The 66789-nt window shown below is 44.4% G+C and overlaps 4 protein-coding genes across 4 annotated transcripts; 1 reads left to right on the plus strand and 3 right to left on the minus strand.

Moving 5' to 3' along the window:
* Positions 1 to 13902: 13902 nt before the first annotated feature.
* Positions 13903 to 14856, minus strand: LOC125110632 (olfactory receptor 51G2-like). The gene has a single exon (XM_047752010.1). The coding sequence runs from the start codon at positions 14854 to 14856 to the stop codon at positions 13903 to 13905; it is 954 nt and encodes a 317-aa protein (XP_047607966.1).
* A 17024-nt stretch (positions 14857 to 31880) lies between these two features.
* TRIM21 (tripartite motif containing 21) lies at positions 31881 to 39858 on the plus strand. The gene is made up of 7 exons (XM_047752947.1): positions 31881 to 31964; positions 32958 to 33411; positions 33896 to 33991; positions 35107 to 35337; positions 37724 to 37746; positions 38585 to 38685; positions 38947 to 39858. Exons 2-7 carry the CDS (start codon positions 33004 to 33006, stop codon positions 39495 to 39497), a joined length of 1410 nt encoding a protein of 469 aa, XP_047608903.1. The 5' UTR covers positions 31881 to 31964; positions 32958 to 33003; the 3' UTR covers positions 39498 to 39858.
* Positions 39859 to 46848: 6990 nt separating this feature from the next.
* On the minus strand, positions 46849 to 47976 carry LOC125111533 (olfactory receptor 52B4-like). Its single transcript, XM_047753493.1, has one exon. It carries the CDS (start codon positions 47974 to 47976, stop codon positions 47026 to 47028), a length of 951 nt encoding a protein of 316 aa, XP_047609449.1. The 3' UTR covers positions 46849 to 47025.
* An 8425-nt stretch (positions 47977 to 56401) lies between these two features.
* Positions 56402 to 57346, minus strand: LOC125112042 (olfactory receptor 52B4-like). Its single transcript, XM_047754291.1, has one exon. The coding sequence runs from the start codon at positions 57344 to 57346 to the stop codon at positions 56402 to 56404; it is 945 nt and encodes a 314-aa protein (XP_047610247.1).
* Between the last annotated feature and the right edge of the window lie 9443 nt (positions 57347 to 66789).

Raw genomic sequence — 66789 nt, forward strand, 5'->3', positions numbered from 1 at the left:
GGCCCGATAGCACTGTCACTAAGCTTCAAAGTTTAAGGAAGAGACCAGGCCTCTTGTTTGGAGAGACAACAGAAGAGGCAGTCCAGTGGGCCCCCCTGAGCAGGTGTACAAACATGAAAGTGGTGGCTGCAACTGGAAGGCTCCTTAGGCTCCAGAGTTCTTGGGGGCTCTGTTCCACCTCCTTGCTCAGAATCAGCAGGCAGACTGATGGGTATCTGACTTCCCGGGCAATCATATCAATAAGCTAGGAAAGAGCTTCCACAGGAGAAAGCCTCTAGCAGGACTGGGATGAGCTACCCGCCCCCCCCCCCCCCAAAACTTCACCCAGCAGCAGCGATGGGGGAGCTCATGGCTGTGGTGCACCGAGAAGATGTGCACGGGCCTGCTGTGGTCTCCAAACCACCTGATAAGAACGTGAAATTAACACACCCCCACTTTATGAAGCCGGGATGGAAGCTTAGGAAGGTAGTAACATGTCCAAGAAAGTCAGTAAATATCAAGCTAGAATTCAAACTCAGATCTTTCTAATTCTAAATTACATGTCTTTTACTCTTTGCCAGGTGAGTGCTTATCATCTAGGCCTCATGGCCAAGAATCCAATGAGGTGTCATCTAGGAGTCAGGAGCTAATTCTTTCCCTAAATCACTGATATTTCTGAGGACATGCCACATGCCAAACACTATTCTAGGGGCTTAGAGATGTTAACGGTGATTCAGGAAGAGGAAGCTCTGACAACTCAGATATGAGACCTCAGCAAACTCTCCCTTGCACTCTCAGGGACTCTCATCTCACTGTAACAAAATTCCTCCTTCACGCCAAAACTCAGCACACATGAAATTAGTAGTTTCAATTTGCTTTACAGACAACCCAGGTCGCCAGACAGACTGGCCAGTAAATTCTAATCTCCAGAATATTTAATTCAAACTATGGGGTAAGTAAAAAAAAAAAATCAGTTACATTCAATTTGGGACTACATTGGATTTATTTCCCCCCAAACCATGCCTTTTTTAATGAGGCATGATTTACCTAAATGAAGTACATATAGTAAGTGTATAGTTTGATGATTTCTGACAAATGGATACATCAGTATAACCATCACCGTAATTAAGACACAGAATATTTTTATAGTCCCAGAAAGTTCCCTTAGGCACCTTCCCGGCTACACCCTTGCTCCAACACGGAGACGACTACTGTTTTATTTTGATTAACTTGGATCAAACTAATCACTCTAGAAGTCCATATAAGTGGAGTTAAATATATTCTTGGTTGAACATGTTTTTGAGATTCATTTGTGGTGTTGTTAATTCCTTTTTATTGCTGAGAAATATTCCATTGTATGACTATATCAAAGTTCAGCTGCTTGTTTTTGGACATCTGGGTGATATGCTAATTTGGGCTATTATGAATAAAGCTGCTATGACTATTTCTTCAGGTAAGAGGGGAAATTCTGGGTTAAAAGTAGGTACATGGAAGGGGCAAGATAGGGATATGGGATTAAGAGTACAAACGACTATGTATGAAATGAATAAGCAACAAGGTTATATTGTACAGGACAGGGAAATAGAGACATTATTTTGCAATAACTTTCCATGGAGTATAAACCTGTAAAAATATCGAATCACCGTGTTGTACACCTGAGACAATTATACTATTGTACATCAGCTATACTTCAACAAGAAACAAAGGTACGTGCAGGTTTAATAAAACCTGCCACATGATTTTCCAAAGTAACTGTCCCATGTCACACTCTCACCAGTGGTGTGTGACAGGCCCTAGTGGTTCCACATCCTGGTCGACCCTTGATACTGTCACTCTTGTTTTTATTTTAGACAATACTTGTAAGGCAGAAAGTTGTGGTTTTAACTTGCATTCTTCTGATGCCTAATAATGTTGAGCAACTTTTCGTGTGTTTACTGTTGATGCCTATACCGTCTGTGAAATGTTTGTAAAAGTCTTTTGTCCATTTTCATCAAATTTTTTGCTTTGTTATTGATTTGCATTAGCTGTTTATGTACTCTGAATGCAAGTCATTTGTCATATACCTAGTAAAAGTATTTTCTTCAATTTTATGTTTTGCCTTTTGATTTTCTTACAGGTCTCTTGAAAAAAGAAAGTTTTAATTATGGCAAAGTCAAAACAATCAATTTTGTGCATGGTTAGTGCTTTGTTTTATAGATTTAGCTTTTAATGGTCTATGTCTCAACACAAATAATAATTAGGTACAGCATGAAGTAGAAATCAAGATTTATTTTCTGGAGTTCCCGTCGTGGCTCAGTGGTTAATGAATCCGACTAAGAACCATGAGGTTGTGGGTTCGATCCCTGGCCTTGCTCAGCAGGTTAAGGATCCGGCGTTGCCGTGAGCTGTGGCGTAGGTTGCAGATGTGGCTCGGATCCTGCATTGCTGTGGCTCTGGCGTAGGCCGGTGGCTATGGCTCTGATTGGACCTCAGCTTGGGAACCTCCATATGCTGCAGAAGCGGCCCAAGAAATGGCAAAAAGACATAAAAAAAAAAAAGATTTATTTTCTCACAAGTGGATATCCAGCTGAACTATCTGTTGAAAAGACATTCTTTTCCAAATTGAATTCGCTTGGCAACTTTGTCAAAAATCCATCAGCTCTTTATGTGTGGATGAATTTCTGTATTTTACTTCATTAATCAAAAATTATATCAATACTATATTGTTTTATTAATGATAACTTTATCTTTTTTTTTTGTCTTTTTATGGCTACACCCAAGGCATATGGAATTTCCCAGACTAGAGTCAAATCGGAGCTACAACCTCCAGCCTACACCACAGACACAGCAATGCCAGATCCAAGCCACGTCTGTGACCTACACCGCAGTTCACGGCAAAGCCGGATCCCCAACACACTGAGCGAGGTCAGGGATCGAACTTACATCCTCATGGATACTAGTTGGGCTCATCAACCACTGAGCCATGACGGGAACTGCTATTAATGATAACTTTATAATGAGTATCAAAATGAATTAGTATGAGCCCTTCAACACTGTACTGCCACATTGGCTCTGGTTGGTCTATGTCCTCTGCATTCCTATATATATTTTAGAATCAATTTTCTAATTTCTATAAAAAATATTGCTAGGGTTTTGATTATATGATCTTTATTTCTTTCTCTGATCTTGATGTACTGGCTAGGACCTCCAACGCAGTGGTCAATAGTATTAATAAGTCAAACATCTGTGCTTTGTTTCTGATCTTAGGAGGAAAGCTTTCAATCCTTCATCATTAACTATGGTATTAACTATAGGTTTATCATAGTAGCCTTTACCAGTTTTGAAGGGTTTTATCCAGATGGTGCTGAATCTGCCCTATTCACTTTCTTTATAAAGTTGGTTAATCACATAATTTTTCTCCTTTATTCTGTTAGTGGTGTATACTATATTGACTTATTTGTAAATGTGAAACTACTTTGCATTCCTGGAATAAACCCCACTTTGGTCATGTTGTATTATCCCATTTGATCATTTTCTATAGATTTGATTGCTATTAATACCTAATTTAATTCCATTGTGGTTAGAATCATACATTTTTAATTCAGTCTTTAAAAACGTACTCAGGCTCGCTGTATGGTCCTGACACTGTCTATTTTGGTAAATAGTCCATGTGCACTTCAAATTCATGTGTTTCTACAAGTTTGAGGTATGTTATGATTATCAGGCCAAGTTGGTAAGTGATGTTATTCAACTTTATCTTCACAGAGGTTTTAAATCTGGCTCTTCTATCGATTGCTGACAGAACGGTTAAAATCTCTAACTGTAATTGTGGATTTGCCTGTTTTTCCTTTTACTTCTATCAATTTCTGCTTTGTATAATTTAAAGTTCTATTATTAAGGGCACATACATTTAGAATTTTTATATATTCCTGGTGAATTGACACTTTTAACATTATAAAATGGTCCTTTTTATTCTGGGTAATGGTCTGCTTTTTTATTTTTTTTTTTGTCTTTTGTCTTTTTGTTGTTGTTGTTGTTGTTGTTGTTGCTATTTCTTGGGCCGCTCCCACGGCATATGGAGGTTCCCAGGCTAGGGGTTGAATCGGAGCCGTAGCCACCGGCCTACACCAGAGCCACAGCAACGCGGGATCCGAGCCGCATCTGCAACCCACACCACAGCTCACGGCAACGCCGGATCGTTAACCCACTGAGCAAGGGCAGGGACCGAACCCGCAACCTCATGGTTCCCAGTCGAATTCGTTAACCACTGCGCCACGACGGGAACTCCTGGTCTGCTTTTTAAGTCAATTTTGTCTAATGTTATTATAACTACAGTCAACTTTATTTTGGTTAAGCTTGCATAGTACGTCTTTTCATATTTAAGCCATCTGGCTTTATTTTTAGTTATTTGCAGACAGCAAAGAGTTGGGCCTTGCTTATGTGTCTAGTATGACAAATTCTGATAATCAATTGGAGCATTTAGTTCACTTACATTTAATGTTATACTTGGGTTTAAGTCTAGCTTTTTATTTATTTTGTATCTGTCTCCTTTGTCTTTTATTCCTTTATTTCTCCTGTATTGCATTTTTGAGGTTAATCGAAATGCCATTCTAGCCCCTCTACTTGTCTTTAGCTATACTTTATATTTGTTTTGGAAGCACTAGTGTTTATCCTATATAATCTTAATTCATTGCACTCTTCCTTGAATTAATGTTATACCACTTCATGTAAAATATAAGGGTATTCTAACAGTTCAGTTCCATTTACTCTCTGTCCTTTGTGCTATTTTTACATATATTTTACATAAAATATACACATATATTTATATGTATTTCATATACTTTATGAAGTCAAAAGTTTTATCTAAACTGGAGTTCCCATTGTGGCTCAGAGGGAATGAATCTGACTAGTATCCACGAGGACACAGGATGGATCCCTGGCTTTGTTCAGTGGGTTAAAGATTCAGCATTGCCATGAGCTGTGGTGTAGGTTGCAGAGGCAGCTCGGATCCCACATTGCTGTGGCTGTGGCATAGGCCAGCAGCTAGAGCTCTGATTCAACCCCTAGCCTGGGAACCTCCACATGCCTTGGGTGCTACAAAAAAAAAAAAAGACAAAAAAAGTTTTAAACTATTTAAAATAATTTAATAAGAAAAATAGTCTATTATTTTATGCAGTGTTTACTATTTACAGCACTCTTCTTCCTATATATCCAAATTTCCACATGGTATTTCTAATCCACATGAAGAGTTTCCTCTAGCATTCTTGTAGTATAGGTTTGTTGGAAAGAAGTTCTCTCAGCTTTTAACTGAAAATTCTTTATTTGATTTTTATTTTGGGGAATCCCCCTGACGAGTGTCCAAGAAGATGCAGGTTCGACCACTAACCTTGCTCAGCAGGTTAAGGACCCAGCGTTACCACAAGCTGTGGCATAGGTCACAGATGTGGCTTGGATCTGGCATCACTGGGGCTGCGGTGTAGGCTGGCAGCTGCAGCTCCAATTTGACCCCTAGCCTGGGAACTTCCATATGCCACAGGTGGGGCCATAAAAATAAAATTAACTAATTAATTAATTTTGATAGACTTTTGTAGGCTATAGAATTCTAGCTCAACAAGTTTATTTTTCCTTTTAGCACTTTAAATGTGCTGTTTCTTCAGTTTTTTAATCTCATTTTTATGCAAGTCAGTATCATTTTTATCATTGTTCCCATATTTTTAGTGCATTTTTTTAAGGTTTCTGTTACTTTTTTTTCCTTCATCTTTGGTTCTCATCCATTTGATTTGATTGTGTCAATGTGAAATTTTCTTTGTATTTATTTTGCTTGGGGCTCACTGAATTTCCTGGGTCTATGGGTTAACTTCATAATTTTGTAAATTTGAAAAATATTTTCAATTAGTTCAGCAAGTGTTTTTCTGCCCCATTATCTTTCTACACCTCTGGGACTTCAATCACATATATGTCAGGCTGCTTGAGAAAGACGCACATGTTACTGTATCCATTTATTTGAACTCTCTTATCTCTCCACTTCTATTAACTGGTAAGTAAACTATTGGATGATTTCTATTGACCTGTCTTCAGGTTCACTGCATTGTCCAGTCTGATGTTATTCCCAACTATGATATTTTTCCTTCATATCTTATATTTTCAGATCTAGAATTTTCATTTGATCCTTTTATACAGTTTCTAAATTCCTCCTGAAATCCCCATATTATCACCCACTTATCCATCTTTTCCCATTAGAGTTATATTAAAATATTTGTCAGCTATTTATAAAATGTGGGTTATCAAAAGTCTCTTTCTGTTGACTTTTTCTCTTGATTATGCTTTTTTCTTATGCTTAGTAATTTTTCAGCATATACTGAACATTGTAAATGGTATATTGAAAAGTATCTAGATCCTGCTATGTTAGGCAGCATAGTTAACTTATTAATAGGTCAATGATGTTGATCCTACGAAATTTAACTTCAGGCTTTGTTGAGACAAGGCTATCTCATTTTTAATCTTCTCCCAAGATCCCAGTCCTTAGTATGTGATGTACTTGACCTTGGCCTTTCTGGGGTTTTAACCAGAGACTGAGATGTTACCAAGTCCTCCCGACTTAGGGAAACTTGGGTGTTACATTCTGTCTTCCCGATGTCAGGAAATTCTCAAAAACAGGGACACTACTCTAAATGAACACGCCGGTCAGTGACTCTTAGCTGCAAAGTCCATGACCTTGTTATGCAGGAAGACCACATCGGGGTCCAGCATCACAGCGCTCTCTCCTTTCATTCTTGTTCAGCTGATCTGTCCTAACATGTACTGCTCTGTCGTCTCACCTTCTTCTCATGCCTAACAGTTTCCTTCAACTGAGGGTCATTTTTCTAGCCCTCCTTGGACCCTTTGTCCTTTCTGACACCCACTGTTTAAACATTCCACCAGCAGGCTTAGCAGTTCAAGACTTCCTCATCACACCACTTTTCTCTATTTTATAAAAATACAGAAAGAAGAGAAGAAACTGATTAAACAAAATTTTTTATGGGGAAGAGAGACGAGGATAATGGAACAGAGGGACATGGAGCTCACCTCGTCTCACTAATACATCAAAAATACATCTAGATGTGGGAAAATTCTCACAGAACACCTACTGAACACTGGCAGAAGATATCATACAACAAAAGCTACAAGAAAGATCACCACATAATTGGACAGGATGAAAGAAAAAAAAGGAATGGGGATGGTGCCTGCATGCCCGGGAAGGAAGCTGTAAAAGAGGAAAGGTTCCCTCATCCTTGGAACTCCCTTCACTGGCTGAGAGATCAGCTAGGCAAGAAAAGGAGTTTCAGAGGCTCAGAAAAGAGTATAGCAACTGGCTTGCAGCAGACAGAACAGAGAGAGACCAGTACAAACGGTTGTGGCCACCTCACTGAACTGCGCAGCCTAAGATGCACATTTGCTGGTGCACAGGAAGGCTATGTGCTGAAACTCAGGCTTCAGCAGACAGAGCCAGGGAAAGGGCTGGGTTTGGCTGCACAGCGACAGCACGAGAAGGTAGAGTGTGGTCTGGGCTGCAACTAGGGGTGTGAGCAGGATGGAGCCCTTATCCACTATGGAAGCCGCATTGTTAACTTGCACCTAAAGAGACAGGCGTCGCCTCACAAGAGCAGCCCTATTCTCCCCAGCCTTACAGCAGGATGGCTCCACATATACTAGTGCTAGGAACCACAAGCGCAAGCAAGTTACTCACACACAGAGGCAAGGCTGAAATCTGAGCTGATATCAGGGGCCATGTGACTTCAGAAGCACAGCTAAAACATGAGCCATGTCCCCATGGCTGTGCAACTTTGGCAGATTTACACTGCTGTAACCTTTGTAAGCGCTGCACCTGTGGGACATCCAGGACGATCACTGGTGCCCCTGAGGCTGAAGCAGGTCTGGCATTAGCAGCTGCAGGCTTTGCAGGTACATGCACACAGAGGAGGGGCTGGGACCTGGGCTGACGCTATAGCTCCAAGATGTGTGACTACCCAGGTGCCAGTGCCTTACTTCAGCAGATGTGCACTGGTGCATATACACTACTAATTTTGTGAGCATAGAGCCTAAGGGACATCGAGGCTGACTGACAGCATTCCCATGGCTGAAGTAGGGCTGAGGGCAGTGCCAAAAACAGTGTACATTGTGAGCACACAACACAGGTGCCAAGGGATCCTACCCAGCACACCTCCAGGTACACAGAGGAATACTCAGTGGAACCTCTATAAGCAGAAGTGCTGGAGTCCCTCTGACTTCATACCATAGTTCAGAAATGGATCTGGGGAGACTCCAGTCCAACAACTAGGGAGAAGACCCTGCCTCCAACAGGGCTGTGACAACCACAGAGCAAAGAGGAAGCACTACTCCACTCCAGAGCAGAGAGTTCCTATTGTGGCTCAGCAGAAAGGAATCAGATTAGTATCCATGAGGATGCAGGTTCAGTCTCTGGCCTCACTCAGTGGGTTAAGGATCCAGCACTGCTGTGAGCTGTGGTGTATGTCCCAAACACAGCTCAGATCCCTCATTGCTATGGTTGTAGTATAGGCCAGCAGCTGTAGCTCTGATTCAACCCCTAGCCTGGGAACTTCCATATGCTGTGGTTGTAGCCCTAAAAAAAAAAAATTGCGACTCTGTTCACAGCAATTACATGCCCATCAAGGCGATAAGAGCCAGCACACACTGAGATAGGTGTGGCAGGTATGCATACTACAAACAGCCCTCAAATGAAAAAGATTAGCCTAACTAAGGCTACACAGGGACAATCTCAAATTTAAAAAGCCCTTCAAGACTGCAGTAGATAAGTGCTTCTCCTAAATTCATGGAGTCAGTGAAATATAGGTAAAATAAAGAAACAGAGGAATCACTCCCAATTAAAACAACAAGAGAAATACCCTGAAAGAACAATGAAATAGACCTCTCCAGCCTACTAGATCCTGAGTTGGAAAAGGAGATAATTAAAATACCGAAGGGACTTTAAAAGGCTGTTGATAGAAATGTTGATCACTGTAAGAAGGAACTAGAAACTATAAAGAAAAGACAATTAGGAGTTCCCGTCGTGGCGCAGTGGTTAACGAATCCGACTAGGAACCATGAGGTTGCGGGTTTGGTCCCTGCCCTTGCTCAGTGGGTTAACGATCCGGCGTTGCCGTGAGCTGTGGTGTAGGTCGCAGATGTGGCTCGTATCTTGCATTGCTGTGGCTCTGGAGTAGGCCAGTGGCTACAGCTCCGATTCGACCCCTAGCCTGGGAACCTCCATATGCCGTGGGAGCGGCCCAAAGAAATAGCAAAAAAAAAAAAAAAAAAAAAAAAGACAATTAATATGAGAAAACTCATTTGCCAAGATGAAATCCAAGCTAAATGCAATAAATAGGAAACTAAATAATGCAGAGAAGACTATATTATCTGGAAGACAGAATGGAAATCACCCAATCAAAACAGTAAACAAAAGGCAAATGAAAAAAAATTAAAGCAATATATGAGATATATGGGATAATATAAAGGGAGCCAATCTATACATGATGGGGATCCTAGAAGAAGAAAGAGAAAAGGGAATCAAAAATGTATTTGATGGGGTTCCTGTTGTGGCTCAGTTGGTTAAGGACCCGACATAGTGTTTGTGAGCATGAAGGTTCAATCTCTGAAGTCAAAGAGCATGTTTCCTCTAGCTCTGTTTTTGTTTTTTCTCAAGCCCTAAAAAGACCAAAAAAATGTATCTCAATATAATAAAAGCTATATATGGCAAAGCCACCCCTAAGATCATACTCAATGGTGAAAAGCTGAAAACATTCCCTCTAAAATCAAGAACAAGATAAGTATTCCCACTCTTGCCATTTTTATCCAACATAATTTTATTTATTTATTTTTTTATTTTTATTTTTTTATTTTTTTGTCTTTTTGCTATTTCTTGGGCCGCTCCCGCGGCATATGGAGGTTCCCAGGCTAGGGGTCGAATCAGAGCTGTAGCCACTGGCCTACGCCAGAGCCACAGCAACGCGGGATCCGAGCCGCGTCTGCAACCTACACCACAGCTCACAGCAATGCCAGATTGTTAACCCGCTGAGCAAGGGCAGGGACCGAACCCGCAACCTCATGGTTCCTAGTCGGATTCGTTAACCACTGTGCCATGACGGGAACTCCCCAACATAATTTTAGAAGTCCTAGCCACAGCAATCATGGAGTAAAAACAAATAAAAGGGATTCAAGTTACTCTGAAAACTCTAAGACATTGATGAAAGAAATTGAAGACAACATAAACAGATGGAAAGATATACCATGTTCTTGGATTGGAAGAATCAATACTATTTAAATGACCACATTACCCAATGCAATCTATAGATTCAATGCAATCCATATCAAATTACCAATGGCATTTTCACAGAACTAGAAAAAAAATTAAATTTGTATGGAAACATAAAAGACACCAAATAGCCAACACAACCTTGAGAAAAAACAGAGCTAGAGGAAACATGTTCCCTGACTTCAGACTACACCACAAACCTACAGTGATCAAAACAGTGTGGTATTGACACACAAAGAAAGACACATGGATTAATGGAATAGGATAGAAAGCCCAAAAATAAGCCCACACGCTTATGGGCAATTAATCTATGACAAAGGAGGCAAGAAATTCAATAGAGAAAAGACAGTCTCTTTAATAATTGATTCTGGAAAAACTGGACAGCTACATGTAAAAGAATGAAATTAGAAATTCTCCAAATGACCATATACAAAAATAACATGGATGGAACTAGAGACTCTCATACCAAGTGAAGTAAGTCAGAAAGAGAAAGACAAATACCATATGTCATCAGTTATATCTGGAATCTAATATACGGTACAAATGAACCTTTCCACAGAAAAGGAAATAATGGACTTGGAGAACAGATTCGTGGTTGCCAAGGGTGAAGGGGAGGGAGTGGGATGGACTGGGAATTTGGGGTTAATAGATGCAAACTATTACAACTGGAGTGGATAAGCAATGAGATCCTGCTGCATAGCACAGAGATCTATATCTAGCCACTTGTGATGGAACATGATGGAGGATAATATGAGAAAAAGAATGTGTATATATATATATGTGTGTGAGTGGGTTACTTTGCTGTACAGTAGAAATTGACAGAACACTGTAAACCAACTATAATGGAAAAAATAAAAATCATTATAAAAAATAAGTATTTTTTAATATTTAAATAAATAAATAAATAAAATTATATGGATTAAAGACCTAAATGGAAAAATGGATACTATAAAACTCTTGAGGAAAACATAGGCAGAACACTCTTCGACATGAATCGCAGCAATATTTTTTTAGATCCATCACCTAGAGTAATGCAAACAAATGCAAAAATAAACAAATGGGACCTAATTAAACTTAAAAGTTTTTTCACAGCAAAGGAAACCGTAAACAAACTCAAAAGACAACAGATAGAATGGGAGAAAATATTTGCAAACAATGAAATCAACCAGGGCTTAATTTCCAAAATATACAAACAGTTCATACAGCTCCATATGGAAAAACAAGCAACCCAATCAAAAAAAAGGACACAAGATCTAAATAGACATTTGTCCAAAGAAGATATACAGATGGCCAATAGGCACATGGAAAGATTCTCAACATCACTAATTATTAGAGAAATGCAAATCAAAACCATGAGGTATCACCTCACACTGATCAGAATAGACATCATAAAAAATTCTATAAATAATAAATGCTGGAGAGGGTGTGGAAAAAAGGGAATCCTCCTACACTGTTGGTGGGAATGTAAATTGGTGCAGGCACTGTGGAAAACAGTATGGTGATATCTTAAAAAATTAAAAACAGGGTTCCCATATGATCCAGAAACCCCACTCCTGGGCATATATCCAGAGGAAACTCTAATTCAAAAAGATACATGCATCTCATTGTACACGTCAGCACTATTTACAATAGCCAAGACTTGGAAGCAACCTAAATGGCCATCAACAATGGATAAAGAAGATGTGGTACATATAGGGATATATACATACACACACACAATGGAATACTGCTTAGCCATAAAAAAGAATAGAAACAATGCCATTTGCAGCAACATGGGTGGACCTAGAAACTATCACGCTAAGTTCGTAAGTCAGACAGAGAAAGGCAATTGTCGTATCCTATCACTTATATGTGAAATCTAAAAATATAATACAAATGAATTTATATACAAAACAGAAATAGACTCCCAAACATAGAAAGCAAACTTACGGTTACCAAACGGGAAAGGGCGGTGGGGTTAGGATAAATTAGGATTTGGGGATTAACATATACACATCACTACATATAGGTAATAAGCAAAAAAGACCTTACTATACAATAGCACTGGGAACTATATTGAAAATCTTATAATGAACTATAATGGAAAAGAACTTGAAAAATTATATATATATGAATCACTTTGCTGTACACCTGAACCTAACCTAGCACTGTAAACCAACCAACCATATTTTAATTTTTAAAATAAAATAAATGCAAATGGCTAACATGGACATTCATTGCTGTAAACCTACCCAACCTCTGGTGATATAAGCATTCAATCAGATTAATAGGGTTCACATCTCAAAAATATCAAGTAGGTGACACCAATAAAATTAAACCATCACCCTCATTTATGCCATAAACACATCCATCACCTCCAAAAGTTCCCTTTTGCTTTTTTATTTATTTTTATTTTTCTGTTCTGGTAAGGACACTTAAAATCTACCCTCTTGGAAAAATTTTAAGGTGCAACACAGAACTGTTAACTATGCTGTACAGTAGATCTATCTCCAAACTCATCAAGTTGTAGACATTAAATATGCACAGTTTTATACGTCAATCATACTTCAAAACAGTGGTAATTTTTTAAAAAATGAATTATAAAAAGAACTACCCTGAGGAAAGAAGGGAAAAAAAAAGTCCCGAAAGGTGGGAGTTGTTAATGCTGCAGGGATGCCTTTCACTGTCTCATGCATGGAAATTGCCCACCCATCATTCCGTTACTAAGTAGTGACATCAGAATACATGTGAAAATTAATATTTACATCTTTTCAAATCATACTTGGTGGAATTGGCAGTCTTAGAGATACAGAGAATTAGTAAACCCTGAGAGAAATGCCTTCTTAAAAGACAAAATCATGGAATCTAGCACCAAATGTGGGCTTTTCCCTCCTGTGGGCGCTAATGCAGGCTTAGAAAGTGCGTGTTATCATGATGCTAAATACTTAATCATAAGGAAATCTAAACAGTCCTTGAGCAGCTTTCAGGGGCCTGGCATTGCCAACATTTCTCTCTACCTCAAAGCAGAGACCCACGTGGAAAGAACCCAGAGAACAGCACCACTCTCTAAGATGTCAATACATGCTAGATGAACTTAGCATGTATGGTTTTATCCTACGCGATCCATTTCTTGGTATATGAGCTGGTTCATGTTCCATGTGGGAGAACAGGACCAATTTTAAGGTGACTATAGCTTTCTTAATAATATACCTAAGTATATAATACTACATAATATTCTTAGGATACATAATATAATAGGAATATAGTTCTTCCTTTAGCTTGAAAGGAAATGGGGACAAAAATCCAGTGGGGAAGAGGATAGGAGTGCCCGCCCAAAGAGCTAAGTACACACATCCTCTCAGCGAGCTTGGTGAAGTCCCCTAGGCAAGGAGGTGCTGCAGTACCTACGAGTCTGAAATAGTTCAGCTCTGATCAGAGCAATGAGAGGATCCTCAAGATGACTCCTCTATATGCTTTTCAATGGTCTCAGTCCCCCAAAACTACAACTGCAGAAGCTGATGGCGCCCCCACAAAAGGCTCAAGGGTAAGACTTGAACCATTCAGACACCCGAAGCTTTACTCTCCATCATGATCCTCTCCCATTCCCAAGATCCAGGCTGACCCACGGAGGTTGTGTGCCACTGTGTCCGGCTGTGCTATGCAACATCAACCCTCTTCTGCTGGAAGCGCCTCAGGAGGCCCTGACGGATCTGCTTAGACTTGATGCAGTAGACGATGGGGTTCATGAAGGGCGGGACCAAGAAGTGCAGGTTGGCCATGAGCACTGCCAGAGCCGGGTAGCTGTGCTTCTCCACTCGGTGCAACACAGACAGCCCCAGTTTGGGCAAGTAAAAGATGAGAACGATGCAGAGGTGTGAGGCACAGGTGTTGAGTGCCTTTAGTCGTTCCCCAGGTGATGCGATGCTCAGCACGGTCCTCAGGATCAGGCCGTAGGACAGCATGATGAGGGAGGAGTCAAAGCCCAGCGAGAGGAGGACGGAGACCAGGCCAACCAGGCTGTTGACCTGAGTGTCGGAGCAGGCCAGTCCCACAAGGTCGCAGTGCAGGCAGTAGCAGTGAGAGAGGACACTGATCTGGGGAAAGCGCAGACGCCGCAGGAGGATGGGTCCTGGGAGATTGAGCAGCACGGCCCTCCCCAGGATGGCGGCCCCCACTTTGGCCATGGCAGAGTGGGTGAGAATCGAGGCATAGCGCAGAGGGTCCCGGATGGCAACAAAGCGATCAAAGGCCATGGCCAGGAGGACGCCAGATTCCACGTAGGTGAAGCCGTGGATGAAGAACATCTGTGCTGCGCAGAGACCAAAGGGCAGCTCACGAGCACTCAGCCAGAAGAGCCGCACCATGGTGGGGAAGGTGGCGGCACAGAGGCCCAGGTCAGAGGCCGCCAGCATGGACAGCAAGATGTGCATGGGTTCGTGGAGGGCTGGGTCTGTGCGGATCAGGAAGAGGATGAGACTGTTACCCAGGACGGAAACCACACAGAGGAGGTTGATGGGGACGGAAACCCAGTGATGAGCCGCTTCCAGGCCTGGAAAGCCGGTGAGGAGGAAGGTAGAGTGGCCAGAAATGCTGCTGTTGCAGGAGAGCATAGTGACTCCAGGAGAGCGTTGTCCACCCTATAAGTAAGAGGCACGCATTCAACTGATCGTCACTTATAAAGTCCCCACCGAGTACTAAGGACTGGACACGAAGAGTTGCCCCACAACACTTTCTCAGGCCACGAGAGAAACCCCATTCCTCTCCATTCCCTAGATAATTTCATCTTCCCCGTGAATAAAGTGCTGGTGAATAAATTTCATGAGCTCATCTCCGCTTACTGCTTCAGCCACTCAGCTTCTATCCTTGCTTTGGCCCAAACAGCCTCCGTTCTTACTTTAGCTATGTCCAAGACCTCTCCCCAGAGTGTCTTCTCAGACTAAGTAATGAAGAAAGGAGAATGGTTTTATGTTTAAATTTCATGCTTAGACTCCATTCTATTTATTCTTGGAGGCGGGTTTTCCACAGGCTGACCCGTCTATTAACAAATACACCAGAAAGGACACACTCAAACAAAAGATGTATTTCCAAAACCATCCTCTGAAAAGGCTGCTTGTTTGTTCCTCTGGTGCTATGACAGAATCAACATTTTCTGTATTTCTTTTCTGGAAAATCCTTTGGGGCCTGAAGATTCTTTCCCATGGGCTCAATGGTAGCAAATTTCTCTCCGGTGAAGGCGGATTGGCTTGGAGGATGTATCCAAGAGTTCGCTGAAGCTACATCTGGTAAACACGATGGGAACTGAGATGAACTGCCTTTTTTAAAAAATGTTTTGTGCCACCCCACAGCGTATGGAGTTCCTGGGCCAGGGATCAGATCTGAGCCACAGGTGGGACCTATGCCACATCTGTGGCCAGGCTGGATCCTTTAACCCACTGTGCCAGGCCAAGGACCAAACTTGCATCCTGGTGCCGCGGAGACACTGCCGATCCTGTTGCACCACAGCAGGAACTCATGAACTCTCTTTTGTTAAGCTCCTTCCTTCCAACCCCACCTCCACCTCACTGGCTGCTGAGACTTGCACGTTTTCTTTGGACCCTGGCTTTGAGACAGTCCAGTGGCCGTGAATTTAATTAGAAGACATTTTCCTCTTATGTGTCTTTTTTTAGGCTTCTTATCATAAAAGCAGTTATGATAGGACCAAGTGCTTTGAAGGTCTTCAGAGGTGGGGGGCTGAAGGGTGGAGCTGACAGGTCCTAAGGGACCCCACCTAAAGAGCCAGGCGGAGAAGCTTGAGCTTCCAGAACCCCAGGCTTCTCAACATTAAGCAGGGAGCCAGAGCATAGTGTGTAAGCTCGTCTATTCCCATCATTCACATAACACTTTTGGGCTACACGGCCTCCCAAACCTCTTTCCTCCGCAGCAGGATGGCATCTCCCTTTGTCTGTTGAGCATCTTCATGTTGGTCTGCATTGTAGACCCAATGTCCTGAGGAACCTACAAAGTGTAATTCCCCTTTCCCCCAGAGCGCACCCTCTAGGACCTGTTGGGCCTGCCTGCCTTTCCTGTTATCTGTGAAATCTCAAAAAAACAAAAAACAAACAAAAAAACCTAGTATCTCTTTTCACTCTGTAATATACTCCCCAAATCAACTATCTATGAACTACCTCTTTCTTTCAGATCCCAGTGAAAATAATCTGCCCGAAATCACATTATTTCCCCAGATATTATAACAGCCTCCTAACTACCCCACTTTGTTCAGTCGTTCTGTATTCCGGTTGACCTTCCACGTTGCCTTTAGACTCATGATCAGAATGCTGAGGAAAAGACTAGCATGAACATTTAAGCGCGTGTGGGTCTGGGGAGGAAGCACAGCCATCAGACTTGTTTCGGGGAGGTGTCTCCTAACAGGACTTGTTTCATGATGCTCACTGGTCCCTGACGTCGCAGGATCAGGTCGAAGCAAGATCTTTGTGGAGGGTCCAGAGCAGGAAGACCTTGCTCATCCTTGCTCTGTCGCCTCCCAAGTCACCTCTCCCCTAAGCACTAAAAATGCTGCTCATGTCTTTCTACGCACAAATATACCACATTCAATAATCCTTAAAATGTGCTTTTAGTTGAAATATAAAATGTGCATAGAAACACCTACATCGCCTAAATGTAACACCTGAGAAACTGCCTCAAAGGGCACACACCCACGTACCAAGCCCCCAGGTCAAGAACCAGTACCGCCAGCCTCCCCATGAACCCATGACCCCTTCCAGTCCCTCCAACCTCTCGGTGACAACCACTGTCCTGAATCCTAACACCACAAATTAGTTTTTCCTGTAAGAATCATGAAGTATATGCTCTTCCCATCTGCTTCCCTTTGTTTAAGCTTCTGTCTATTTATTGAAGGATGGTTTGGTTTATGTTTTGTAATTTGCTGTCTTGCTCAACGGACTTTCCATCATGCGTCAAGCACTGTGTCGGGAAACGGCATATACAAAGGAAAGCCCATGGAAGGCAGGAGACCCTAAAGGAACGTGCGTATTTGTTCCAACGTGAGCAGGTGTGATTCCACCAGTTTCCCATGATGATTCTCCGTAAGGACAGGAAGAGCACCTGTCATCATCTGTCACCCGACAGCTGCACACTGAGTCTGGTTGTTACCTCCCGTCGCCACAGTAAGGGGCTGAGTCTCGGGCAGAATACCGTGCTCCAGGCTGAACAATCCTGATCCCAGATCAGCCCTGATTCTCCAAGCCGTGCACTAGCAGAGAGCTTAGGACACATCTCCCAAACTGCCAGGCAAGACTGGAAGGCCGGAAACCAAATCGGAGGCTTTTCCTCTGGATACAACTTAGTCCGTATACAGGAGCCCACCTGTGAGCAATGGTTTCACAGACTGTCATCCCATATACGGCATCAGATGGTTTGCACAAAGCTTCTGTCCACAGTGGAGTGAAAGGACAACCACCTGCCCACAGTCCCATCAGAGAAAGAGAATGTTCTCAGGCGTTTGGACCTGCTCAAGCCCTTGGACAGCCCCTTTTTCTGAAGTCCCTGGAGGTCCCTGCATTACTGCGCTGGAGTTAAGTCCACTTTGCCTTATGCTTTTTTACCTTTTTTTTTTTTCCCCTTTTTGCCACGTCCCTCGCTTTCTGACACGTCTTCAGGGTCCTAAGTTTATTTTCTTACTCAGTAACAGTAAGAGTTACACCATAACACATTTGTCTTTTATGAATGCTTCCTACGCACATGCTTACTAAATCCCCTAACCATGGGGGATATTTTTCATTTTCTGCTGAAGAAATTCGGGCCAGGACGAGCAAAGTAACTTTCCCAAGGTCATAATGTTGGATGATGGATCCAGGATTTAAGTCCAGGCTGGGCGAAAGAAAAAGGCTATTTGCCTAATTGCTCCATATAAGAAAAACCAATTTCGGCACTTCGTGGTTATTAGATCCTTCGTCCTCAGGATAATTTCAAGGCCAGTTTTTCTGTCCCCCTCCCTCCAACCCCATCTCTCTTTAAAGCAGATGCAGAGGTTTGAGCCAGGAGTCAAGTCACCTGCTATGAGAAGTGACCTTCAAATCAGTGCAGCTTCTTCGCTTCCATCACTCCCAGCTTTTCCAACCTTTCCACACAGGGTGTAATCACCAAGTTGCCTGCAGCAGCCTGCCCGCACCCAAGACCCAAGAATCCAGTAGTCAGCTTGTGATATAAGACAAAGCTGTGTCTCCTCTCCCTGTTCTGCTGCAGGGATAACAGGGGGTTCACCAAAACATTGCATCCCTATCATGTAAAAAAACAAACAGGAGTTCCTGTCATGGCTCAGTGGAAACGAATCTGACCAGCATCCATGAGGATGCAGGTTCAATCCCTGGCCTTGCTCAGTGGGTTAAGGGTCTGGCGTTGCCATGAGCTGTGGTGTAGGTTGCAGATATGGCTTGGATCTGGCATTGCTGTGGCTGTGGTGTAGGCCAGCAGCTACAGCTCTGATTTGAGCCCTAGCCTGGGAACCTCCATATGCTTCAGGTGTGGCCCTAAAAAGATTTTTTTAAAAAGTTTAGATTTAAACCTTGACTCATCCACTTTCTTCAGGATCTTAGGAAGTTGAGTGCCCCAGTTTTCCTATATACAAAATGGGAATGAAAGTTAACACCTGCCTCATATGGCAGTAAATACTTGATAAATACTCGTCATAATTTTTTAAAGTGCTTATGTGTTAGGCACTGTGCTAAGTGCTTTGCATGTACTCTCAATTTAATATCTATTTTGATCTTAAGAGTCAAATATTATTTTCACAGATTTTAGTGATGAGAGTGCTCGGGAATGGACAGATGCCTACACCACAGCTCATGACAATGCCGTATCCTTAACCCACGGAGTGAGTCCACGGATTGAACCCCCATCATCATGGATACTAGTCAGGCTCATTACTGATGAGCCACAGCGGGAACTCCCAGAGACCATATTCTGAAGCCCTGGGTTATACTGCCTCTGTCAGCTGGCTATGATGGTTATTAATATTAGAACTGTAAACTGTCATCCCCAAAGTAGATGAAATAAGACTACAGATTTATGAAATCTCCTCATTTACCGCCCCTAACTCCTCCCTGACTGCTCACATGCATCAATCCTTGAAGTTCCCAGTAGAAAAGTTCTAAGATTATAAAGGGCCCATGCGCTTACTGACAACTTCTGTGCTGACCACTGTGTGAGTTTAATTATAGCTCACGGCTTAGAAAGAACTTCCTCCTGAGAGAGCAAAGGAGCAACGTAATAAAACTATATATGCAAAAATAAACAGCGAGAGAAAGAAAGAGCGGGAGAGACAGAGAAAGAATTTGCAGAGCAAACCCTTTCAAGGGCAAGAGGAAAAAATTAAACTACCCTCTTTGCCCTTCTACCATCTTACTCATCAGGTTCCAAAAGACCATGAACAGTGCCAAGACTATTTCCTAACCAGGGAAGTCTGTCCCTAAGTGGTTAGTGGCCAAACTATGAGCCACCAAAAAGAAGCGACCCAGTTGAGAGAGAGAGGGTTGGAGACCCTCTTCCTACAAGAAGGTTTCTATGGCAACCGATGCCCAAGGGGATGTAAGGCTTTAAGCCTCCGGATTTGCCAGCTGAGTCCTGGGGCCAAAAGGGAGGTTATGGACCAAGAAGCTCTGGCACTGCAGCCCCAGCTTAACAAAGGCCATCGGGAGCTGGGGACCCACATTTTCGCCATGCTCAGGATGCTGTTGTGCTTTAGCCAAGCTGAGCACCAATACTGCTTTACTCAGGAAGACACCTAGCATGAACCTGTCTGGGGCAGGCACCTGTAACTGGACAGTCCCAACCCTTCTGCAGTGTCTCCAGCTCCCCAGAAACAGCTCAGATCCCCTCCACCTCCTACAGCTTTCCAGCAGTTTGAACCTTTATTCTGTTCTAGGGATGTGTGGGGACATGTCCTTCCCCCATTGCATGCAAACCAAGAGATGCTCAGGAGCCACTGCTTTAACAAAAGACTTAAATCCTGAAAACTAGCAACGAAACTGCAGTGAAATCTGAGTTGAGGCATAAAGCTGGAGCTCCTTAAAAGGCTTTAGTTTGTTTATAGATTTGGGATTCATACAGGAAAAAAATCGTAATTATTAGATAAATCTGATCCCATCAGTCTTTTGAAAATTCCTTCCTTAAGCCCTTTATTTTTTGTATCATTTATATATATATATATATATATATTTTTTTTTTTTTTTTTTACTGTACAGCATGGTGACCCAGTTACACTTACATGTATACATTCTTTTTTCTCACATTATGTGTTCCATCATAAGTAACTACACAGAGTTCCCGGTGCTACACAGCAGGATCCCATTGCTAATCCATCCGAAGGCAACATTCTGCATTTATTTACCCCAAACTCCCAGTCCCTCCCACTCCCTCCCCTTCCCCCTTGGCAACCACAAGTCTATCCTTCCTTAATCTCTTTAAATGTGTTTATGTGATAGATCCCCTTCAAATCCCACCTTCAAAGTGCTGCCTCATTTAAAAGCTGGCAACCAAATCTTTGATTAGATATTAACTAGGGAAGCCTGGTAATATATGAAGAGATGCCAGGGTCTGGAATGGATCAAGAATGTCTCTAAGTATTGAGTGATATTGAATTTTAAATAAGTAATAGAGCAGGTAGGTACTTAGGTAGGTAGATAGTATCAATCTGGCTTCAGACTTCTTTGTTATTAATCATGGGTACCTGTGAATATGCTGTAACCCAGCTTCTGTGCCTTTCCCTCCTGGATTAACACAGATAAATCTGCTAAGGAGCTGAGACATCTGCAAATGTGGTACCTTCCTTGAATGTCTGAAAAGCACCAGGAGTGGATGTTCCATTCAAATCATGAATCTCCTCATATTAGCTTCTCAGAGGTTGGGACAGGTGGCATCTTACAGGTATCTGCTCCAGGGTGGGCAGCATGAGCAGACATAGGTACTCTCTACCCAGATTGCCTGGGTTTAAATCCTGGCCTTATCCATGCCGATGGATAAGCAGTGAGGTCCCACTGTACAGACAGGGAACTATGTCCAGGATATTGGGGTAAGACATGATGGAAGATGGCTGAGACAAAGAATGTGTGTGTGTGTGTGTGTGTGTGTGTGTGTGTGTACACACACATATGACTGGGTCACTATGCCGTACAGCAGAAATTGACACAATGCTGTAAATCAACTATACTCTAACAAAAAATAAGATTCTTTAAAAAAATACAGATATAAATCCTGGTCTTACTACTGATTAACTGTACAACACTGGACACATTTCTTAACCCTCCTATGTCCTAATGCTCTCACCTATAAAAGGGGAATTTCTCACACTGTGTTGTGCTGAGGTTAAATGAGCTCGTCAAGAAATAATCCCTTAATAAATGCTAACCCTGATCAGCTGTTACACAGCTGCCAGCCTTCTCAAGTTTGCTAAGGATGAGCTAGAAAGTCACCCCTCTACACCTGTTCAAACTACGGAGGACAGGCTGGCTAGGATTTGGTCCTGCAGATGGACCCCAGATCAAGGCTGAGCCTATCCTCTCTGAGTCTCTTTGCCCATAATCAGAAGCCCCGCAGTGACATGCAGGAAATCCATCAGTTTCAGCCTGTGCAAGGAGCAGCCCCTGCGGCTGGCGTCCCCAGGAGCTTGTCCTGTGGCTTTGGCTGGCTGGTTGGGGGCTGGGCAGCAGCAGTGTTTCCTTTCATCATGGGATGACCATGTTTCTCAGTAAGGAACAGTCAAACTCAAAAAGGACATGGGAGTTCCCACCGTGGTGCCGTGGAAACAAATCCAATTAGGAACCATGAGGTTGCAGGTTCAATCCCTGGCCTCACTCAGTGGGTTAGGATCCAGCATTGTGGTGAGCTGTGGTGTGTAGGTTGCAGATGCGGCTCGGATCTGGTGTTGCTGTGGTGTGGTGTAGGCCAACAGCAACAGCTCCGATTTGACCCCTAGCCTGGGAATCTCCATATGCCACGGGTCCAGCCCTCAAAAGACAAAAAAGACCAAAACAAACCAAAAAAAGGACATGGATGTGGGATGTGATAAGAACTCATTATAGGTATGACCCAAGCTCATTATGTCATACAGAGGATCAGCAGAGGCCTTGAGGTAACTCTCCGGTTATGGAAAGACCTGGAGGGTAGTTGCCTGCCCTGAGCAGAGACCATTCAGTGCCGCCAAGAGGCCAAAGCGCTGGTGTGGGGCAGCAGTGCGAGGCCTCCAGGCTCCGGGCCCTCCCCCAGGCCCGGCTTTGACACCCGGCTCCCCGCACTCACCATCACTCCAGAGCCTGCTGTCTCCTCTCCACGGCACCTCTGTTTGTGAAAAGCATTGTCTGCTGTGTCGATAAAGACCAGGCCTTTATAATCCTCCCGGTGGAGGCAGAGAAATAACAGGTCTGCTGGGATTCTGGGTGCAAAACAGGAGATTTTCTTAATTGAACGTGTTGAGCCCCCTGAGTGCTGGGCCAGGCAGCGGCGGGACCTGAAAGGAAGCATCGAGCCCTACATCCTGATGGTTTTTGCTCAGGGGCACCAGAAAGAAACCAAAGTGTGCCTCCTCCCAAAGAGCCCGCCCCCAAATAGCCAGGTGGTACCCAGAGGCGGGTGGGAACCAGGCTGGTTAGGCTGTTACGCGGTCTGACCTTCTGGGGCTCCAGAGCCTGCGAGGAATTTCCATTTCTAGAGAGAAGGAGAAATCAGGCACATAACCAAAAAGACATGCCTCCGTGCTTTAAATATGAGGGGCGCGTTGGAAAGGAGAAAAGTTTTCTGTATCTAACTTTAGGTCTGTGCCTAGGGAATGAAGGTGCTTGAAAATAAAGCTATAATGATGGAGCAATACCTCTCACCTGTTCGTACCCGCGGAGTGCTTTCATCAAGCGTGAGAGAGCAGAAAAGCTGCTCTCTATTCCTGGATCTGTTTCTCAGCACATGTGTGTAATGAGCAGATGGCTTTAACTCCTTGAGCTTTTGATGCTTCTCTTGTAAACCAGGAATAATGGTTATTTCGTGGGATCCGTACTGGTGCATCATATGAGCTCCATGCAGATTCCCTGTCCTTCCAATAGGAAATTGAGAAGAGGCTTCAGGAATCTGCTTGGACTCCTCTGCACAGCCCATCCTCACGCCACACTTCCTCCACCCCTCTTAGAGTTTTGGGTCTTTTAAAGTAAATAGTTTATCTCAGGATAAATTTAGATTTACAGAAAAGTTACAAAGTTAGCAGAGGGAATGTCTACACATCCTTCACCCAGTTTCTGTAATGTTACGTAAACATGGTACATATACCAAACTAGAGAACTCATATTGGTACATTACTGTTAACTAAAGTTCAGATTTTATTTGGATTCCTCCCGTTTTCCCACCAGTGTCTGTTTTCTGCTCCAGAAGTCAATGCAGCTGCCACATTGCAATTCGTCCTCATGTCTGCTGAGTCTCTTCTGGTCTGTGAGGGTCTCTCAGGCTTTCCTTGGCTTTCAGGACCTTGAGAGTCTTGAAAAATGTCAGTTATTTTGTAAAAGGTCAGAGGTTTTCATTCACTGGTTTCAGCTGTCCCCACTTCCTTTCTCTCCACCATGGACAGAAGATCACGCAGAGGTGACAGGCTGCAGGATGTTCTGTTCTGACTCCTCTTTGGATAGTTTAGCTTATTTCGTATACAATTTTGAAAGGTTGCTTTTCCTGTACAGTTATGACAAAATATTGGCGAAATTCCACATGTTGTACAGTACATCCTTGAGCCTGTCTTACACCCAATCATTTGTCCCTTCCACACCACCGCCCTCAAATTGCCTCCTCACCCCACAAGGGGAATCACTCGTTTGTTCTCCAGATCCGTGAGACCTAAGTCCTCTTTATTCCACTCCAGGTTCCCGAGTTTCCTGCAGATTAGAGAACAGCATATTTCCAGGTTCTCTCTGCCATTCAGAGATGCTGGGGTTTTCCAAACGGTCCTTCTGACCGCAAGCCCATCTCTGTCCTCCGTGAGCTGCACCCCAGTGCAAGCCTTCCCATACCTATCACACACCTTTTTACCATTCACTGAAATTTTATTTTTAAATGATTTTTATTCTTCCATTATAGGTGGTTTACAGCATTCTGTCAATTTTCTACTGCACAGCGAGGTGACCCAGTCACACATACACATATACATTCTTTTTCTCACATTATCCTCCATCATGCTCCATCATACATGACTAGATATAGTTCCCTGTGCTACACAGCAGAATCTCATTGCTTATCTATGCCAAATGCAATAGTTTCCGTCTATTAACCCCAGACTCCCAGTCCATCCTACTCCCTCCCCCTCCCCATAGGCAACCACAAGTCTATTCTCCAAGTCCATGATTTTCTTTTCTGTGGAAAGGTTCATCTGTGCCTTATATTAGATTCCAGATATAAGTGATATCATCTGGTATTTGTCTTTCTCTTTCTGACTTACTTCACTCAGGATGAGTGTCTCTAGTTCCATCCATGTTGCTGCAAATGCAATTATTTTGCTCTTTTTATGGCTGAGTAGTAGTCCATTGTGTATATATACCACATCTTCTTAATCCATTCATCTGTCGATGGACATTTAGGTTGTTTCCATGTCTTGGCCATTGCGAATAGTGCTGCAATGAACATACAGGTGCGTGTATCTTTTTCAAGGAAAGTTTTGTCTGGATATATGCCCAAAAGTGGGATTGCTGGGATTGCTGGTAGTTCTATATTTGAGATTTTAGATACTTTTCATGCTTCAGTTTCTAGATGTAAAGAGATCACTTTTGAACAGATTCTTAACTGTTTTGTTGAAATACTGACCTCTCTCTGATGAAATATTTTCTTTCGCTTTTCTCACACCTAATTTTAGGATGCTTTCTTTACCTTCAAAGTAATAAATACGGCTAATGCCAGGTCATCTCTCAAACCAGGGATGGAGGAGAAAATGGTAAATGGAAGTATACAGGAGACACTTCAGAGCAATTCTATCTGCTTATGAGAGACTGCTCCTCGTTCTACTCATTCTAAACGTGAGCTGTGGTGTAGGTTGCAGACACTGCTCAGATCCCACGTTGCTGTGGCTGTGGTGCAGGCTTTCAGCTTTGGCTCTGATTGGACCCCTAGCCTGGGAACTTCCATATGCCGCACATGCAGCCCTAAAAAGCAAAGCAAAGCAAATAAAATCCACACTATCCAATAGTCTTTGACGTGGTCACAAAATGGGGGTTCCTTTATTCATTATACTTTACCCAGAGATGAACTGAGCACAATCCTTTGCTCTAGAAGCTTGTGCTTCTAAAAGAGAGTAAAAACATGGGTACAACCTAAACTGGTACATTGCTCTCTGCTTTAGTGGACAAGGAGAAGGAGTTGAGACTCGAAGAGCAGGTTGGCCTTAAACATATTAAAACAAAAGGCCGGATTGTAGTAGAGATCATTGCGCATAGAATCAAACAGAATTTAATTAAACTCCTTAATTTCCAAGTAGGTACTCTGTTCTAGGTACCTAGACTTTAAAGGCGTCAGGATCCACTTTATAAACTTGAGACGGTAAGACTACCTGGAGAGGTATAGATGAGATGATATGTATAAAACACTAAACGTTTGCATGTTTGCTCTCAATATAGCGCTCCCCTCTCTTCACTGCAAGAGGTTAATTCCTGAATGCTGGATTTCCCAGGCTCCCTTATGGTCTGGTTTCTACCTGGGTTTAGGGATTGCAAATATCAAAGGAAGATGGACCAGATCCTCTAGATGAGCCTGAGGAGTGATTAAATTATTGACCTTTATTCAGTAGGCAATGGGAGCAAGAAAAAAGAGAAGTGAGACAATCAGCATTGGGGGAAGGGAAGTGAGGCGAGGAAAAATGCAAAACAATGCAATGTAACGCATGATCACACTGGACAACAGTTCCTCATGAGTTTCAAAAAGACAGGGCAAATTCCTCAGCCAGCGGGGTTTGCTCGTCAGAGGACTTGCCAGGAGGAACCTGACCTGGAAGGAGTCCCTAGGAGAGAAAGGAGGGGAGTTTATCTGTCCCACCCTCTCTCTGCTGTCAGTGATCACCTCATGGAGAACTAACTTCCTACAATTTTTGCTTGTGTCATTTGCCTATAACAGCGTCTCAGAAATCTGGATTTCAAGACCTGCAGTGTGAGGTCGCATTCAAATCCAAAACTGTGTATATAGACTGATAACCCAACACTGCTAGGATGCCAAGAGATTAAGAGAGGTTCAAAAGAATCAGGTGAAGCAGCAGCTCCAATTCACCCCAGCCTTGGGAATATCCACAGGAGACAGGAACGGCTGTAAAAAAAGAAGAAAGAAAAGAAAATTCTATATACATTAAAAAAGAGTTATGAATTTCTACAGAATGTCTGGGTCATAGGTGATAAATACAGAAAATTCCATAGGTGTAATAGGATTCAATCATGCAGTGATTGTAAATCTATCCATTCATTTTTCTGATATATGTTATTACAAACTTTTGACTAGATTTTCCTATGCTCTACAGTAGGTTTTCATTAATCATTTTTTTATAAGTAGTGTGTATATGTTATTCCTACCCTCCTAAAATGAATAGAACATTGTAATTCAACTATACTCCAATAAAAAGCACTGTTGGTGGGAATGTAAGCTGGTACAACCATGATGGAGAACAGTATGGATGAACCTTAGAAAACTATACGTAGAGCTACCATATGACCCAGCAGTCCCAGTCTTGGGCACATATCCAGACAAAACTTTCCTTGAAAAAGACACATGCATCCACATGTTCATTGCAGCACTACTCGCAATGGCCAAGACATGGAAACAACCCAAATGTTCATCGACAGATGAATGGATTAAGAAGATGTGGTATAGGAGTTCCAGTCGTGGCGCAGTGGTTAACGAATCTGACTAGGAACCATGAGGTTGCGGGTTCGATCCCTGCCCTTGCTCAGCGGGTTAACGGATCCGATCCGGCGTTGCCGTGAGCTGTGGTGTAGGTTGCAGATGCGGCTCGGATCCCGCGTTGCTGTGGCTCTGGCGTAGGCCAGTGGCTACAGCTCCGATTCGACCCCTAGCCTGGGAACCTCCATATGCCTCGGGAGCGGCCCAAGAAATAGCAAAAAGACAACAACAAAAGAAAGAAGATGTGGTATATATACACAATGGAATACCACTCAGCCATTAAAAGGAGCAAAATAATTGCATTTGCAGCAACATGGATGGAACTAGAGACACTCATCCTGAGTGAAGTAAGTCAGAAAGAGAAAGACAAATACCAGATGATATCACTTATATCTGGAATCTAATATAAGGCACAGATGAACCTTTCCACAGAAAAGAAAATCATGGACTTGGAGAATAGACTTGTGGTTGCCAAGGGGGAGGCGAGGGGAATGGGATGGACGGGGAGCTTGGGGTTAATGGATGCAGATTATTGCCTTTGGAATGGATTAGCAATGAGACCCTGCTGTGTAGCACTGGGAACTATGTCTAGTCATGTATGATGGAGGATAATGTGAGAAAAAAGAACATACACATGTATGTGTAACTGGGTCACCAGGCTATACAGTAGGAAAAAAAATTGGGGAAATAACAATAAAAAAATTTTTTAATCAAAATTAAAAAATTAAATTTAAAAAAAGAATCTGAGGTGGTTCACAAGATTAGGACCAAGTACATATCACCCTGAAGGACAGTGGTGAAGGAAAATCTTCCCACTGGACAGAACTTGAAGCAGGGAGCTGTCCACTTTGCTTGAAAGACAAGGTGAAGCGGGGAGTTTCCACTGTGGCTCAGTGGTAACGAACCCGACTTGAGGGGTAGGTGGGTTTGATCCCTGGCCTCACTCAGTGGGTTAAGGGTCCAGTGTTGCTGTGAGCTGTGGTGTAGGCCAGCAGCTGCAACTCCGATTCAGCCCCTAGCCTGGGAACCTCCATATGCCATGGGTGCAGCTCTAAAAAGCAAAAAGAAATAAGAAAGATGAACTGATGCATGTGATATACGGATACCACCTCAACCATGTTTTATAGGTTGGTCTGTGGGTCCAGGGCTGAAAAACACTGAGAGATGAATAACAGAGTTATGGGTAGAAGCGTGCCCAGAACTTCTAGGAAAGGGTCCAGAGTGGAAATATTTTTGCCCATGTGCATACCCACTGGAGGACGTACAATGCCAAGAATGCACTCGGTCATCAGATAAATAAGACCACCCGTTCTGTGGCTGTTGATCAGCCTCTGTCCCAGTCACCTGTTGCTTGTGTGGGCTTCTGTACAAGTGTTCTTATCAGGAGTGGTCAACAGACAAGCTTGAGGAGAAACCCATACTCAGGCAGAGCTTGTATCCCAGCTGCAATGGACACCTGCCCAAAAAAGGCGGCTCTGAACCTGACTTTTCCTACTTCTAAGAGAATCTAGTGGCACGTGAATTACATTGAACCAAAAGCAATATATCCTCACAAAACTGGTACTCTGCCAGAGACAGATCCATTCTCCACCTGACATTGCTTCTGCCAGCACCATCTTCTTCAGACCTCACCATCAGCGTCGCCAACATCATCACTTGACCGTCAAAGACTCTGGGAACGGGACTGCCCTTGGAAGGCAGTGGTCTTACACTGGGCATCATCAGCCATTAGAAGCTGGGAGGTACTGCTGAGGGCTCAGGTATGGCAGCAGTTTAGAAACCGCCCCCCCATGCAATGGGAAGGGTGTCCCATAAACTCTAGTACACGTCTAAAATCAACAACAAAATATACGATGGCAATTTTTTCATATCCATCAGGAACACAGTCTTCGGAGAATCAAGAAGGGGAGGAAGAAACAGCCCCTGTTTATCATCAAACTAGTGACTCAATTACAAAACATTTTCTTTCCATCCCCTAACAGAGGCTCGGCCCCGTTTGAAGGGACTAGTTAAGAAAGGAAAACTCCTTCCACCAGAGCAGGAAAACCTGGCTCTAATAAACAGGAATTTGCCACTGTCCCCGGGCTCTCTGGGGCTTCTTAAACCCTGAAAAGGCAGAGGATGGGGTTTCTATACTAGCTGCAATGACTCATCCCTATTATCAAGGAGAACGTGACTTGCTAGCACATAATGGGGGCAAGGAAGACGGTGCCCAAAACCCACAACAGACATTGGAGAGATGCCTAATTATTACCGTCCAATAACAATGGCCAGTGCAATGAAGACAGGAATATTAAGAATACCGATCATTCAGGAATGAAGATTTGGGTCCCCTCACCAGGAAAAGAAGCCTGAAGGATTCAAGTACTGGCTGTGAATGAGGAGCATCTGGGATAAGGGAAAACTTTGGTTCCATAGCCACTTGCAAGGTGGAAACAATGACAGCTATGCATATGTTATGCTAATTGATCTGTGTGCACATTATTGAGCAGGTACCGACGCAACCCTGGGTGTATATGTGAACATCTTCATTTAACAGGTGCATAGACTGAAGCTCAGAGAGATGGCAGGTAACTGGAAAAGAGCAGGGTTAGCACCGAACCCACGTCTGCCCGATCACGAGACCTACGCTCCTGTCTACCCCTCCCTACTCCACGCCTGCAGGAAACCACCGGGGGGGGGGGGCTGCAAGGGACCGGAAGCAGATCATTTTCTGAGTGACTGAAAATTTGCATGTGTCCCCTCTATTTTTTTTTTTTTTTTACTGTTTCCCACTTTGCTTTCTGGGATTATGTTCTTGGAATTAAATCTGAGTGCAGAGACACAGAGGTACAACTTGGACCTAAGACATCAACTTCTGGCCTTTCACTGAGCAAATTCTCTTAAAAACAGAACTGGAAATTTCAAAGAAGCATGGAGTGTCTTTAGGTCTCCCAAATCTATAGAAAATATTAAGTGAAGTTCAGTTGATGTTTGTTTTCGTTTGTTTTTGCTTTTTAGGGCCACACCTACAGCATAGGGAGGTTCCCAGGCTAGGGGTTGAATCAGAGCTACACCTGCTGGCCTACACCACAGCCACAGCAACGCCAGATCCTTAATCCACTGAGCGAGGCTAGGGATCAAACCTGCCTCCTCATGGATGCTAGTCAGATTCATTAACCGCTGAGCCACGACGGGAACTCCCGATATTTATTTTATATAGGGACAAAAGAAATGAGTAGGAAGGGAGAGTTTTTCCAGCCTCACCATCTTCCTCCTCTACAGCACATGAGCACACCTATCAGCTGCGCCTACAGCCTCTGCTTGGACTCTCAGGCAGCCTGTTATCTCCTGGCTGTCCCCGACACGGGGGTCCTCCCTGGACTTTTAACTCTCAGGCACCATGGTTTACCGTGTCACTTAAAGTCACCTCACTCCCTTTACTCTCAGTGTCCTCTCCTGTGACAATAACTCAACTGCTAAGTCGCTGCGTGGCTTAAATCAAACAACCTGACACAGCAGTATTAACCCTAACCCTAACCAGTAGGCGGAAGCCACCCACCCCAAGCATCCGTCGACAGATAACCGGATAATCAAAATGTATACTCAGACGCTGGAATGTCATTCAGCCTTTAAAAGGAAGGCCATCCTGTCACCGGCTCCGGAACCTTGAGGATCTCAGGTTATGTGAAATGCACCAGTCACAAAGGGACAAATACGGTAGGATGCCACTTACAGAAGGCACCGAAAACATCAAACTCACAGAGACAGAAAACAGAACGGTGGTTGCCAGGGGCTGAGGGGAGGGAGGAAGGGGAAACTACTGTTTAATGGGGGCAGAGTTCACGTTTCGCTAGATCAAAGTTCTGTGTGTGGATAGTGTGACAGTCATACAATAACGTGAATGCATTTAATGCCACGGAACTAGACACTTACAAATGGCTAAGATGGTGAATGCTATGTGTATTTTGTTGCAAATTTTAAAATTGATAATAATAAACCTGAGAAAACCCCTAGCTCAGTGAGGAGTTTACAGTTGGTGCTCAATAAATGTCAGGTCCCTTCTTCCCACTCCCTGGTGTGATACCCACCTCGGAGAAATGCAGAAAAAAATCCCTCTCCCCCCAATGTTAAATACCGCATCTCCTAAAAAGAATTTTTTCCTGAAGTAGGAGAGAGAAACTGGCCTTTTTTTTTTTTTTTTTTTTTTTTTTTGCTTTTCAGTAACACACTTATGGCATCTGGAGGTTCCCAGGCTAGGGATCAAATAAGAGCTACAGGGGCCGGCCTTCAACCACAGCCACAGCAACACCAGATCCCAGCCGCGCCTGAAACCTACACCACCGCTCACCGAAAGGTCAGATCCTTAACGCACTGAGCGATGCCAGGGATGGAACCCACATCCTCATGGATCCCAGTCGGGTTGGTTAACCACTGAGCCATGAAGGGAACTCCCTAGAGACGGTGGCCTTTGTGGGAGAGCTCCCCCGAGCTCCTTCGGTCCACCCCAAACTCCTTAAGAGCAGCTCTGGGTGGCACGGTACGGAGGCCGGGGCTAACCACCCGAGTCAAAGAGAGCAGCCTCTCCACGGAGCAGACACATTACTTGAGGCCACTAGACAGCGAGACATGGAAAGGAGCGCAAAGCAAGGACTGGATGCTGCGGAGCCTCTGAGCCATCCTAGCCCCCGGCCGCTGACACTGGCAGCAGCTCAGCGCGCCCGCCTCCCGCCTCCTGCCTCCGCCCCTTCCCTCCCCTTCCTTTCAGACTTGCGCTCGACGGGAAATGCGGGAAATCGAAAGTGAAACGTGGAGCCAGCTATTATCTGCGGAGTCCCTTGAAAAGGTGAGTGGTGGATTCGCGAACTCGGCTAGACCCGGGTACCCCAGGCCTCCCCGGGGGACCGCTCTCCGCTGCCCCGGATCTGAAGAGCCCCTTGCAGCCGGGCTCCAGCCCCAGAGCCCTCTTGGGCGCAGGGTTTCCTCGACCCTAACCTGGCGGTTTTCCCCGTGCTGCCGTCCGCCCGGGAGGAGGCTGGGCTGTGAACCGACTTCCAAGTCCTCCGGAGCCCAGGGCGGGGCAGGCCTGCCATCCCCGAGACGCCCATCCACAAAAGTCCCCTGCCTCGACAGGGGCAGGGTTACTTAGGGTATTCGAAGTTTTGGGGTCTGTGCCCTGGAGGAAACAAAGACAGGTGCCTGCTTCAGGAAGCTGAGGGAACAGGTGGGGGAGTGCTCTTTAGACATGTGTGGGGGTGTGTGTGTCTGTGTGTGTGTACACACATAGGTATGTACACCTGCACATGTGGATAAATATGTGCACGTGCAGATGTGTGTGTATATATATACTTATTATTTATATGTTCATATTGTGGGTGATAGACAGCTCCTTCCTGCCATGTTTCAGGGATTAATGACAAGGAATGTGAAGTATGTGCCTCCTGGCACGGGGGAAGGGGCATGGTAAGTGGTCGCTGCTATTAGGATTAGCTTCTCAGCAGAGCAAGAGGACCAGTGGCTGGAGATGGAAGATGGGTGGGTAAGCCTGGGCGTGGAGGGTTTCAGCAGAGGTAGGCATGAAAGTGGAATTGTAAGCAGCTTGATCTCAGATTCCCAGCAATTTTTGCTGTCTCTTTTGAGGACCCAGTTTCCCCTTCTGTCTGACTGGCTCTTGGACCAGACGCCGCAGGAGAAGCTCTTGTGACTCAGGTTGACGTCGTTGTTACCTTTGTTTTCAGCCCCTCCAGTTCACGCTCCCTCGTGGTCTCCTTTGAATTGTTCTGTTTTCCTCACGCAGCTCTTCTCATCGCCTTCTTTCCTTTGCTCCCCTCCCCGCTAGGCCACCCCGAGATCTCCCCGGCGCTGCTTCATAGCCCGGCAGCACCATGGCCTCAGCACTGACCTTGGCAAGGATGTGGGATGAGGTCACGTGCTCCATCTGCCTGGACCCCATGGTGGAGCCCGTGAGCATCGAATGTGGTCACAGCTTCTGCCAGGGATGCATCTCCGAGGTTGGGAAGGAGGGGGGCAGCGTCTGTCCTGTGTGCCGGCAGCACTTCCTGCTCAGGAACCTCCGGCCCAATCGGCAGGTGGCCAACATGGTGGATAACCTCAAAGAGATGAGCCAGGGGGTCAAGGAAGGCCCGCAGTGGGAGCTGTGTGCGGTGCACGGAGAGAAGCTTCACCTGTTCTGTAAGGACGATGGGAAGGTCCTTTGCTGGGTGTGTTCCCAGTCCCAGAAACACCGCGACCACACCATGGTCCCCATTGAGGAGGCGGCTCAGGAGTACCAGGTGAGGCCTTAGCCCGGAGGCACCTGGGCACGAGCAGGCAGGAATAAAGTGGGGCCCTGAGAAGCGCTTTGTTCTCCCGGGCTGGGGGTGGGACCGAGTCACCTGTGGAGTTGAGGGGTTGGGGACAGGAAGGGGATCCCCTGCCTTCTATGTCCTATTTAAGGGAAGAACCACCATCTCGGCACGATTTTCCCACTCCCCAGGAGCAGGGCGTCTGTTGTGGGAAGAGGCTGCAAGGCCCAGGCTTCTGTGTGGCCTCCTGGTTAATTAGGAACGAATGTGTCCCCACCCCCACCACGCCAACAGGGTACCTCTATTTCCGAAGAAACATCAGGCTTTTTCCAGACTCTTCCCATCACAGAACGCCCACCCCGGTCGGACGCTCACCCTTCCTCCTCCCCGCCTCAGGCTTTTCGAAGGACCAGCAGGATCCTCCCGGACCTTGTGCCCCCCACCCTACTTTTTGGTCTGTCTTTCTCTGCAGGAGAAGCTCCAGGTGGCACTCGAGAAACTCAGAAATAAACAGGAGCAGGCTGAGAAGCTGGAAGCGGATGTTGCAACAAAGAGAGCAGCCTGGAAGGCAAGTGTCCTGAAGGGCACTTTAGATCAGAAGCCTGGGGAGGGTCCAGGGTCCTGGCCTCGAGAGCTCTGTGCATAGCTATGCCCGTCAGAAGACTGGGAGTCCCCGTGTGTCAGTCTCCAAAAACCAGCCGTGCCCTGGGTCTCCTGAGAGAAGGGAGCAGGAAAGCACGGTGCCCAAAAGGCGGGCACTCCAGTCAGACGCAAAGACAGGGGGTCTTGGGGAGAATGCGCGGGGACAAGACGGACCCCAAAGCTCCTGTTCCTGGAGCCCGGTCTCAGGCGATGACAGCACAGGGCCCCGTGTCTGCAACCGAGGAGTCCCAGGAGGAATGCCCGGTGGCTCAGCCTGTCGGGACATGACAAGGGCTCTGAGGACAGACTTAAGGAGCCATCAAGGCCTGAGGGAGGAAAACCAGCCTGACCAGGGGTTTCTCGACGGCGTGCTGTTCCTGGTGCAAGGTGTCGCGGGAGCTACGGCCTGTTTTGCTCCAGGGCTTGGGCAGTGATGGGTCAGGAACTAGAGACAGTGGGAGGAGCTCATGGCCAAGAGATCCTGGACCCGGGAAGGGTGAGTCAGGCTGTGGCGGCAAGAGAGGTCATCTCGTGTCACCGCGTCCCTCTCTGGTCACAGCAGGAGAGGGCAGGCAGAGACTAGCCCAGTTTCCCCCAGGGCTTGGGAATGGAATAGTGAGCCTGTCTTTGCGAGGCTTTAGGGGTGGGGACGGGTGTTGCTCCCTCTGCAACTCGCTGGGATAAGAGGACAAAGGGGCACATTTGTGCGGTGACCTGAAGAAGGTTGAGGAGTCCCTGGTACTGTTGGCTGATGTTGCCATGGTTGTAGGGCAGCTCCGGTGCTCTCCCCACCAGCGCCACTCCCCCTCTTAGTCCAGGACGCTTCAGTCCTCCCCCCCAACCTCCCCCTCTTAGTGGAAGAGGCTCCAGCCCCCCACTGACCTCCCCAGCAAAATTGCGGATGTGTGTTTATTCCCAGACACAGCCAGAGTGATGAGTCTACAAGGAAGGCAAGTAGATGTGGATACCTCCATCCCCAAAGCTTAGGAGATTTTTGATTAAAAAAACCCAAACACCTCTTTCTTTCCATTGACACCCAAGGGGAAGGTTGAGGCCCACAAACTGAGGATCCACGAAGAGTTTGTCCGGCAGAAAAACTTCCTGGCAGAAGAGGAGCAGAGGCAGCTGCAGAAGCTGGAGGAGGAAGAGCGGGAACAGCTGAGAGCCCTGGGGGCCACAGAGGCCAGGCTGGCCCAGCAGAGCCAGGCCCTGCAGGAGCTGATCGCAGAGCTGGAGAGGAGGAGTCGGGGCCCCGTGCTGGAGCTGCTACAGGTGAGGCCTGCGGACAGCCCCCCCCCCCACCCCGAGAGTCAAGGAGAAGTTGAAAAAAGCCAGAGGGAGCTCCCCTTGTGGCTCAGTGGGTTAAGGACCAGAAACACAGTGTCCGTGAGGGTGCGGGTTCAGGTTCACTTCCTGGCCTCACTCAGTGGATTAAGGATCCAGAGCTGCTGCGCACTGCAGTGTAGGTTGCAGATGCAGCTCAGATCTGGTGTTGCCAGGGCTGTGGCCTAGGCCTCAGCAGCAGCTCAGATTTGACCCCTAGCCTGGGAACTTCCATAGGCAGCAGGGGCGGCCATAAAAAAAAAAAAAAAAAAGCCAGAGCTCTTCGGGGCTACCTTCAGAGCACAGAGAAACTCAGTCCCTGGAATTTTCTTAAATAAAACAAACTGGAATTCGGACTATGAGTGGTTTGCATTCAGGACACGGAAGGGTACAAATTTGGGAGGACATGTGCCATGCAGCAATGAAAAGCAATGGGCATTGTGAGTGCCTGCTGTAGCACAGACCAGGTTCATGACCTTGAGAAGGTACCTTCATCTCTCTGAAGATCAGATTTCCCCCATTAATTAAGTGGAAATTATAATATTTTTTATGTTAGAGGACTTTTGTGGGAATTAAATAAGAGAATCCAGTAAGGCTCTCAGAGGGATATTTGGCTATGGGAAGGCTTTTGCAAATGTAATATAACTAAAGACACTGAACAAAAAACTAAGAGACGGTGGCCCAGCCCTGCCACCACTTCTCTCCGAGGCGCCAAGTCAAGTCATTCTCCTTTCCTAGACCTAATTTCTCCATCTGGAAACAAGGAGAGGGAGTCAGCTGGATACCAAGGGTTTCCCCGGGCTTTAGTCATGCATGCATCATCTTTATGCTTTCTGCTCCTTCTGGGAACTCCCCTCATGACTTCAGCATGTTATTTTCTCTTTACTCTGTCTCACTCTTTTACCGGAATAAAGTTAGTTTAAAAGGAAATTTGTCCTAAGCAGTAGTAGTCAAGAAATCATGTGGTGACATGTTACTGATATTTTTCTAGTTTATTTCACAGCAGTAATATTAATAACCACAAATTCTTAAACAGCACATGTAACATGCCAGGCTTTCCATCCCCCATGCAAGGAGGCAGATGCTCCTATTAGCCTCATTTCATAGATGAGAGAAAACTAAGGGGCAGCAATATTAAGAAGCTCATGAGAAACTGAGGCTGAACAGCTCGAGCAAGTTCACTTAGTAAGAGGTGGAGCTAAGATTACAGGAAGTCTGTAACTCTGACAAACTCACCAACGTATTCTACGTGAAATCACCTCCTATCCACCGATGATACGCTCGCCTCACTTTGGGAAACTAGGGACTAGTGGTCTCAGAAGTCCCTTCTTCTCTACCCTTCTCTGGTTCCTCTTTTCTCTGCACCTTTTCACCGTCTTTCCATCAGATGGGGTCATGAGGCCACTTCTGGTTTGTGCAAAAGGCTGACTGGATTGTCTTGACCTGGTGGCTCTGTCTTCCCAGCATCTCAGTATCTAAACCTTGCTTCTGCCCAGCATTGAGCAAAGCTTTGTTTTTTCTTTTTGTTTTTTGCTTTTTAGGGCCGCACCTGCTGCATATGGAGGTTCCCAGGCTAGGGGCCGAATCAGAGCTACAGCTGCCAGCCTACACCACAGTCACAGCAACGCCAGATCTGAGCCATACCTGCGACCTACACCACAGCTCATGGGCATGCCAGATTCCTGACCTATCCAGGGATTGAACCCATGTTCTCACGGATACTAAGCGGGTTTGTTTCTGCTGAGCCACAGCACAAACTCCTGAGCAGGGCTTTCTGAGGCACTTTTGTCCGAGCCTAGGAGCCTGCCAGTTCCCAGGTAAGGGCCCCCACCCACCTGCAACAGAATAGTCTCAGGCATATTGGTTTCACATGCACGATGGGGGCAGCATTAAGCAGCCCAGAGCACCCTGAGCAGCTCTAGCCCACAGTGGGAGCAGTTTCTGTGTGTTCTGGGCATCCTCTCGTGGCCATTCTTTCCCAGGGGCCACCTTGGGACCTCAGCCAGGCTGGGCTGTTTGCCCCTTTCCGAGCTCCCCGATCCCCACCGAGAATCTGGTCTTTTTGATGTTAGTTTTTTCTACATCCGACTTTGTAAACGGCCCTTCCTTCCCCTGCTGGAGGTCCCACCCACGCTGGGTTTCTGCTTCCAGCACAAGCGCCCACACACACCTTTGCTTCCAAGCTGGTCCAAGACGTCTTCCGGGCCTTGGCCCAGAGGAATGGGGCGGAGAAGTGTCCTGTGGCCCTCAGGTGGCATCGCGTCACCCACAGGACTGACGTCTCCGTCATCATCCAGTGACTCCAGAGCTTACTCTCTGTCTCTTTTCTCCTCAGGAGGTGAAGAGTGTCCTGGAAAGGTAAGGAGAGGCTTTCTTTGTTGGAGGAGAAGGTGGCAGGAAGCATAGTCACCTGTGGGAAAGGTTTTCAGGTTTAAAAATGTGCCCTGGGAGGTCCCTGTGTGGCTCAGCAGAAATGAACCCAGCTAGCATCCATGAGGATGCAGGTTCGATCCCTGGCCTCGCTCAGGGGGTTAAGGATCTGCCATTGCCATGAGCTGTGGTGTAGGTCACAGATTAAGCTTGGATCCTGCAAGACTGTGGCTGTGGCTGGGTTGTAGGCCGGCGGCTGCAGCTCCAATTTGACTCCTGGCCTGAGAGCTTCCGTGTGCCATGAGTGCAGCCCTAAAAAGACCAAAAAAAAAAGCACTGAGGTTTTCCCCATCCTTCTCCCTGTGCTCAAAGACCCAGTTCTCGCTGAAATAGTTTCTGGTCTCAGAAGGCTGATTAATGGACATCTCTGTTGCCGAGGTGCCCAGTCCTTGGCGTGTAACATCTTCACCAAGTGAGGTTCTGACCAGCAGGGAAGCTGTGAGTCTGCGGCCTGCTGGGGCTGCTTTAAAAAGAACCTGACCAGTTTCAAACCTCCCAGAACGGGCCCTGGGTAAGACCCGCAGCATGAGATCCCTCAGGGAAGTGATGCAGCCTGTATCAGATGCCTTGAATGTAAAAATGGAACAGGATGTGCTTGCGTGGAAACTGCATCCTACCTCCCTTCGCCCTCCACCCCGAGGGACCCCAGCACAGGAGGAGTTTGCACATTTGCATTGAATTAAATGATGAGTCATCCGCAAAGGTGATAATAGGGAGAGGGTTCCTTAGGAGTTGGAGAGGGGGTGTCTAACTCTTTTTCCCCCAGGAGTGAGTCTTGGAACCTGAAGGAGCTGAACGTCAGCTTCCCAGACCTGAGCAGCTTGTGCTATGTGCCGGGGATTAAGAGGATGCTGAGGTCATATGCAGGTGAGGCCGGCACCAGCGGTGTGGGACTGGCCTGCCCAGGAGCAGAGGGGGCGACAGGGATGCCCAGTGCCTCCCAGGGTCGGGGAGAGATGGCAGGGGGAGTAGGCGGGGCGGGGGTGGAGACAGGGGAGGTGGTTCCCCCAAAGGTCAGGGCAAGGGGCGGAGTTGGCCGGGGGTCACTTCCTCCTCATCCCCCACCCCGGACTCAGGGTTACTGACTCCCCCCGCTCTCCCAGCCTGACCACGGGCCTCTGTCTCCAGTGCACGTCACTCTGGACCCCCTGACGGCCAGTCCGTGGCTCGTCCTTTCAGAGAATCGGCGACAAGTGAGGCTAGGAGAGACCCGGCAGGAAGTGCCTGAAAACGAGGAGAGATTTGATACCTACCCCATGGTCCTGGGTGCCCAGCACTTCCACTCTGGGAGACATTACTGGGAGGTGGATGTGGCCGGCAAGGAGGCCTGGGACCTGGGTGTGTGTCGAGACTCCGTGAAGAGGAAGGGACATTTTTTGCTCAACCCCAGCAATGGCTTCTGGGCCATCTGGCTGTGGAACAAACAAAAATATGAGGCTGGCACCTGCACGCAGACTCCCCTCTACCCTCAGGTGCCTCCGAGCCGCGTTGGGATCTTCCTGGACTACGAGGCCGGCTCCGTCTCCTTCTACAACATCAGCGACCACGGCTCCCTCATCTACAGCTTCTCAGAATGTGCCTTCGCTGGACCCGTACGGCCCTTCTTCAATCCTGGTTTCAATGACGGTGGAAGAAATGCACCCCCCCTGACCCTCTGTCCACTGAGGACGGGCTGGTAGGGATCCAGAGACTGCCGGTGGCAGCGCTTCTCTGTGAGCCCCTCTCAGCCAAGAGCCCTGCCTCATTTGCCCCTGGACGCCCAACCACCGTTACCCCTGCAGAGGTGTCAGGATATGAGCAAGCAAACGCTGGCAGAGAGGCCACGGGGGGTCTGTGTCAAATGACCTTCAACACCCAGATTCCTGCCCTCCGTTGCTTCATGAGCCCCTCCATGAGCCAGCCACTCGTATCTGGCCCCAAACTCATCTGGATCAGCTGAAGCATGTTCTCCTCTCCATCTCCGGGCCTCTGCTCAGATCTCTCCTGTAGATCTTGCAAAGGGCTTCCTAAATAAATTGGGCCTCCGTCTGCCCCACCAGTCTTGTCTTGTACACCTCTGGGATTAGCTTTCCGACATGGTCACGTCTCATCACGGATGGCTCCACACTGCTACGGAAAAAGAGCCATTCGCAGCCATCCTTTTAAAATAAAGGCCGAGGAGTTCCCGCTGTAGCGCAATGGGATTGGCGGCGTCTTGGGAGCGCTGGGACACGCAGGTTGGACCCCCGGCCCGGCACAGTGGGTTAAGGATCCGGCGTTGCAGCACCTGCAGCTCAGGTTGCAACTGCGTCTCGGATGTGACCCCTGGTGCAGGAACTCCATGTGCCGAGGGGCAGCCAAAAGAAGAAAAAGATAAATTAAAAGATAAAAATAAAGTTTAAAAATTACAGAAAATAGGAGTTCCCGTCGTGGCGCAGTGGTTAACGAATCCGACTAGGAACTGTGAGGTTGCGGGTTCGGTCCCTGCCCTTGCTCAGTGGGTTAACGATCCGGCATTGCCGTGAGCTGTGGTGTAGGTTGCAGACGCGGCTCGGATCCCGAGTTGCTGTGGCTCTGGCGTAGGCCGGTGGCTACAGCTCCGATTGGACCCCTAGCCTGGGAACCTCCATATGCCGTGGGAGCGGCCCAAGAAATAGCAACAACAACAACAACAAAAAAAAAGACAAAAAGACAAAAAAAATTACAGAAAATAAAATAAAGGCTGAATTACGCACGCCTTAGATCACCCTGTTAAATACCCAGCCTGCTGGCTCCCCTACTCCCCTCACTACCTCCCAGCCGTATCTTGTTGATAGTGAAGTTGGTATAAATGACAGGTGTGATGGTTTTCGAGGTGCCAACTTGCCTAGGCTATAAGCTCCCAGTTTTTCAATCAACACTAATCCGCATGTTGCTGTGAAGGTATTTCGCAATGTCATTAAATTCATAATCATTTGACTTTAAATAGGGAGTTATCCTGGAGAAGCTGGGTGGGCCTAATATCCAATCAGGTGAAAGGCCCTAAAGGCAGAACTGGGGCTGCCCTGAAACTATTCCACTTGTGAAAGAAGCTTCAGCTCATAACCAAGAGTCCCAGCTTGTCCTTCCCATAGCCTGCCCTAGGGATTTCTGAGTGCCTTGCCAGTCCCACAGTAGGATAAGAAAGTTGCTTTCTAGAAATAAATACATCTCTTAATATTTATCTCCTGCTAGTTCTCCTTGTCCAGATGAATCCTGATTGGTATGAAGGCCAGGACGGAGATAACAGCATCACCTAGTTTCAGCAAACACTTCCTTTTTTCAGGGCTGCACCCTGCCTACATCACAGCCACAGCCACACCAGATCCTTAACCCACTGAGCAAAGCCAGGGATCAGACTTGCATCCTCATGGATGCTAGTTGGGTTCATAACCTGCTGAGCCACAACAGGAACTCCAGCAGATACTTTCTTGGGTTTAAGCTTTTGAGATTGAAGCAATAAAACTTACACCTGAGCAATCGTAGGCTGTGTGAGAGCCAGTGCCCTTCCAGGAACCCTGATTCCTTATCTAAAATAGAATCTCAGATTGCCCTAAGCACGTGAATATTCATGAAAAACTTAGATACTACACAGAGATGTCGGTGACCTTGAAAGGACCTTATTGATAAAGGAATTGTTTCTAGGAATGAGTAATGGTCTATCTAACACTGGAGAGAAAGAAGGTACTTTGAAGGAAAGCTAAAAACCAGAATCCTCGTGCAAGAGACCCATTATGGAGATAAATCAATACACGCTGGCAAAGTCCACCAGTGCCTTGGTTGATACACGAAGGAGAACTCAGTCCTCCATGAACGGGAGGTACTGGGGGAGAGTTGGGTCTGTGTATCCAACAAGAGTCATGGAGAAAAAAAATTTTTTAATTTAGAGCCATACATGCTGCATATGGGAGTTCCCAGGCTAGGGGTCAAATCGGAGCTGCAGCTGCTGGCTTACACCACAGCCACAGCCACAGCCACATGGGATCTGAGCCATGTCTTTGACCTGCACCACAGCTCACAGCAATGCCAGATCCTAAACCCACTGGGATCCAACCTGCATCGTCATGGACACTGGTAGGGCTCCTTACCACTGCGCCACGACGGGAACTCTGAGAAATATTTTTAATAGAAGGTAGGTTATGAAATCAGGTTTTTTGCTTCTCTGTCTCTGCCTTGGGGTGGGCTAATATAAACAATGGGTTTTTTTTCCCCCTTCAATTGATACACTATTGGGAGGAGATAGGCCATAATGATATAAACTTAAATACTCTCATTTCTCAAAGTCTGAATCCCTTTGATGCCAGAAAGGTGTCACCAGAATGCCGGTTCTGGTTCACGAGCCAAAGAATGAACTTGGCGAACACATGCAGGCAGCAAGCAAGCCAAGTCTTTATTATAGGAAAGCAAATAGCTCCCTGGACAGGCTGGGGACTCGGGGGAGGAGAAGAGCCCCTGTCTCTATTGTCTTATAGGGGTTTTTAATCCCTTAAAGAAGGGGGGTACTAACAGGGGTCCAGAAAGATGTGTTTTCTCCCATTGGCCTCGCCCAGTTACCTCTATCAGTCCTTGTCCAATAGGAGTCTTAGGGGTAGGAATATCCCCTAAGTCTCATGGTTTCTTTGCCCTTTTCTTCCCATAAACTGAGTCTCAGGGGGATTAGGGATCAATGTCCATCTGGGCATAGGTACACACTCCCTACAGTAAACAAGGCCTGTGGGGGTGTTACTCCCTGGAGCCCTTAAGCCACAAATGGTCATCAATGGCCATATCAAAGAATGAAGCCCATGCTCCTCCGCTGACTACCTGAGTTATTATACGGCCTCATCTTGCTCATCTTGACATACTGAGTTCCCCTGATTCCTGCACATGTACCTCTCACACAGAGGGCACGCTGCCAGTCTCTGGGGCTCCACCAACAGGAATTAAATATAGAGATGTCACAGTTTCTCAGCGCTTTTTTTTTGTTTTTTGGTTTTTTTTGTTTGTTTGTCTTTTGTCTTTTTAGGGCCGCACCTGCGGCACACGGAGGTTCCCAGGCTAGGGGTCTAATCGGAGCTGTTGCTGCACACAGCAACGCCAGATCCCAGCCGTGTCTGCGACCTACACCACAGCTCACGGCAACGCCGGACCCTTAACCCACTGAGCGAGGCCGGGGATCTAACCCGAAACCTCATGGTTCTATTCGGATTCCTTTCCACTGCTCCACAACGGGAACTCCAACAGTTTCTCAGCTTTCATCCTCCCTGGTCATCACTAATAAGTGATCCAGGGACACCCTTGCATGTCCCATGAAAATTTTCTTGAAGAATGAAGGAAGAGTCTACCAGCACCAATTCTAACTTTGATTAATATTATTCTCTAAGTACAAATAAGACCTGTTGACTTTTGTGATGTTCTTTGATTTCACAACTTCCTTTTGAAGTAAAAAAATGGTAAGTATAACACCAAAATTTTAAAGATAAACTAAGGCGGAAAGAAGATAAAAATTTATCCACTGCTCACTGTGTCAAGCACATTCAGGAGCCTGCTTATACTTCATACTTTTTGTTCTAGCACAGCCATATGATAAAAGTACAATCAAGAAATTTAATTCTCTGGTGGTTGGTCTAGTGGGTTAAGGATCTGGTGTTGTCACCACTGTGGTGTGGGTTTGATCCCTGGGGGCCTGGGAACTTCCACATGCCAGGGGCATGGCCCCCCCCAAAATATTTAAAGATTATATAGTACCCCACTTTTTAATTTATGAAAATATTTTATATTTCAAAAATTTTCCAGCTTCATTATGGTGTAATTGACAAAGTCAAGCTCTGTCTATTAAGATGTACATTTAAATGTCTACGTATACTTTGTGAAATGATTATGTTGACTTAAAAAAAAATGCACCACCTGAAAGTTGAGAGTTCAGTTTTATTTGGGATGAAATGAGGACTTAAACCCAGGAGACAGCCTCTCAGGTAGCCCTGAGATACCACTTGGAGGAGGTGAGTGGGAGCTAGGATATAAGAGTTTTTGCAGCAGAGGGGAGGTAGTAGGAACAAAAGGTTTACAGATAACCAGGTTTACAGCAAACCGTTTCTTTGGGAAGATGTAAAGGTCTGGGCTTCCTGGAATCTCTGCTTTGATATGCAGCTCAGCTGGGGGCCCCGTCGCTTCCGTCCTGAGCTCCCTCAGGGCTCCCAGGCCCACCCTTGGGAGTGGCTGTTCTCACAGGTGACAGCTTTTGTTTTATCCACCTAACTACAGCCTAGGAGGCAAATCTATCTGAAATACTGCCCCGGGAGGTGAGGGAGGAATACCAGGATATAATACCTAGAGGGGGAGGGGGAGAGGCACGCAGCCAGGCAAAGGTTTTACAGACTTTTCCTGCTGGTCTCCTGAAGGCTCCTACTAGTCTGAGACGTCAGCCATCACTGAAGGATTTTCGTGTTTTTCTAGATATGAGGAGATGCAAGAGTTGGGCTCCTAAAATCTTCTCCTAAACAATATCTGACTCTCTGAAGGCCTGTTCTTCCAGTTTTCCCAGAGCACAGAGGGCCTCCCTGCTGGTCCCCACCCCACGCTCCGCTCAGGGGGGGCTGCGGGTGGGCAGACGCAGTGGCTCGTGTTTTCCTCCCGGTAGAGGCTGATGGCAAGGGCCAAACTTCAGTTCACAATTACCACAATCGAGCTAATTAATTCATCACCCCACACTTACTGTTTTTGTGTGTATAATGAGCACATTTAAGATCAACTCTCTTAGCAAATTGCAAGTATACAATATCATATTTTAAACTATAGTCCCCACGCTCTACTTTAGATCTCCAAACTAAAAGTGTGTTTGGAGATGTAGTGTAGAGATAACATCTCCCTGTTTCCCCTACTTCCATGCCCACTCTCTATTTCTATGAGTTCCAATTTTTTGGATTCTACATATAAGAAATCACAGAGTATTAGTTTTTCTGTGCCTGGCTCATTTCACTTAGGGTAATGTAAGATTTATTCATGTTGTCTCAAAGAGCAGGACTTCCTTCTTGTATGATAGAAAATACTCCATTGTGTATATGTACCACATTTTTTTTTCTGCCAGCTTTATTAAGATGTAACATTTTCTAAGTTTAAGGCATATAATGTAATGATTTTGTATATATATTACATATATATACTGCAAAAATGATCACCACAATAAGATTAGTTAACTCTATCACCTCACATAGTTACATTTGTGCCAGTTTGTGGTGAAAACTTTTAAGATCTCTTGGAAGTTCCCGTCGTGGTTCAGCAGAAACAAATCTGATGAGCATCCATGAGAACACAGGTTTGATCCCTGGCCTCGCTCAGTGGTGTAAGTTGCAGACACAGCTCAGATCTGGCGTTGCTGTGACTGTGGTGTAGGCTGGCAGCTGTAGCGCTGATTCGACCCCTAGCCTGGGAACTTCCACCTGCCTCAGGTATAGCCCTAAAAAGTAAAAAAAAAAAAATCTACTTTCTTAGTAACTTTCAAGTACACAGTAAAGCATTAACTATCGCCGCCATGCTGTTTATTACCTTATAACATATTCATCTTAGAGCTGAAAGTTTGCACCCTGACCACCCCCACCCATTGCCTCACCCCCTGCCCCTCACCTTTGACAACCACCAATCTCACTCTTTCTATGAGTCCGGTTTTTCAGATTCCATATATAAATGAGATCAGGTGTTTGTCTTTAACTTACCTCAGTGTAATATCTTCAAGGTTATGTTATCCGTGTTATCACAAATGGCAAGATTTCCTGATAGGTAGATAGACAGATAGACAGATACAGAGTACATTTTACTTTTCCATTCATCTATCAATGGATATTTAGTTTGTTTCCATGTCTCGGCTATTGCAAATAATGCTGCAATGAACATGGGGGTGCAGATATGTACTTGAGATAACCGATTTCATTGTTTTCAAATATATACCTAGAAGAGGAATTTCTGAATCATTTGGTAGCTCTATTTTTAATTTTTTGAGGAACCGCTATACTGTTTTCTCTAATGGCTCCACAAATTTACATTCCCACCCACGATGCACCACTGTTTCCTTTTCTCCATATCTCGCCAGCATTTGCTATCTTTTATCTTTTGATAATAGCCACTGTAACAAGTTTGAGATGTTATCGCATTGTGGTTTTGATTCACATTTCCTTGATAATTAGCGATGCTGAGAATTTTTCATGTTCCTATTCATCATTTGTTTGTCTTTGAAAAATATCTATTTAGGTTCTTGGCCAATTTTTAAAATGAAATTGTTTGGGCTTTGTTTTTTGTGGGTTTTTTTTTTTTTTTTTTGCTATTGGGTTTTGTTGAGTTTCTTGGGTCTCATGTATTTGGACATTAACCCTTTATCAGGTATTTGACAATTTTTTCTCCCATTCTATAGGTTGCCTTTTGTTGATTGTTTGCTTTGCTGTGCAGAAGCTTTTTAGTTTGATGTAGTTCCACTTCTTTATTTTGCTTTTATTGCCTATATTTTTGGTGCTGAGCCCAATGTCAAGATGCTTTTCTCTATATTTTTCTCTGACTTTTACAGTTTCAGGTGTTACATTTAAGTATTTCACCCACTTGAGGTTAATTTTTGTGTATGATGTAAGATAAGGGTCCAGTTTCAATCTTTGGAGTGTGATTATCCAGCTTTCCTAACATCCTTTACTAAGAGACTGTTCTTTCCTCACTGAGAATTCTTGGAACCCTTGTCAAAGATTAATTGACCTTATATGCATCATTTGAGTTAGTACCATTTCTAACTCAAAAAAAGCTTATAGTTATAAATATAAACATAGATGTTTCAAACTTATTTATTATTAAGTTAATATATATTTTGCCCAGATGTTTTCATTTCAGTGTCCTAGCTAAGTGTGTTGTAGGAAATAATTCTCATTGTTTAATAAGATTTAGTTTGGTTTTGATATCCCTATTTTTCTGGAACGCTGTGCATGTGATAAAAAGATTCTCTAAGGGAATAATTAACTTCCCCCCAAGGTCAAACACATCACTTTTGTCTCAGGACACAAATCTACTTCTGATCCAAAAGCTCATGCTCTTTTCTAAACACTTACCCTTTCTAAGGTAACATGCAATCTTTCTTTCAAAGCCATTGACAAATCACTTTGTTCACAGTCAGTACAACCCTTAATTCATAAATCTCTACAAAGTAGGCCAAAAAATGTGAGACCCTACATCGATAAACATATCACCTGTCTTACAAACTCAGCAGTGTTTCCCCTGTGAAGACAAAGTACTAACCACACACTCTCGAATCTGCCTGGTCTTGATCCCGTAAATGATGGGGTTTAGCATAGGAGGGGCTAACATGCAGACATTTGCGAGCAGAATGTGGGTATGGAGAGGAACATGATGCCCAAACCGCTGGGTAATTATGGTAAAAATGCCAGGCAAGTAGAACATGGAAATGACCCCCAGGTGGGAGCCACAGGTGCCCAGGGCTTTTTGCCGAGCTCCTTGGGAGGGGAGGCGGAAAACTGCACTGAGGATGCACACGTAAGAAACCAGGATGAGCAAGACATCGGTCACTACAGTGGAGAGAAGAACACACAGGCCATACCAGACATTGACACGAATGTCGGCACAGGCAAATTTGGCAACAGCCATATGCTCACAGTATACATGTGGTAGCACATTGCTGCGGCAGAAAGGCAGTCTCTTCACCAGGAACACATCGGGAAGTATCACAGAGAAGCTCCTCAGGACCACGGCCAGGCCAATCCTTATGATTACTGCATGGCTGAGCACCGTGGTATAGCGCAGGGGGTCACGGATGGCCACGTACCGGTCAAATGCCATGGCCAACAGAATCCCCGATTCGGCAATGAAGGTGGCATGGATGAAGAAGATTTGGGTGACACAGCCATCAAGGGAAATCTCTCCAGCATGGAACCAGAATATGGCCAGGGCTTTGGGCACAGTGGTGGTGGACAGGATGAGGTCAGCCAGAGCCAGCATGCAGAGGAAGAAGTACATGGGTTCATGGAGGCTGCGTTCAGTGATGATGAGGAAGACAAGGAGGCAATTCCCAAGGACGGCCACAAGGTAGGAAATAAAGAAGGGGAGAGAGATCCATGAGTGCTGGTCTTCCAGGCCAGGGATCCCCAACAGGATGAAGAGTGAGTGGCTGGTACCAGTGTGGTTGGGAGTTGCCATGCCCAAGGCAAGTCATTTGGATGCTGGCGGATAGGATTTCACAGTCACCTCTTCTCTCTTCCCCAAAAGGTGGATGGGGTTGGAGTCGGGGAAGCAGGAACAGATCATTTCTCGCTGGATGAGAAATGGGAAGGGTCTTGGTTGGGAATCAGGAAACAGGTAAAAACTCCTTGCCATTCTATTCACTAGCTACATGATCTCAGTAAAATGACTCCCCTGCTCTGGGCCTCTCTTTTATCACCTTAAAACTAAAGTCGGGGAGAAGTTGGATTAGATATCTGAAAGAGTTGTTCCAGCCCTAGAATGTCATAGACCTTAGCATCAGGTGGCTATAAACAGTTAAGCACTGTGAATAACGTTGCAGTTTCCGCCTTGACCATCAGGATGTGATATGCACCTCAAAAGGAAAATGGTAGCTGCGTTAACTATCAATTTAACAAGCCTTAGGAGCACCAACCATGGCCCCTGGAGGACCTACTTGGGGGCAGACAGACAATTAAACTATCTATACAGTGTACGGGGTGTGGAAGGAGAGTGAAACACAGGGAGCGTGGGAAACATGGAGAGCTTCCACAGGTTCAGAAAAGGTTTTCTAAAGGTACCCCCCCCCTGAGTTGACTCTTGAAAAATAGGTAAGAGTTTTGCCAAGTCAAGTCATGTGAAGATGGATGCACATGACCAAAATCACTGAGATGAAAGGACATGGAGTTTGGAGGAAAATTATAACGATTCAGGGTTTCCATAGCATAGAGGATGTGGTATGAAGTGGTAGGAAATGATATCAGGCAGTGAAGTAGGGGCCAGATCACTGAGGGCGCTGGGTACCGGTATAAAGAGTTTAGATTTTATGTTGAAGCAGTAAACGCCACTCAAGGGTTTGTGGTGAGAGAATGGCATGGGGATGTGAGCGTTTTAGGGTGCTCTCTCCAGGGCAGTACCATGTAAGAAGCATGGGGGAGGGAGGTGGGAGAACAGAAACAAGAGACCAGTTAGCAGCAGCTCTGCGCTAGGGGCTCCATGTGCATTATCTCAACCACACGCGAGATATCTGTAGTCATTTCCCCCAACTGACTGATGGGGAGCAACCAGAGCTCGTCACCCCCCGGCCAAGACCACCTGGCTAGTGCATGGTGGAGCTGGAGTTTAGCTACCCGCACCATCCTTTGAATCACATCATGTCACCTTACACCACGTTGGTCCCCTTCCTCAGCAATTGTGAGGTGCTGACTCCTGGCCAAGGAGAAAAACAAAATCATAACCTCCCTCACTCTGCCACCAATGAATTTATAGTTGATTTGTCTTTTCCCTCTTGTTGCCATTCAAGCCTTAGCCTCCATCTGTGCCCTGGACTCCGACCTTCTCTTCAAGTACCTCTCCCCGTTAATCCGTCACTCTGGTAATTTCACACCCTCCCTCTCTGCTGGCTTCTTCTCCTTCATGTGTCTATCCCCCCATTTACCTCGGTTTTACAAAAGGAGGGATGTGCCTTCTCTTTGCCCATTCTCTTACCACCCTCCTTATCTTTACCCAATGCCACCTGACTATTAACCCTGGAACTCCGCTAAAGCCTCCTTTTCTAAAGTAACCGCTCATGTCATGGCTGCTGAATCTAATATTACATTTCATTTGGTATTAGGAATCTCCAATTTCTATTATTAATACATCTTTATTTGATGATATCAACCACTACATACCTCCTGCGTGTTTGATATATTTACTGTTTTTAATCATTGCATGAAACCCACGAAACTGAAGGTCTCACTGGTTCATGCATGAAGAAACTGACTGTCAGATAAGTCACTGCCCAAAGTCAAAACTGATATTTGAATCCAAGATTATCAGGGTCCGAGGTTCCATGAGCTTTAGAAATGCCCACTTTGTTTTGTTGATTACCTAACCACCCTTCTTTGGCTTCCTCTCCACTCCCTTCTATTTCTCTTATTTCTGCCAGAATGCCGAAGACACGTAAGACAATGTAATATAGGAAAAATCACACGGGCTGTAGACCTGAGTTCAATTCCAGCTCCGCCTGCTGCAAATCCACATACACTCAAACACACCCAAACCGCCATTCGTGTCACACACATTCACTGATACAGGCACAACTCACATATTCGCTCACACAAATTTTGATGAAGATTTACACGCTAACGCACATGTTCCCTATTCGCACATACAGCCCTTCTCTATGAACACGCACACACACATACTTTGAGATTTTCCTTCATGTGTATACCCATCCACATGCACACAAGGCATTCCCTAGCCAACCTCACGCTCACGGAGATGAGCTGGGACCTCTAAGTGATCACCTTGCCTGTCTCCACTCAGCATGCTGACTCTCCTCTCATGAAATCCGTTTTCTCAGGAAGTGGAGCTTCCAGAGGTGATGCAGCTCTTCGCCCTGCCTCCAGCCTGAAGGTCCTCTTACCTTTGCCAGGAGAAAGAACTCTCATTGGGAATGCGGTTCCCAAGACAAGCCCTTTGCTTCACCAGTTCCACCCTGGAATTGCCCAAACATGAGCCAGAGATATAAACTATCCATGCTGGGTGGCCCTTGATACCAGCTGTCATCGAACTGCAGCCTATGGGCCAAATGCCTGCCCAGCACCTGCTTTTGTAAATAAAATTTTATTGGAACACAACCATGGCCAGTTGTCACGTATTGTCCATGACTGCTTTTATGGGAAAGACTGCATGGTTGCAACAGAGACCATGTGCTAGACTTAAAATATGTGCTCTCGCCCTTTACAAAAAACAAACAAACAAACAAAAAACCCCCAAATATTGTTTGCAATCCCTGCTTGAGAATAACCTTATCGTAAGACTTATGATTTACAAAACCCAGAGAAAGAAGGGCAATTTTCCCAAGGTCACAGAGGAAATGAGCTAAGATTTCTTGCCTCTCATTCCACTATTTGCAGCATGCCACAAAACTTCTGCAGAAAAATCTGGCCTGTCCCCACTGCCTCTGCTCTCAGAGGATCGGAGAATTCCAAATACAGCCTCTACTGGGGAACCAAATGATGAAAGCCATCCAGCATCATTTCTCCCATCTCTCATCAATAAACTCAGCGTTTCCCACATCAATTATTCCCACACTCAGTCATTCTGCCCCCACCGCCTCCCCACTCCATTTCCTGCGCATGGGCAGAAGGACCCACAGAAGCCCCAGGCTACCCCTGGTCGCACCAACCTACATCTCTCCTCGCTCCAAACTGTCTATCACAGCCATCGGGAACCACAGACTGGAGCCATGCCCCTGCCCGGATGGCAGGCTCTTCCCACAACCCGCAGACTGTGTGCAGTGGCCAGACGACCAAACCAGAGGAAGAACGGCAAGGCAAATTAATATTTCTCTGAGCCTCTTTGGGGACCTTGGCTTTGCCATGTGACTTTCTTCTCCCCTGGGATGTCCTCTACTTCCACTGACCTAACTGGAAAGCCCTTAACCCTTTCTCATCTGAGGGCCGGAAGCCTCCTGTGAAAAGTATGCCGGAGAGGTTATGTGCGCTTAGGAGAGAAAAGGGGGCAGGAGAGAGACGTTTTAGAATGAGCAGTCGGCAAAGGATGAGAATGCAGTTAGGTCTTGATCAAGTCCCCAGAACTTATTCAAGTGCATCCTCTGCAACCCTGACGACCAGAAGGCACAGAAATTTAGGAGCAGGGATACTACAGACTCTCTTTGACCTTCATTTATTCATTCACCACCCATTCAAGCCAACACGTATGAAAAGCTACCTATATTAATGGCACTCTTGTTAGAAATACATGTAAGTGCCAAAATTTATTGCACTCTTATTAGCATTTAGTAAGTAGTCCTATTTTTTAAAAAAATTAAAAAAATAAAGAGTATCCATCATGAAAGAATCAAAGCATCAGTTCTACATACAAAACAATATAAATAAATTTTAAGTGGATTTGATTTTTTTCAATATTTTATTATGGTGCTTTTTAAAGGCCACACCCATGGCATATGAAGGTTCCCAGGCTAAGGGTCCAATCAGAGCTGTAGCCGCCGGCCTGCACCACAGCCACAGCAAGGCCAGATCTGAGCCACGTCTGCGACCTACACCACAGCTCACAGCAATGCTGGAGCCTTAACCCACTGAGCGAGGCCAGGGGTCAAACCTGCTACCTCATAGGTCCTAGTCAGATTTGTTTCTGCTGCGCCACGACGGGAATGCCTCTTTTTAATTTTTTATTTAAATAGAATTTATGTGCAATAAATAAGTTTTAGGTGTACAATATAGTAATTCACATTTTTTAAAGGTTATACTCCACATATAGTTATTTTAAGATATTGCTATAGTCCCTTTGTTGTGCAATAGATCCTTGTGGCTTATACCTGGTAATTTGTGCCTCTTAATGCCCTGCACTGCCTCTCTTTTTCCTGTTCCCACTGGACACCACCAGTTTGTTCTCTAGATCTGTGAGCCTGTTTCTTTTTTTTTTATATTTACTAATTTGTTGTACTTTTTAGATTCCCCCTCTAAGTGATAGCCTACAGTATTTGTCTTTCTCTGTCTGACTTATTTCACTTGGCATAACACCCTCCGAGTCCATCCATGTTGTTGCAAATGAAAAGTTTTCATTCTTTTTACGGCTGAGTAGTATTCCATTGCAAATATGTACCACATCTTCTTGATCCATTCATCTGTTTATGGACACAAGTTGTTTTTATATCTTGACAGTTGTAAATAATGCTGCTGGGAAAAATACATGGGGCGCATGTATTTTTTGAACTAGTGATTTTGTTTTTTTCAGCTGCATATCCAGGAGAGGATTTCTGGGTGATATGGTAGCTCTATTTTTAGTATTTTGAGAAACCTCCATACTTTTTTTCCACAGTGGTTGCACTAATTTATACGTTCCCACCAGTGATTCCCTTTTTTCAAGGGATTTTCAATGGGTTATTTTCATTGATAACTCTAAGTTTTTTCTCTTCTCTGTTTACGGATTTGTGTGTGTGTGTGTGTGTGTCTTTTTCATGGCATATGGAAGTTCTCAGGCTAGGGGTCAAATCAGAGCTGCAGCTGCCAGCCTACTCCACAGCCACAGCCACAGCCACACCAGATCTGAGCCACATCCGTAACCTACACTCATGGTGTTGGTCATGGCAACACCAGATCCTTTAACCCACTGAGCAAGGCCAGGAATCAAACCCACATCCTCACGGACATGAGTCAGATTCTTAACCTGCTGAGTCACAACAGGAACTCCTATTTATGGATTTTTCTACTGTTGAGATCATATTATCCTCATGCCATGCTCTTTAATTTCATAATATAAAAATTTGCAATGACCACAAATGTTCTATCAACCTTTATTTTCTACTCCTTTATTACAGGTGCATTTATCTCCAGTAGGACACAGTGCCACACACACAGTTAGTACAGGCAAACCTCAGAGATGTTACAGGTTCAGATCCAGGCTGCCACGATAATATCGATGTCACAATAAAGTGAGTTATACAACTTTTTTGTTTCCCCGTGTATGTAGAAGTTATATTCACACTATACTGTAGTCTACTAAGTGTGCAAGAGCAAAATGTCTTTAAAAACAATGTACACACCTTAATTTACAAACACTTTATGGCTAAAAAATGTTAACCACCATCTGAGCCTTCAATGAGTCCTAATCTTTTTGATGGTAGGCAGTCTTGCTTCTTCGTTGATGGCTGCTGACTGCTCAGGATGGTGGCTGCTGAAGGGCGGGGGCGGGGGCAGCCGTGAAAATTTCTTAAAAGAACAAACAAACATGAAGTTTGCCACACTGGTTGACTCTTCTTCTCATGAGTGATTTCTCTGTACCCTGCAATGCCGTTTAATAGCACTCGACTCGCAGTAGAACTTTTTTCAAAATTGACGTCAATCACCCCAACCCTGCCATGGCTTTAGCAGCTGCGTTTAGGTAATGTTCTAAGCCCTTTGTTGCCATTGCAGTAATCTCCACAGCACCTTCACCAGGAGGTAGTTCCTTCGCCAGAAACCACTTTCTTTGCTCGTCTACAAGGAGCAACTCCTCACCTGTTAAATTTGGAGCATGAGATCGCAGCAACTCACTCACATCTCCAGGCTTCACGTCTAATTCTGATTCTATTGCTATTTCCCCCACATGTGGGGTTACTTCCTTCACTGAAGTCTCGAACCCCTCAAAGTATCCACGAAGATTGGAATCGACCTCTTCCAAAGTCCAGATAATATTGATACTTTAACCTCTTCTCATAAATCATGAACATTCTTTTTTTTTTCCCCCTCTTTTGTCTTTTTTAAGGCAGCACCCGCGGCATATGGAGGCTCCCAGGCTAGGGGTCGAATCGGAGCTGTAGCCGCCGGCCTACGCCAGAGCCACAGCAACGCCTGATCCGAGCCGCATCTGCAACCTACGCCACAGCTCGTGGCAACACCAGATCCTTAACCCACTGAGCAAGGCCAGGGATGGAACGCACCACCTCATGGTTCCTAGTCGGATTCATTTCCTCTGCGCCACCACGGAAACTTCTAGAACTTTTTAAAAAAGTATCTTAACATCATCAGAAATATAACTAGACTATATTCATTAGTTAAAATTCAAAAGTTATCAGATGTTATAGAAACAAACAAACAAAAAAAGCCCAGTTTTATGTGATTTAAAGGACGTCAGTCTATACTATCTAAGCATAAAATGGCTGGAAGTAAAGGATATAAGCTCTGGGAACTACGTCTGGCCGCTTGTGATGGAGCCTGAGAACGTGAGGAAAAAGAATGTACACATGTATGTGTGAGTGGGTCACCCTGCTGTGCAGTAGAGAATTGGCAGACGCTGTAAATCAGCTATAACGGAAAAAATAAAAATCATTACAAAATATAAAAAAATAGGACTACTTACTAAATGCTAATAAGAGTGCAATAAATTTTGGCACTTACATGTATTTCTGACAAGAGTGAAAATTTATAATAAGTTCTCTAGATGCAATGCCAGATGAGCCTAACACATTCATGGTTCTGACCTAGCAATTTTGCTTAAGGCTAAAGTCATGCAAAGCTTAATTCACACAGATTAGACAAATCTTATGTATGAAAGTGTCTCTAGCACAGTGTTTTTGCTGTTTGTTTTTGGCCGTGCCAGCAGCATGCAGATATTCCCCAACCAGGGATCAAACCCCAGCCACAGCAGTGACAACGCCAAATCTTTAACCTGCTGCACCACCAGGGAACTCCTCTAGCACAGTGTTTATATTGCAAATGATTTTTTAAAAAATAAACATTTTTTAAAAAGGATGAACACTGTCTCAACTAGTGCAAAAAATGACTTTAAAGCATGCTTTTTTAAAATAAGGAAAAAAGATATACAACATAGCCATTAAAATATTATAGATATCTGATGTTTTATCATGTAAAAATAGCTATGACATGGGTCTATGTGATAACATTGGGTTACAAAATCATGGATAAGTTGGGAATATGTATGTATAGTTACAGTTGTTACAGTTAGAATTATATAGAAAAGCTGGATGATTATACACCAAAATGATAACAGTAAATTTCTCTGGGTGGCAGAATCATGTGCAATTTTAACTTTGATCTTATTACTTTTCTATAAAATATTTACATAAAAGTAAGTAAATGTTTTCAAAAGAAGTATCAACAATATGGTCTCATCTTGTAAAGAAAATAGTGCCTCTGCTTGAGATGAGGTAGTTGTAAAGACCTCACAGTGCAGGTGGCACCAAGCCGAGCCTTGAAAGACAGAAAAGCCTTCATTAAAAGGTCAAGGGAAGGAAGGTCATTGCAGACAGAAGGATCATTTCGGGAAAAGGTACCAAGACACTTAAAAACGCGACTGAACATGGAGAAATTAGAGATACACAGTTCCTTGAGACTGAAGCGTAGATTGCATGAAAGTGATGCGGAAATTGCTGCTGGAAGAAAGTCTGCATTTATTCTGTACCCTTTTGAGGGGAATGATCTTTGAGAAACAACTCCCCAAAAGTCACAAGTTAGGAGTAGGGTACCACTTAATGCTCATCATACTTGGAAAAAGCATTAAAGGAATGAAGGTTTTACGGGAGAGTCTAGAGCTGTGGTGAGATGTCTTGGGGCTTGATGTAGCTCAAGACAGAACACCTAGTATTTATCTAAGTGTGACTTAATATAACATTCGACTGTTCTCAAAGTTGATTTGAATATTACTGAGTTAGACATAACTACCAGAGAGCAACTCTGCAAAGAATAAGCTATGAATATCTCTATGGACCCACAGGCACTGCTTTCAGATGGATTAGAGAGGCAAGTCTCATAGGCTCAGGTAGAGTCCCAGAGCTCATAACTAAATGAGCCATTTTCCCTAGAGACTCAGTTCCAGTTCTCTTGTGCACTGCCACCAAAGCACATCTCATGGAGGATCAAAACTTCTAAGAAACCAGTCCCTGCCATCCCCCTAATCATTTCTGCTTTTTAAACAACATGTAAACTACTTGGTCTCGTATCTGTTTCGTCTTGACCCCATAAATGATGGGATTCAGCATAGGTGGAGCAAGCATGCTGACGTTGGCCAGCAGGATATGGACGTGTAGTGGAATGTGGCGTCCAAAGCGCTGAGTGAGGACCGAGAAGATCCCAGGCCCATAAAAAAGGATGATGACGCAGACGTGGGAGACACACGTGTTGAGAGTTTTGTGGCGGGCTTCTTGGGAAGGGATGTGGAAGACAGCACGGAGAATCAGACCATAGGAAACAAAAATGAGGATAATATCTAGGATCACGGTTGACGTCAAGACAAAAAATCCATACCAGACGTTTACTCGAATGTCATCACAGGCAAACTTGGCCAAGCCAATGTGTTCACAGAATGTATGTGGGAGGACGTTATTTCTGCAAAAAGTCAGCCTCTTCAGAAGAAATATCATGGGGAAAATTGTGCAATGTGCTCTCAAGAAAACAGCCACACCAATTTTCCCTATCAGAGAGTGGGTGAGTATCATAGAGTACCTCAACGGGTAACATATTGCAACATAGCGGTCAAATGCCATAACCAGCAAGACGCCTGACTCAGAAATAAAGGAGGAGTGCTGGAAGTAGAGCTGGGCAATGCAGCCATTAAGAGAGATTTCCCTGCTCTTGCACCAGAAAATGGCCAATGCCTTGGGTTCTGTGGTTGTGGCAAAGACCATGTCAACGGCAGCCAGCATACAGAGGAAAAGATACATGGGTTCATGGAGACTGCTCTTGATGAGGATGAGGACGATGAGCAGACCATTTCCAAGGAGGGCAGAGACATAGGAGATGAAGAAGGGGATGGAAATCCACACGTGCAGGTCTTCTCGGCCTGGAATGCCCAGCAGGTAGAAGGCTACGTGGCTAACACCAGTGTGGTTGAAGCTAGACATCCCTGAGGCAGGCTAGCGTGGGCTTACCTTTAACTTCCCCTAATAGAGACAAAGAGAAATACGGGTTATGTAAATGTTCGCCTTAGGCTGTCTGATTAAATATATCAGACTAAATGTCAGCATTTACCACTATTTCCTCTTCATAGCTTGCTAAATGTCAGTAAAATAACAAAGACATCATAAACATAAACAAACAGAAGAAAAGGAGAGAGCAGAAAAGTGGCAACATTTTTTTTTTTTTTTTGGCCATGCCCGAGGCCTATAGAAGTTCCTGGGCCAGCGATCAAATCCAAGCCACAGCTGCTACACATGCCACATCTATAGCAACTCAGATCCTTAACCCACTGAACCAGGCCAGGGATCAAACCTGCACCTCAGCAGCAACCAGAGCCACAGAAGAGACAATGCCCGATCTTTAGCCTGCTGCGCCCCAGTGGGAACTCCTTGAAGTGGCAACATTTTGAAAGCAGATAGATGACTACTGACTAAGCAGATGGGATAAAACTAATAATTTCTAGATGAAAACAAGAATCAAGACAGTTTTCACTGCAGAATCCAGTCTCAATAACTAGAGGTTATCAGGTAATTTGCTAAGCAGGGATAAGAATGGATTTTTTGAAAGCATTATGGATTGAAAATCTGTATAAAGAAGAGTGAGGCTCCTAGATCCTCCTTCCCAACCTGTTTATCCAGGCACCACTTTCCTCATCCAACAGGATTACTGGAGCTTTAGTCTCTAGTGAAGTTAAGCTGGAGAGTCTGGGCAGAGCTGGGGCAGGGATATGGGGCTAAAAGCAGGGATAAAATGAAAGGTTACCTCCTGCACAAGCTGAAGCCCCAGTGAATTTCTCCCATTTATTACATCTAGTAGGGCTAGATTATACAACCCTAGATGCAGATCTTTCAATTCACTTCAATATAAGACCAAGGCACTAAAAAGTGATTAGAAGTCCCATGTGTAGGCATGGGATTTGTTCAGGGAGAAACTTCCTGTCAGATTACTCCAATCCAGAATTTTAAACCAAAATACGTAAACAATTTGTAAGAGCAGAAAAAGTTATTTAATATCTTCAAAGATTTACCTCCCATTAACTTTGCACAGAAAGCTACTGGAAGACAAGGATCAATCAATCAATCAATCAATCAATAAGGGAATGAACCAAAAACGGAGAAACATGGGCTCCAACAAAGGAGTTAAGACAAAGTGATACAGGGCAGGAGAGGGTATGGGCTGTGAAGGAGGAAGGGAATTCCTTGAAGAATGGTGAAGTTTGACAGCAGAGGAAAGTCCTGGAGCATCATGAGTCTAGACTGGATCAGGGGACCAAGGACACCTAAAGGTCAGTTTCAAAGGAAAAGCTGTTTTACATGCTGTTCACGTTTCCAGCAGAAGAAAAGGCACGTGAAAACAAAGCCAGTAATCAAGACAATCATTTACTCCAAGGAAGAAAACGAGTGTGCACAGGAAATGCGATCAGGTGTCACCGCACGTGTCCACGTAAATATGCATCTTAAAAATGATGGTGTACCTCCATCAATAAAACCAGCAAGAGGAAAGTCTGCATGGGTCTGAAGGTACGTGTGTGCCTTTGAGGTGGGGGACTTCCTGATGAAGGAAAGCGAAATACTCATCTTCCATATAAGAAAGTCAGTGGATGATGTATAGAAATGATTTAAGATATAAATCAAGAAATAATGACATGAGCATGCTGTCTATCTAAATGGAGGTAAATACTAAAAAAATCCCAAAACGGTTAAGTATTAAAGTGGTTGTTTCTGAGGAGCAAGAATTAGAGTGGCATGGGGCAGGGAATCTAATTTTAGTGTAAGCCTTATAAGAATTTTGATGGTTTTAACACATATATATACACACACATACATATAAATGTATATATACATATACACATTTTATATATATATATATAAAATATTCACCCTTACGTGGAGAGGTTAGGGGGAAAAGAAGCAAAGTCATTTCGATTCTAGAAGGAATACAAGACATGCAGTGGCCAGAGGGCTCGTGGGTCCCCTGAAGCAGCCAGTGCCACTATGAGTAGAAGGCGTAACGCTGACCCTCTTCCTTCCTCTCTCTGCCTGTGTGTTGAATTTGACATCCCCACCTCCACTATCAGGAGGAGAACTTGGTGCAGCGCTCGGGAAGTGACGAGTTTACAGGGATCCATGATGCCCGGAGGCACCCAGATAAACAACAGCCAGCATCTCCACATTCATCCGTCTGACTCAGAACTCAGCACAGAGTGCGTACATGTATACACACCTGTCTCCTGCCCTGGGTTCTATTCTCCTCAGCTCTACAGCTTATTTCTGGAGAAGGAAAATCCACTCCTAGTTGTGTGCCTGTTCATTATTACTCTCTAAGTAATGGTAAAACTGTACTGAAAATAATCCATAGGAAAGAAGTGCCAGGGGAGGCTCATGAGAAGAAGGTGCCTGCTGAGGACAACGACCACTAGGTCAATCTGCGGCCATTCACATTTTGAATACATATACTTCCCGGAGGAAAGGCATCCCCCTGGAGAAGATGGAAGAAATGAAACTAGGTAGGAGAGTGCCATTGAGGTTTGATGGCCAACTGTTCATACAGTGTTGATGAAAAACTAGCAGGAAAGAGGAAGGACTATGAAGCAAAATAAGAGCCAGCAGAGGACCAGCTTATGAATGATTACATTCCTTGGATACTTTTAGGAGAGGGCAAAGAAGATTTTTCTACTGTGAAGCATAAAACAGAGGCTAAGGGACTCAAAAATTGGGGTCTGGTCTGTAGGTGAAGTCGTGTGACAGAGTGGTTGATAGTCTAGCCAAGGGTCACTCTATGGTCATTTCTCAAATGCTTCATGAAGACTTCAGCAGCCTTGACCCAGATACCTTCAGCATTCTGGACAATTCACCTCCATCTCCCTGTCTTATGCTGCTGAGAGAACTACTTACCCAGATCACTTCTTATGATCTGCCTTATAAGTCAGGAACCTGTTTTCAGATACACTGTCCTATAAATCACTCCTTTCCCTCTGTATCATAAGGAGTCTAATCATCAGAAGACCCGTCTGATGACCTGTCAAGGCCCCTCCAATTAACTGTGAATTTTATGAGGCCTGAGTGTTATTTTTTTTCTTTGTGTACCTCCAGAGCCTAGCACAGTGAGCCACAGTATAAGCCCTCAAAATATTTCATGAAAACAACCAAATGGCAAATATTGGATGGGTGCAATGCAGGACCAGGGCAAGGAAATTATGAATAAGCCTCTTTGAATGCTTTAGATATTTGCAGCAGTCAGGACCAGTGCCAACAGTGAACCTCAGCACATCCTCCTCCTACCTTCCAGGCAACACGTCCCACTCTACTCAGACAGCCCTTATTTGTGAGTCTAGTACAATGTTGGTAAACCAGCTCACTATATATATATAAATAAACCCCAATTTCAAACATTTGTCAGTTTCCATGATGTATGTTCTCCTACCATGATCAGTTTTATTTAGCAAAAAAAAACCTCACTCAATATTGACTTTAAAAGAAATGCACATGATTGATTTTGCTGGCCAGTGAATGTCACTCCAGCATGTAACTGCTCCAGTTTCTCAGTCTACTTCACTCTAGACAATATTCCTAATATTTTTAACCACCTACCTAAGATTCAATACATTTAAGTGTTCTCCAACCTTAAATTACACCCCACAGCAACAAAGCATTACTCACCTGCTTGAAATGGAGTGCTCATGAGATAGAAGAGACATCGTCACAATAGGAATCTCAGAGTGGTGGCCACCAAGAGCTGAGATTTTATGTATTTGCTTGAAGATCTCAAGGGCAGCAATTACCCCAGGGAGCCCAGACTTAGAGATGTCTTTTGAGGGGGCGCACCCACAGCATATGGAAATTCCCAGGCTAGGGGTCAAATTGGAGCTGCAGCTGCCAGCCTCAAAATGGATTAAAGATCAAAATATAAGACCAAATACTATAAAACTCTTAGAGGAAAACAAGGCCAAACACACTCTGACATAAACCATGGCAATATCTTCTCAGATCCACCTCCTAGAGTAATGAACATCAAACCAAAAATAAACAAATGAGACCTAATTAAACTTAAAAGTTTTCACACATCAAAGGAAACTATAAACAAAACAAAAAGATGACCCACAGAATGGGACAAAATACTTGTGAATGAAGCGACTGGCAAGGGATTAATCTCCAAAATATACAAACACCTCCTGTAGCTCAATATCAAAAAAACAAACAACCCATCAAAAAAATGGGCAGACATTTCTAAACAGACATTTCTCCAAAGAAGACATACGGATGACCAAAAAACATGTGAAAAGATGCTCAACATCATTAATATTAGAGAAATGCAAATAAAAATGATGGTGAGGTACCACCTTACACCAGCCAGAATAGCCATCATCAAAAAGTCTACAAATAATAAAAGCTGGAGAGGGTATGGAGAAAAGGGAACCCTCTTACACTGTTGAATGTAAATTGGTGAAATCACTATGGAAAACAGTATGGAGATTCCTCAAAAAACTAATGATCCATCAATCCCACTCCTGGGCATCAACCTAGAGAAAACCATAATTCAAAAAGATACATGTACCCCAGTGTTCACTGCAGCACTATATATAATAGCCAAGTTATGGAAGCCAATCTAAATGTCCATCAACAGAGGGATGAATAAAGATGTGGTACATTGGAACAGTGGAATATTATACAATGGAACATTACTCAGCCATAAAAAGAATGAAATAATGGCATTTGCAGCAACATGGATTGACCTAGAAATTACCATGCTAAGTGAAGTTAGATGGTGATAGACAAACATCATATAATATCACTTACATGTGAATCTTAAAAAAGGATACAAATGAACTTACTTGCAGAACAGAAACAGACTCACAGACTTTGAAAAACTTAGTTACCAAAGGGGACAGGTGGTGGGGGAGGGCTGGACTAGGGCTTTGGGATTGGCATATGCACACTGAGGCATATGGAAAGGTTGGTCAATGGGGACCTTCTGTATAGCACGGAGAACGCTACCCAATATTCTGTGATAATCTATGTGGGGAAAGAATCTGAAAGAGAATAGATAGATGCATAACTGAGTCACTGTGTTGTACAGCAGAAACCATCACAACATTGTAAATCAATTATACTTCAATAACACTTTTTTTAAAAAAAGAGTAGAGTCCTAGAAACACTATTGCACATTTTATAGATTTTTTAAATGAATCCTAAGAAATTGCGCTCAGAAAGGATACATAGTCTATCTCTTTGCACAATGATGGTGCTGAGTATTTTCATTTTTAGAAACTTTAGCCATTCAAAAGGATAAAATAATATTGCATTTCAATTCTACTTATTTTTTATTGCAATTGAGGCTAAACATTAGATAGCCATATTTTATCTTAGGAAGTAATGATAATTCCATTTGTTGAGTTCTCATGTTACAGCTCCCATGCTGTTTTATGTACATTATTTCACATTATCTCCACGTTGGCTCCATAAAATAAATATGAAAGATAAGGAATGGAAAGAAAAAAGATGAGGAATGGAAACCTGCTCAGGAAAATCGTGGGGGGAAGAACAAATGCTTTTTTCTATCTATCAAGTCTGTGCTCTTAATCTAGGTGATTCTGGCTATTCCTGCTCTTGCTTATTTAACTCTGGAAAACTCTTATGTTGTCCTATCTCTTGTCATTATTTTCAAATTCATCAATAATGATATAGGTTTTCATGCTCATACTTAAGTATTTATTTAGTATGTTTGTCCTTTACCTTATTATTTTTATAAACTGATATAAATATTAATAGCTATATGTGTGTATTTTAAATTTTTCCATTGGTTAATCATAGAAAACGTCAATTTTGATTTTCTGATCTCTGAATTAGGATTATCTTATTAACATTACAGAGCTCCTATGAAGATTCAGTGTGTTACACTATATGTAAAGTACTCAGTACGGCATCAGGCATATAGTGCCACATATATTTGCTATTACGCTTCTTACTATTAATAATTTTCATTTGTGTTAAGATATCTTTATTTCACATTCAACAATTTTTAACTCTACTTTTAAGTAATTATAGATTCATAAGTTGCAAAACAAGTACTGTACAGGAAGGTCCTCTTGACCCTTCAACCAGCTTTCCCCTATAGCAACACCTTACATGACTCTACTCCAACACCAAAACCATAAAGTTGACACTGGTACAAACCACAGAACTTATGAGATTTCGTCTATTTCACAGGCACCATTTGTACATATGTTTGCATCTTTGTGTATAGTTATCTAATTATATGACATTATAGATTCATGAAACCATCATCACAATTAAGATGCAGAACTGTTCCGCCGCCACTTAATGATATTCTCTTGCAGACTCACCAGTGTGCCTCTCTTTCCATACCTAGTCCTCGACCACCTCCATCTCATCAAGTTCATTATTTCATGAAGGTTGTATCAATGAGATGGTCTTGCACATAACTTCTAGAGACTAGGTTTATTTCACTCAGCATAATTCCCTTATGATCCATCAAATTGTTGCATCAATAGTTTTTTATTGCTGTCAACAACATGAATATGTATACATGTACATAGTATTTTTAAACATGCATATGTTAAGTAACATTTGGGTGGTTTCCAGTTTGGGCCACTATGGATAAAGTTGCTATGAACATCTATGCACAGGTTCTTAAATTCTAAGTTTTCATTTCCCTGGGATAAATGCTCAAGTATCCAGTTCTGGGTTACAGCATAAATTTACATTTAATTTTGTAAGAAACCACCAGACTGTTTTCCTGCGTGGCTCTACCACTTTACATTCCCACCAGCAATGCCAAAGTGATCGATTTCTCTGTGTCCCCACCAACATTTGGTGTCATTACTACCTATTTCCGTCATTCTGATTGGTATTGGTCATTGCGGTCTTAATTTGCTAATGATGTTATACATTTCCCATGTGCTTGTCACCTGATAGTGGTCTTTAGTGAAACGTCAGCTCATGGATTTTGCCTTTTCTCTAATTGGATTCTTTGGGGGTTTTGACAGTTAACTTTGGGGCTTTCTTTATCTATCATAAACACAAGTACTTTTTCAGATCTGTGGTTGGCAAATTTTCCCAGCCAGTAGTTTGCCTTTTAATCATCTGAATAGAGACATTTTGTGGTGGAAACGGTTGCAGGTGTTGGGAATGGCACTGTGGGAAGGAAACTGGTAGTCTCTTACCATTTGCTGTCAGGGAAGAGTATCTTAAGGATTCCCATTTTCACATGGCCAATAAGACTCTTAGGCATCTAGATAAAAGCTGTATTTCAGCAAGATATTCTTTTTTGCCTTTCATAAACTCTGTTCCTCAAATAGAGTACATTATTTACCCAATCTCTCCTGTCTTTGTCATGCCATCATACTCTGTGCCTTGACAGTATTCTGAGTACTCTTTCTTTCCTTTGATTTGCTTCTGAGCCTATATTCATACTTCAAGGCCAGGTCAATCTTCCCTTCCTTTCTGAAACCTGTTATATACCACCCAAGAAAATGTATACCAATGTAAACATGCTGATTAACTTTTTATTTGAAATTAGCATTTATTTACATTTTGATATATCCAAAAAATAATATGAATTGGTATATAAATACAGGGTTGATAGCAATATAATAAAGCAAGCAGAGACAAAATTTAACAGAAGAATATAGATGGTTGACATATGGTTGATAATTGTAAAATTCATTCAAATTTTCTTTATATTTTAAAATATGTGCAATAAAATGTTATAAAAAGTACATTTATTTATTTGAATAAATCACGGTCACTCATTTAAAAATAGCCAAAACAGATTAATGGAAATAAAATGATTGCAAAAGTCACCAAATTCTTGGTGTTCTGCGATAATCATTACTGGGAGACAGGATTAAGATGGCAGAATAGAAGGACTGGAGCTCAACTTCTCTCATAAACACAACAAAATTACAACCAAATGCTGAACAACTTCAACTAAATGGACTGGAAACTTTCAAAAAGATATCCTACTCCAAAAGACAAAGAGGAGGCCATATCAAGAGGTAGGAGGAGCAATTACATGATATAAGCAGCCCCATATCTCCCAGGTGGGAACCCACAGAATGGAAAGTAGCTGTATCACAGAGACTCACCCACAGGAGTGAGAGTTCTGGGCCCCACATCAATCCCCATGTCTGGGGATCTGGGACTGGGAGAAAGAGCCCCTGGAACATCTGGCATTGAAGGTCAGTGCGGCTTATGTGTGGGAGCTCAATGGGACTGGGGGAAACAGAGACCCCATTCCTAAAAGGTGCACACAGGCTTTCATGTGCACAGGTTCCCAGGGCAAAGCAGAGCCTCCATAGGAATCTGGGTTGGGCCTGACTGCAGTTGTTGGAGGATCTTCTGGGAAACAGGGGGTGACTGTGGCTCATTGTCAGGGGAGGACTTTGGAGGCAAAGCTCTCGGGAATATTCATCAGAGTACATTTCTCTGGAGGTGGCCATTTTGGGAAAATCTGGCCCCACCCATCAGTGCTGAGAAGCCCCAGGCCAAACAATAATCCAGGTGGGACCACAGACCCACCCATCAGTAAACAGACTGCCTAAAGAACCCCAGGTGCACAGGTGCCTCTAATCTCACCCAGGGACAAAGCCCCACCCACCAGAAGGATAAGGATCAGCCCCACCTACCAGTGGGCAGGCACCAGTCCCTCCCATCAGGAAGCCTACAGCAAATCCCTGTACCAACTTCAGCCACAAGGTGGGCAGATACCAGAAATAAGAGAGGCTACAACTCTACTGACTGCAAAAAAGGACACCACACCAAAAACCTATTAAAATGAAAAGACAGATAACTATAACTCAGAAAAGGGAGAAAGAAAAAAAACCAGAAAAACAGCTAAGTGATCAGGAGATTATCAGCCTCCAGGAAAAAGACTTTAGATTGATGATGCTGAAGATGATGATGCAAGATATTGGAAATAAACTGGAGGCAAAGGTGGGTAATTTACAGCAAACACTGAGCAAAGAAATACAAGATTTAATACTTAAGCAAGCAGAGATGAAAATACAGTAACTGAAATAAAAATTCATTAGAAGACCAACAGCAGAATACAGGAGGCATAAGAACAAATAAGCGAGATGCAAGACAGAATAGTGGAAATTGCTGATGCAGAAGAGAAAAGAGAAAAAAGATTGAAAAGAAATGAAGAGAGTCTCAGAGAACTCTGGGGCAACATTAAATGCACCAAAATCTGTATTATAGGGTTGCCAGAAGGAGAAGAGAGAGAGAAAGGGACAGAAAAAATATTCCAAGAAATAATAGCCAAAAACGTCCCTAACATGGGAAAGGGACCACTCACTCAAATCCAAGAAGTGCAACAAGTACCATATAAAATAAACCCAAGGAGGAACACCCAAGGCACAGATTAA

This window comes from Phacochoerus africanus, chromosome 11 (genome assembly GCF_016906955.1).
Source record: "Phacochoerus africanus isolate WHEZ1 chromosome 11, ROS_Pafr_v1, whole genome shotgun sequence".
Lineage (NCBI taxonomy): Eukaryota > Metazoa > Chordata > Mammalia > Artiodactyla > Suidae > Phacochoerus > Phacochoerus africanus.

Excerpts from the sequence above, each read along its gene's own strand:
- LOC125110632 (XM_047752010.1), bottom strand. The coding sequence starts at position 14,856 with ATGCTCTCCTGCAACAGCAGCATTTCTGGCCACTCTACCTTCCTCCTC.
- TRIM21 (XM_047752947.1), top strand. The coding sequence starts at position 33,004 with ATGGCCTCAGCACTGACCTTGGCAAGGATGTGGGATGAGGTCACGTGC. Across the intron at positions 35,338-37,723 it reads CCGTGCTGGAGCTGCTACAG|GAGGTGAAGAGTGTCCTGGA; the intron begins GTGAGGCCTGCG and ends TTTTCTCCTCAG. Across the intron at positions 38,686-38,946 it reads GATGCTGAGGTCATATGCAG|TGCACGTCACTCTGGACCCC; the intron begins GTGAGGCCGGCA and ends CTCTGTCTCCAG.
- LOC125111533 (XM_047753493.1), bottom strand. The coding sequence starts at position 47,976 with ATGGCAACTCCCAACCACACTGGTACCAGCCACTCACTCTTCATCCTG.
- LOC125112042 (XM_047754291.1), bottom strand. The coding sequence starts at position 57,346 with ATGTCTAGCTTCAACCACACTGGTGTTAGCCACGTAGCCTTCTACCTG.